At 33.6% G+C, this 60,845-nt stretch overlaps 3 protein-coding genes across 3 annotated transcripts; 1 reads left to right on the top strand and 2 right to left on the bottom strand.

Annotated features, from left to right (window-relative positions):
* The first annotated feature begins 14,807 nt into the window (after positions 1-14,807).
* LOC108778666 (uncharacterized) lies at positions 14,808-21,879 on the top strand. The gene is made up of 4 exons (XM_018545904.1): positions 14,808-14,832; positions 18,227-18,465; positions 19,351-19,646; positions 21,459-21,879. Exons 1-4 carry the CDS (start codon positions 14,808-14,810, stop codon positions 21,751-21,753), a joined length of 855 nt encoding a protein of 284 aa, XP_018401406.1. The 3' UTR covers positions 21,754-21,879.
* Positions 21,880-29,785: 7,906 nt separating this feature from the next.
* Ac3 (adenylate cyclase 3) lies at positions 29,786-43,897 on the bottom strand. Its single transcript, XM_018546305.1, has 9 exons — positions 43,334-43,897; positions 39,151-39,533; positions 37,627-37,911; positions 36,448-36,737; positions 34,871-35,211; positions 33,469-33,795; positions 32,172-32,477; positions 31,170-31,511; positions 29,786-30,700 (listed from the first exon to the last, which is right to left on the bottom strand). The coding sequence occupies exons 1-9, from the start codon at positions 43,895-43,897 to the stop codon at positions 30,518-30,520; spliced, it is 3,021 nt and encodes a 1,006-aa protein (XP_018401807.1). The 3' UTR covers positions 29,786-30,517.
* A 3,602-nt stretch (positions 43,898-47,499) lies between these two features.
* On the bottom strand, positions 47,500-54,277 carry LOC108779437 (alpha-tocopherol transfer protein). Its single transcript, XM_018546872.1, has 4 exons — positions 53,475-54,277; positions 52,460-52,554; positions 48,419-48,733; positions 47,500-47,908 (listed from the first exon to the last, which is right to left on the bottom strand). Exons 1-4 carry the CDS (start codon positions 53,800-53,802, stop codon positions 47,567-47,569), a joined length of 1,080 nt encoding a protein of 359 aa, XP_018402374.1. The 5' UTR covers positions 53,803-54,277; the 3' UTR covers positions 47,500-47,566.
* Positions 54,278-60,845: the final 6,568 nt, after the last annotated feature.

The raw sequence follows: 60,845 nt of genomic DNA, 5'->3' as shown, positions 1-60,845 counted from the left end.
ACGAACCACCATCGTGCTGCACAGCGCCGATCTATCATCATCATTGTCGACGCCGTCGTGGATTTGCGGTCGAAAGTGAAACGATCGTGAACGCAGTTTCATTTGCGGATCGGGTGCTGATCGCCTCACGCGCCAACTAATGATAGACCGATAGATCGAAATATTACAGTATCGTGACATACAATCGTCTCTCGAAAGCGGCGGCGCCGCACGCTGTCTTTCTCGACGCAATGCCGCACGACGCCGTAATCACCCGCGGGCGTCCGTTCGGTCAGATCTTTTTCAAATGTCAAAGCAGAAGAAAGAAAGAGAAAGACAAGGGAGGAGGGCAAGGGCTCGTTTGGCATTTTGGACGGGCCCGTGCGGACGTGCTTATTGCACCATCTCGTCGGACTAACTCTCCAGATAAATGCCAAGCGGTGCTCGCGAATCTCTTCGTGGATTCCGGTATACGAATCGCTTTTCGTTGCGAGCCGATGAGTCGGCGAGAAAAGCATTGTGGACCTGTATGAGAATGCCACCCTTTGTCGATTGCGAATTCCACAGCGACAATACGCGAGCATGTATGCGGCGATCGCCGTAACATGCAAAAGCATGTTCAACGTTTCAATTTAGCAAATTTTTTATTAACAGTCGTGCATGCACACAACTTTATTATTTTAATTATTTGTAGCGTTTATTCCGAACGAATATCTTTCGCGGTTTCAGTAAATACATAGAAGGAATGATTTTGCTGGAATATTAAAAAATTTAGATAAATATATAGATCTGAAAATTATTTTGTTGGATCGCCAAAATAATTATGTAGAACGCTTCAGCTGGAATATTAAAACTTTTTGCAGTATTACTTATCATGCTTGAGCATCCTATGTAATCCTGTTCAAACTCTCTGAGATGCTGTAATATGTATGCCCAAAGACTTTTTTCACGCTGAATTACACGGTGTCGTCAAAATTTGTAATAAATTGTAGTAGAAAAATTCGGAAGAAAACACTATTTTTACGTATTTAAATTGACAGGGCTATGCAAATTCAACAACATGGTGTTTCCACGTAAAAACAATTTTAGGGTACTATGGCACTTTGGAAAGAACAAGAAAATCTTTTCTTTTTATCATTTATTGTGTCATTATTTTGATAATTAAACAAAATTATTTTCAGATCTGTATTTAGTTAAAGTATTTCAACAAAACCGTTTGCACACGCTCGAGCATGAAAAAAGTAAAGCATCTTTCGAGTCTTTGGCGTTTCGTATTTTCTAATAGCATAATCGGATATTGCGCGCCTCTCCATATGGTGCAATCACCGGCACAATGTTCACTGAACAGTGAACTCAAAACTACTAGAAAGTATGTCTCGATTTTAATGCACAACCACTGCAGTCAATACAAAACTTGCGTCCTAAACTTTTCTCAGTGACTATTTGATATAACACTATTTATTTCACCTTTCCGCGCTTTGTCTCGTGCGTCGCGTCGCGTCGTGCTGATCGGTGCTGATCTTACAATGGCACGTTTCTTTCCGATGCAATCGCAGGCACGTGCATCGGCTTCGTCGTAGGGGATCCGTCGCGGATCCACACACGCCAGGAATTTGCCCTTTGCCAGATATAAAACCAGCGACCGTGCAAAATGCCACTTAGCTTGCCTAAGTAGCGACGCGAAAGTATCGAAACGCGCTATCATTATCGTTCAATTACACGACTTAACGGCATTCTTATTGTCGCTCGAACGTTTCTCTCAAATTTATTACTTGTCGCAATCGACCGGTGAATCGTTAAAGATCACAAGTTGAGAAAATCCTCAGGAGACAGGAAGATCCTCCTTTCGATCGCGATAGATTTCCTCGATCCATGCGGGATTCGGGGTTCCGACCGCGTTCACTCGTTCGCTCAGTCATGAGAGCAGGAAGTGCACATGCGGAGGATGCATTCACCCATCCTCGTCGAGCGAATAGCAGGTTACGTTTTCTCGAGTCGCCGCGGTCGAGTGCAGCGATGATTCACGTAATTGCGATCGCCGAACGGCGCGATCGCGACGTGTCCCTTCCATGCCGCTGGACTGCGCTTAGAAAGTGGCTCGGGGGCGTCGGAGAATCTCGTTATCGATAAGGTCATCTACCGATTGGACTCATCAAATATAACCGCGTTGGCACACCCTCGAGAAAAAAATTTGCAAGATCGATGGCAATCATCGTGCAAGACTGTGAAATTAATTTTGCCGCGAAGTGTAGCGCGGTGATCGATGCGATTGACTGAATCGACTCGGCTTTAGAAAAAAAAAAAGAAAAAGTGTAAATGTCAATGATGTCGAGCGTAAAAAATGAGGAAATTGTTGGAATACACAACGTGATTTTATACAATATATTTTAGTCCTTGGCAAATAAAGTGATTCAGAATATTATTTCACATTTAATATAATAATAGTTTTCGATCCTGCAGTGATCTCTGTAGATAATATATGATCTTTGATAGAATTCCTTGAGAAGGGATTTCAATACATTACGAATACGTACTCGTATATATTAACCCTTTAATGTATCAATATGGTATTCTTTCTCATTATGATATACGACGTTTCTTTTACTTTACTATTAAATTTATTATGTCAAATTATATTCAATTTGAATTATCTTTAATTCTCTGTCTTTTCTTATATAGATCGTCACTATTCTTACTCACTGTATTGTTAATTTAACAGTTAACTAAAACAATGGAGTTAAATTATTTTATCCGAGAAAAATGTATAAAGTGATCCAATTATTATTTACTACTTGCGTATTTTAACATAAACATGTTTATTTTAAAATGCATTGATTAAATGTGGCTTTGTCTTTTCAACGCTTTGAATTAAAATAATATTTTTGACATACTTGGAAGTTAAAAATAATAAAATATTATTTAATTCGAGAAACGTAAATAAATAGATCTTTTATCATACATTTGACATACATGCTTTAATTTTTTTTCAATAAAGATATAAATCTACATATACATATTTACTTGTTACCGTTATATTCCTTGTCTGGCGTTTCAATAAAAAAATGGTTATAGTGTGTTCATTTTTATACGTTATTTTTATACAATACCCACGTTATAAGTACGTAATAAAACAATATAGAGTGACTCTGGGGGATTAAATTTAACGGATGACGTAAATTCTCTAACAGTCGATCGCAAAGAAACGTTTACGCTACGTACTATGAATCTTGGAGAGGGTATATCTAAACGATTTGTGACTGGTCCTTCTATTCCTTAAGGATTTATACGTTTCCTGTCATAATGAAAAAGACGACTCTTTCGGGATAGATCGATGCGGCCCTGATGTGACATATGCTACAGCGGTGAAAGGAAAGAAGAGACGAGGCAATGGTACGCGGTGTATCGGCAGCAAAAGGAGCAACCGGGCGGCTTCGACGAAGCCTTCAAGGCGGTGAGCAGCGGTGAGCTTTCTCTGCCTGCGGCCAAAGCGTCGCCGATCACCGCTACCGATATTTTATGCACACCGTATAGGATCGCTTGCTCCAACCACAGGCTCCATCTCTCGTTGATTCAGCACATTGTATGTCGTCGATCATTGATCATCGATTGCGACGATCGAGCGAGGATCTATCTGATCGATCACCATTCCACAGATTTACGTTGTCTCTCAAAACGTTATCTCTATTTAAAAAGCAGTTTAATGATCGTGGTGATATTTCTTTTATGAGATCTATATAGGTAGAACATAATTACGAAATCAGCACGGGAAAATTAATTGAATAATTAGCAAGTGATCGTGCATCGGTGCGGAAGCGCTGCCGAACAACTGCTGCCATCACAGATCGATTATCAAAATTATCTTCTTCAAGCATCATCGATAATCATTTTGTACCAAAATAAATTATTTATGCAATATTAATCAAGATTGTGCTGCATATTTTATGATTAATGTTTGCAGGTAATATTATGTATTATTTATATGTATATTATTGAAATTACACGACTCGTTTTTATATAGATAATATATAAATAATGTAAAATATGTAAATTATTATTAATTAAATAAAATAATACAGAAAGAGATAATTAAGTTTTATAATTTCAATACATTCGACTTCAATATTAATGAATAAAAAATATATAAGGTAAAAGCTTTAGTGCAGTCTAGTGCAACAAGGAACTTTGGTGATCCATAAATTGTTTACTTAATGTCAAAATTTTTATAATATATACTGCTCATAATACTTATAAGTGTCTTATATGTAACTATTTCGATGTGGTCCACCAAAATAATTTTAATTAATTCAATCAAATTATTTTTAGATACAAATCTAAATTTTGTAATACTTCAGAAAAATTGTATTTTCTGTGTAAAACTTATAAGATATTACATTTGTAAATTATATAATAATAAGCATATTACAATATATAATCTGCATAATTTAATTATATTATGTAATTTTATCGAGACACACGAATCCAGCTAATAATGAAAATTTTATTTCAGCACGGAGAGACAAACGAATTTGATCCGTGCGCACGACATTCAACATGTTAATTCACAAGGATTTATTTTACTACTTTTCCTCGACGTTTATCGTGGTTTGCACGGAGTCGATCCGTTTGTTTTTACAAATGCACACGAGTGGCAGTGCACAGACACGCGATGTACTATCAAAGTCTGCAGTTTGAATTAATCAAAGTCATCACGTAAATGTCAGATCGCAGCATGCACTATACAGATACATACGTGACATGTGGTCCGCGATGTGCAATGAAACTTCATTAAATTTCCTAATTTCTCACAGTACAACAGCAAACCACAATTTTCGTAATAACGCCAGGAAATAAACGCGGTTTGATAATATCGTCCCCCGCGACTGTATCCATCGATCGGCGGTCAGCATTTGCATAAAACATGAAAATTAGAGCAACGTTTATACGCAGTATATATTAACAGATACGCGGTAATAGAAATATATGGTTAATGTTTCGCCGACAGAGGAAATCAAGAGATTATTATATACGTGTCGTTTTATTTCTCTATCCTCTCTTCTAATTTATAACATGCGCCGATTTAATTGAGTATTTCAAGAGGACCTTCAGGATCGTCCCTCGGAACCGGTGTCCTCAAGGTGGAGCTATTTATATTTCCCGCGGTTAAGACGGATGAAAATAGAAAGTCCTTTAGGAGTATTACATACCGTTGAATATTCAAGAGCCCGCGCTCTGTTTCACGGGGCGGGAGGGATGCACACGGTGCAGAATACGCGGTTTAGTTCGTGCAGTTGACCGAATGGCCTCACTAAATCTTGCCGGTTAAGCGCAAAACTCCTCTTAATCCTGTTCCCGGTTTAGACCGCATAAACGCCACAATTTCTCTTCCTGTTATTATCGCAAGGACTTCATTGATCGCTATGTTAATTAAATATCTAAACTGAGTCGAGATAATTTAATAGAAAAGTATATGATTGTTTTGAAAGAGACATGTGCAATTTAAATGATAAATAATAATAGGAAAGAGAGAGGATATAATTTTGTCTGAAAGAGACATTTACGTTTAAACGATAATACCTAATCTATAATATTTATGCTCTTTTTGCTTCCTGTTTTTATCTCTTACTTTTTTGCCTCTTATCCTATTCCTTCATTTTTTGTTGTTTAAAATAAAAGTTGACAAACTTCAGAAAAGATAAAAAAACACGTGACAAGAAACACGATTATCAATAAAACAGTTGCGAACAAGGAAAAGGTAAGAGGTAAAACAGCAAAAATAGAAAACTAAGAGCACACCGTAGATCAGACTTAAATAATAATAGAAAAAAATACACGATTTTTCAAATATAAGTAAATTATCTATATAAGCCTCCACGGTTGTTTGTGCGTAAATAATGTATTATAAGGCCATAAGATGTAATTTGCAAAAATTGGATTGTATGTACTCACCAATAAAGTTAACTAATATTTCGCCTCTACACTTCAATCATCTTCAATAAGAATGTACCGGATCGTAAAATTGTCGGGTACTAGATATCCGGAAAGAATGTGACACTTAATATTTGATAGCACATTATCCGGCTGAAATACCGAATATTTTCCGGATATCCGATACAATTTCTCCATTCTGTAAAAAAGGAGGAAAAAAGGAAAGCAAACAAAGAAATAACACAATAATATTATAATTTTTTTTAGCTCCCTAATGTGAAAAGGAAAAATGAATTATGCAAAAAGTTCAACTAAAAAGAATAAAATTCTTTTCTATCACACCACAATGATGCAAACTTTTAAGATAAAATTTTAGTCGGATATATTGCTGGGTACTAATGATATCCGACTATTTGGACGGAGAGTAAAGAAAGGGTCGAATAAAGTTAGATACCGGATACTTCCCGAATACATCTTTAATCTTATATATAGATAGAAAAATATTAAATATGAACTATAAGATACTTACATTTGACATATTGTAGTTTGACTTTTGCATTGAAGAAACGTTCGCAGTTAATTAGTTAGTAATGTACACTCCAATTGCTTGTGAATAATGTCTTATGACCTTATAAATATATAATATATATGTATATTATTTATTATTCATTTTAACAATCGCGAAGGCTCATCTAGGCAATTTAATTATATTTAATTTATTCTTAAAGTTACAAAATTATTTTTATTTTAATACAATTTTTTAAAATATAACACTTTGCTGTAAACAATAAAAATGATATAGTGTTTCATAATCCAAGAGATGATAAAATCGGATGTGTAATTAACAAGTTTCGAGAGATGCGATCGACTAACGTTATTTTTGAGATATAAGATAAAAAATTATGATCAACTGAAAGCGTCATATTTATCTATCGATGATCGATAGAATGTCTTGGTAAGCGATGCACAATTTTGCAAGCACTACACCCTAGAGATACTCATCCGATCACACAAGACCTTGACTGTCGATTTTTCTTCAAACTAAATGGGCTACACGCGTCCTCGTTGATACTTAATTTACTGGATATGGATCGGTCTCGGAGGACTTACGGCGTATCGATCATGTAATATGATACACGATATGCCATTGATTGCCCACATATCGAGGCAATTTAGAGATGATATGCAACCCCCGTCAAAGTGACTTTTTTTTTAGCGCTTGTGCGTGAAAATGCCAAGTGTCGAAAGATGCGATAGCGATGGTTCCTTTTCGTTTAACTCGGCGTCAAACTCGGTTCATTTATCGTCATAAGTCACGCGCGCCCTGCGGCACACGTGCTGCGCGAAATTGCGTTGCAGTCGCATTGCGTGGCGCATCAGGAACCCGTGGCCCTGTTTGCCCTGCACACACGGACCGGTCGAGCTGTCGGGAATAGGTGTAGGTATATCGATTTCAGCGGGGTCAGAGGAAAGCCGGAAGATCGTCCATCCTGCACACGAGCCGGCGGCGGTGTTAGAAGCGGGACTTCCCAGGGCCGTAACGTACGGCCAGAGCTCACCCCTGCGTACGGCCGATGGTGGATGACCTTGACCTACGGGGTTCCTGCCGCGCCGGCGTCGCTTCCTCCTCGTCCCCTTCCTCACGTGGCCGCGTCCCGTCCTCGTCTTACCTTGGTCGCCCCTCTTCCTACTCATCCCACTATTCGATTTATCTCTCTCCACCTGTGACCAACAGTGCATCTGATCCGATATCTCCTGCATCGCGATAGTCTAGCGACCTCGGGATGCACTCGGTTATTGAAGTCGATGGACTGGGAAATCAGAGGCGCCGACGGCGAGCCACGCTCGATCCTGTGCGCACGACGTGTTGCCGAGACTACGGGGACATGTCCTCGTGGAGTCCTTCGAATCCCTCTCCCGAGGAATCTGGGAACAAAACCTTTTTATCGTATTGCCATGTATAAGAGATAGACAGGGTAGTTAGAAGACATAAAAGACTTCATTGTCATACCCTTGTCCGTCACCGCACGAATCTTCTTTTTTCTTTTTCTAATTCTTTTTCCGTGTTTTTTCCCTTTATCCTCGTTTCTCTCCAAACAATCTCATATCTTGCTTAACCATTTGTTGCTGAACGTTCTCAGCATGTCGCGGTGCATCCCCTCTTTTCAAAATTCGCATTGTCCTCTTATGTGTTCTCACGGTTTTCTATTTTTCTTTTCGAAGTAGCGCAATCACGTTCTTCCCATACACCACCAGCTTCTCCATTCCGTATTCCCGGCAATACTAATGGCAAATGTACCTCGACAGATGCATTATTCTATACTTTTATCTGGCACGCTTTATCGGCTCTCTCGGGCTTTTCCGTGACGTAATAAATTAAGTCTGTCTACCCCGACCACACCACCACATGCATGTATTTTTCCAGTGTTCCATTAGCTCTTTCATATTTTGTCGTACATTTCATTTCTGTATGCTTCTTCCCATTTTCACGTTAATTTCGTCGCGTTGTCAGCGGACAGGACATCGAGGAGCGACGATTGGGACAGGACAGAATTTGCAGACTTTCGTGTAGTTACCTTCTCTCTCTCTTTCTCCCTCTTCTCTCTCTATCTATCAGGAAGCTCGCTTGTACCGAAAAGAGATATTTTTAAGCTTGCGTCCTAAATTTTGAAGGTCTTCGATATGTTGTTGTGTCCTCCAAATGTCAACCTTAACAGTTTTTTCCAGTCAATCTTTCAATTCTTGACGTACCAATAACACTCGTTTGCATCTTCATTGTTATTTATTTAGTTGATTTTATCTATATTTTTATTGTACACTTGCTTTCAATGATAGATAGAAGCTCTTTTTTCATTCTTAAAATAATTTATAAAAAGCGAGCTTGACAACTTTGTATTTTCGTCCTGAGCCTGGAGTCGCATCTCATTATTCAAGGCATATCGTTCTTTTCGGTATTTAATAAGAATTTTTTTTATTTGAAAATTCTTATTAAGTTTCTCAAAACTTGAGTCACACACATGCTAGATAAAAAAAGTACTTCTTGACTATAATGATCAAAATTTTATATATTGTGTCATTATTGTATGTCTATTTTAAATAAATTTGTATACTATTATTGAAATTTAAATAAATATTTATTCTAGCATGGAATTACTAGAAGTACAGCAATTAATGGATTATTTGTATTTTCATCTGTTATGAAAGACGCAATTAGTTTAATTAGTAAAACGTAATTGGAACGCAGCAGATGCTGTGGATTAACAATTGCAATGGCTGCCACGGGAGAGCAACCAATAACGTCGTTCGATTCTCTAATAAAAACAAAACTAAACCCATTATGGTACTTCTATATAATTCGCAAATCGCAAAATGCAATTCGCAAACGCAGAATAAAGATTTGCGTTTGTTTTTATATTGCGTCCAATTGATCTGCGTGTACCTTGTGTGCGGTCATAGTTATTTGCAATCAGCAAAGGCATCATCAGACTATTATCAAAAAAAAAAACCCCAGATAATTTAGATATGGTATATTGATATAATATCGATTTCTAATTTCAGATTTCTAATAATGGAACACGCGTTAATTAAAATCATTATCTCAACATTATTATTATTCTTGCTTAATTAATATTATGCTTTTTATTTTAATCTAATTAACAAGATAATTACAAAGTTAATAGCAGCAGCGTAAAAAGTCTTACGTAGCTGAAGAGAAATTAACTCGAATCTCAGCAATTTAATTAAAATCTCTGCGTGTTCATGAATAATTTGAAAGAATGGAGGAATGTAGCGAGTGCAAAGTATATTTGTGATCACGCGTAATGCACATATTTGTCGCTCGAGAGGAAAAAATTTATTAGACGATAAAGTTTACTCAACGCGACAGTTACGCATTCAGTGCAATGAAATAATAAACAAGCGAAATGGAGAGAGACAAAAAGTTTTTTCTTCCTGCCCTCTAAGAGGGAGGTTCCTGAAAAGTTCAACCTGGCGTCAAGCTATACGTTCAATCTTTCCCACTTGACGATGTCAGCCTCATCAGCTCGCGTCCGATAAGCGTCGGCCTACCACTACTTTCACCCCCGACCGGCACAGCGAAAACAACCCTCCCTCGTCTATCCGTTCTCCGCCGCCTGGTTTTCTACCCCTTCCCGTATCGTGGCCGCCGGACCACTAGCAATCCCCGCGGGGCGAAGCACACGGTCCTACCGCACGCGCGGCCGGATCCAGTCGCACTTCGAACCCCGAGAAGATCGAGCGTGCCGAGAGAGCACCCGTCGTAATCCTGGACCACGTAAAAGGACGCCTCGGAGGATCGTGCCGGGATCTTCTGGCATGCAATCAGGAGCATGCAGGTAGGATTCTCCCTGCCGTTGACGACCGACGCGCGCTCCGTTTCTCCAAGTGGATATACCTACATAAACTCCCGCACGCGAGTTTGTTGATCCCTTCTCCCCGATTTCATTTTGACACTAACATAATTTATAGAAAATAATTTCTGAAGGTTGAATGTAAATGTAAATGAGTTTCTTGGTTTAGCGAACAAACTAGATATGCGCGGTTGAAAAGAGTGATCCAATTTTTTGTGCGATCGATTTTTGAAATCATTTTATGATGTTACGTATAATATTCTGTAGGATTTGTCGGTATATAAATTGCTCTCAGTGTCATTAATGTCCCTTTCTATCAATTTAGATTAACTTTCCAAGTAGAACACAAAAATTGCAATACCATAACGACATCATCGTGACTTCATTTGTCACTTATAGGTTTATCAGTTATGTTTATCAAATGATACGATGATGTCCTATGATATCATTATAACTTAATTATGACTCTGTGTTTTACTATCTGTATGACTCTACGTTTAACTCTCTAATAATTTATTTTTTATTTTCTTCAAAATTTTTAAAAATTAAAAAAATGAGGAATAAATTAAACCGAGATTAAAGTTAATCTATATGTATATTGATGTAATGTAGAAATAGTGCTTAAAAACGTCGAAATTGAAATATCAATCGATTCTTAATTGAAAATCTGTCGCATTCCTTATCGGAAGTCAACTACGTAAGAAGCATACAGGTGGGTCGAGGAGAATGTCCTAAGCGATTGGTAAACCGCAACTATTTCAACGCAAACATTTGATATCACACGAAATAGATCAATAACCTTGTTGCTCAAATAAACAGAACAAATTTAAGTATTTCTTTACATATCTGTATATTTTTTGGCAAATTCACTATCTAATAATATATTTCATATTTTTGTATTTATACAGTTTTTTGCGCCTATAGCGTTTTGTGCGTTTTGCAAAATGAACTTACCTCGCTATATTTTGTCTCTTTATCACTTCTACACATTTCTAAAACGTATTTTACGACATTGAATTAAATTACACTGAGATGTGACTGCTACGAAAACTTGTTGAATTCAGTTTACAAGCAGCTTTCCGCGCTTTAAAACTAAAGGAATTTGAAAATTAATGTAACAAACACACGGCAGACGGTTTTATATTTTGTACGAGAAACTCTTCCTTTGACATACATTTTTATTTTATATTACTTAACAGTGCTTTAGAGTCAAGTTCTTTCGTTTTCTCTCATTTTTAAAATTTCCCGTAATCAGCAGGCTATGTAAAATTATAAAATATAGCGAAATTATGAAACTAAAATAAGTTATATTTATTCTAATATTTCATAAAATATCTATGTTGAAGTTGGAGATTTAACTCCATTGATAATTAAATGGCTCGACAGGCTCAATCTGTCATGGATTGCGAAATCATGAATTCACTCTGTTTCGAAACTATTTTCATATCCGAAAACTTGCACGAAAAACATTGGAAAGTTTAATGGTTTCTTAACAAAAGTCTTTTCATTCAGTCAAGACAGGCATTATGCCAGGAAAACGATCTCCGCTCCTTTTTTCTTACTCTCATCGATCGCCGACGCGTGCCAAGGCCAAGCAAGAAGACGAGATCTACAGTCATGGTCACGAACAAGCACATGTCTCTTTATAGTTAAATGAATCGGTACTCCGTCCTGGTATTATTAACAATCACCCTTCTATGTTTCCAATCGATTAGCTATCTTTGTAATTCATTTCTAATGACCTTTCAAACCTTAGGTGGAATCTCACAAAAGGAGTATATTGCATTAAAACTGTATTTAGCTTCCTCCCCACGTTCGATCGAATAGTAACGTAAAGTATGTGATCGCTATTTAAACCTGTCCACGAAAACTGACATACATACACACGAGGGATACGATATTTTTGCAAGAGTGTCATAAATCATAGAGAAGTCATAAAATGTGGGAGTCATAAAATACGGAGAGTGTCATAAAATGTGGGGAAACGAAAGTTTCGGATCGCGACGTTTTCAAACAGAGTAGACTTATCGTCTCGCAATCTTATGAATTTCTGATAGTTTGATCCTGCCTAGTCATTTATAATTATCACAATGGAGTTAAATCTCCGACTTCAACAAATATGTGATAAATATTAAAATGAATAAATATAATATTTATTTTAACTTAATAACTTTGCTGTACTATAAAGTTATATTTTTTAATTTTATAGGGCCTGTTGATCTTGACAGAATCGTGTGGTTCACCCATAGAGCAGTTCACGATACTTTTATCGTCGCGTTTCATAGCTGTTAAATTAAATAGATTCAGGAAAACTCATTACGAGATTTGTGCAGCAGTTTCTCGACACAAGAGGCACGACACAATTTACTTTAACTTTCTACGAATTTGACTCGGGGAGTGACTCTTAAAGTTTGATAACTTCTGTTTGCAAGATTTGTTTGAACGTAAAAATTCGCCAACTCTCAAGCGGGCTGCGTTCATTTCGCCGGATCCACGACGTATGCTCTCAATTGCAGACCTTTCGACTCCTCGTCGATTTCAAATTAATTGAAGTCGGAGATGAAAGAAAGGGCTTTCCGAAAGACATATTCTTGTAGTTGTTCCTCGCGCATGTAGTCTTTCTCGCGCTCTTTCGCGTTCGGTTTCCACTGGTCAATTTGGACTGCCGCCAAGTTCGCATCTCACAACTTCCATTTGGCGGAAGTCTCGTAAGAAAAAAGAGAATGGAAAAGCGTTTACACATCTGGCACGCAAATTGCGTTCGAGTGTGACGGATGCAAAGTAACGTTCGATTATTTGTGCTGCATTTCTTGCGGCCTGAATCGATCGCGATTGTAACGAGCGACGCGACGTAAATTCTGGAAATCTCTCTCCAAAAAAAAAGGAATAAAACAAACATGGGTATTTTTTCTGCTTTAACTTTTAATCGAGTTAATTTTTTTTATTGCTTGGCAGATGACTTCTACTATCGAAAAGATACCACGTTTTTGCAACGAGTCAACTTTTTATTACGGCGAAAACGAATTTGTACTTTTAAAAAAACTCTGCATTATCGATTTAAACACCGTGAATTCCTCTCTCAACGACTTTTAGCGTGACTTTTAGCGTGAGAGTAAGAAAATGTTTGATGAATTTTGCTTGTCAGTGCAAACATTAAGGAATAGCGTAGAAGAATCAAAAGGAGAAAATGCAAAGCTATTAGGATGGACATGCGACACACTTTCAATATTTTCATTCCATTTGCGACTGTTGTTTTTCTTCCTTCGCCTGTCACGGAGCGGTAATTAATTAATGTGTAGCTTCGTGTTTCGATTTCTCGATTAATATATTTCGGGTACTACCCTTCGTCATATCGCCACACACTTCCTGCTCGCGCGTTATCGATCTGTTTCATTTTCTTCTTTGGTCAACCCTTAACTTTACTCTCCGAAGGACATGAATCATTCCTTTTTTTACACAATAGAAAAAGTATTCGAAATATAAATGAAATGATGGATTTATATTGTCCTTGTATAATGGTCCCTACTCTTAATACCTCTGCTATTAGGTAGCGAATGTGTATGATTATTTATGGCTCACATACAACTGTAACCAAATGCTGTGTCTTTTTAAATAAAATTAATTTTTTAAATTGATTTTTATTGATGTTCACATTTCGCATTATTATTATTGTTTCTTTTATTATTCAGTAACGCCACATTTTTATAAATAATTTAATTTAACTTAATTTAATTTAATTTAATTTATTGTGAACTCTCACAAAATTACATTAAATGCGAAAGCATGTGAATACCATACATAAATGGGATGAAGCATTAGTATAAAGCTACTGCTGTAAACCTACCAGAATAAGTTTATGTAGCAATTGACTGACTGACAATAAGACAATACATTACTAATATAATTACTATACTTAAATTGAAAGAAAATAATGTCCTGAGTAATAAATATTTCATAACTTTAAGTCTAAAATGAATAACACTTTAACTAACGTAATTATTATACTTTAATTTTAAATCTTAATTATTAATAAAGTTATTGTATAAAATGTAAATGGAGGAACTATAATATACCATTTTCTCCTCTACTGTCCTTTATAGTAAATATATTCTACAGAAATCGACTTATAGAATTAGAAATAGAAAGGAAAACAGGAAGACGCAAATTCAGATTTCGGAATAAGCTACGCGTTTTTCAGCAACCGCACTTCCTCGTACTCGCGCTTTATCGATTCGTTTTGCAATGCTTCTGCGGCCTGTCGCCTTTTTCTCGACGCTTTTTTGTACACCGGAGCGACCTTTGCAAGCTCGTCGCACCGGAAACCAGCGAGCCGTTTATCCCCCGATTGCGCCCTGTAGATGTACGCGCACCGGTCTGCGTGAATGCGATCTCGCGCGGCGAGACGTGCGAGACATTTTGAACTTTAAACCATGTATTATTATCCATCGTTGTCCGCACACAACACGTCGTCGCAGGTTTTAATAAAAATCAAGATCGCTCGATCGACAGAGAGAGAGAGCTCTTGCGACGAATATGCTCCAGCGCGAAAAGGCCGAAGGTGAGGCACGAGCAAGGATAGGAATAATAACTCATTGAGAAATTATGAAGATGACAGTTCAGATTGTACTTTACTTTTTCATTTCGACTGATCACGTGGCATAACGATGATGCAGGTTTTTCAAATCATCAGTGTAAAAACATTTACATTAAATTGGACGATGAAATCTGACCGGTATCGTTTAGTAACTTGAAACTATTTTCATAGTTCGTGATTGAAAAATATATCACTTTTGTTCTTTTTTCGTTTACACAATGATGTTATTCGAGATCCAAGCTTCATCCAGGTTGTATCAATAAAGGAATTACGTTAACTAAATAAAATCATATTGATAAAAGCTCAGATTTCAAAAAAATAAAGAGCCTGTTATTTCTCAATAGTCGCATAAAATATTATCGGAAAAATCTATATTCTTCCTTAATATATGCATCTTTTGATAACATCGACTTATTTAAAAAGAATAATAGTTTATTTTTAGAAGCAAGCATCTTCCTTTCTGATAAAACAGCGTAAAGAATACGCTACTTCGTTCATATAAATGGATGTACCTTACGAAAAATATAAACGCGAGGTGCTACTGTGTCTCTTGATTTACTGAAAAAAATTTTTGGCATTCATGTTTACAATTGTATGATAAAATATTTTTAATTACTGCTAAATGTTAGTAATTAAAATTCTATTTGTAGTTTTGTATACAAAAAAGAATTATACAATTATAATTATAATAATTATATTTATTAAAATAATTATAATAATTATATTTATATTTCTATAAGGTAAATGTACCAATTAGTGAAAATGATTATAAAACAAAATAACAAAAATTTTAAATATTAAAACTTTTAATAATATGTATGGTTCTAAATAAATTCACATAAATGGAAAATATTATATTTAACCAAGATAATTCTTTGCGCTTAATAATATTTTTTGTAAATTTATACAATTTCCAATTTAAATAGACTATACACCGATTATTTGTCAACTGGAAACACAGTCTTAAATAGAAACTAAAATAGTAATATTACTAATTAGTTGACAAACGATTTATTATTATTGATGCAAATAAGCACCTTATAAAGCTGTTAATAATTATATTTTAAATAAATTACATTCTATATAATTAAATTCTAAATACATTTGTTATTATATTTATGTAGGCGAATTTATATACATACATATATATATATATATATATAGTCATACATTTATTAAAAGCTTAATATTAAAATTTTTGTTATTTCGTCCGATAAATTGAGTTATGTCCTCTAACTGTCTACTAACTGATGTGTACATTTATTTTATATACTGAAGAATATAAATGGTTGTTCCAGAAAATGACTGTAAATATTACAGTAATAACTAAAAACGTTTTACACTATGCAATTATATAATTATAAATATTAAAAATTTTTCTGTATATATGTTACAAATATTAATATAATCGTATCTCTGATATGACCTTAAAGATATTTTGTGGGATTACGAATGAACGATAAGCAGGCATGTGCACGATATTTCGTGACAAATGTTCTCAGAATAGCGTATCACACGGAAGTTTCAATTTATCACAATTTTGCAATAACAATCCGTGAAAATTTGTGTTCCGTTATGCGATGACAAACTGAGAATTTATGTTTCCATCATGTCAGGTGTGTCAAGGTATTCTTCCATTTTGATTAACAAGTACATGCAAGAGATTCTCTCTGTTACTTTTATTACTCTTTTTAAAACGTCATTAGGATGGAAGTAAAGCTCGCGGTAGCGAAACAACTGAGTATCGCATCGATTAATCTGCTCTTGAAACGCGACCATGGCTAAAAATATTTCTTTTCAATATTTCACATGCTAATACCCAGCCGTGAAGGACCGGCCTTTTATGTGGCGCGAACGCAGAAAATGTTTGTCTCGTGCTACGGCGACATTACGAAGTTTCTAGCGGCGATATTTATTATCGGCAGTCATCGAGCAGCTAAAAGTCGCAAGGCGTTCTCGCGTTCTCGTGTCGCACAATATATACGCGAGCCTCGTAATATTTCAAAGTCAATACAGTTTCAAGTGCATGCCACAAACAATAAAATTAAAATCTTGTTTCCTTTTTATTATTCGTATTTAAGGTATTATTATGAGTATTATCAAAGTGCACTTTATTTCGACACTTCCAACTATTTGAAGAACCTATGCAAAAAAACAAAAAAAAAGAAATAACATTCCTTCTAAAAAAATTTATATTAACGTGTATAAAAGTCTCAGGCCAAATGAATTTTTTATGTGTTCTTTCAAAAACGAAAACAAAGAAATTTTGACTGGTATTATATTGTATCGTATAAATACATTTATTTCTTATACGCATTTATGGTATTATAATTTTCTTTAAATGGTATACATTATATACACAGCTAGTATGCTCGTTAAGTAATAGGATTGATTTTTCCTCTTATGTTAGCAACCTCCAACCTGTTATGACTAACCACGTCCTTGATCTTTTCTCTACTCTAATCCCAACTAGCACAACTAGCGTTGTTTCAGTTTAGAGCAGCAGCTTGAAGTATTAAGATACGTTTGTGTGGTTTGTAACAAAAATGAAACTATATAATATCATACAGCGTAAGTCATCTTTTTTGTGAACTTTTGTGACAAAAAAGATGTGCTGAAGCTTTGCGTATACATTGCGAATAAAAAAGATAGTATATTACTGTTCGCGATATTACGTGTGATTCCATTTTTATTATGCAAGCAACACAGGAAGTTATTAACACTTTAACCCTTTCGTGTCTGACTTTTTTCTAGGAATAATTAACATTTAATTCACCGATCACGAATCTGTGTAGTCAAAATTTCCATATGGCAGATAATTAATTAATCAAAATATGTTTTTTGGATTTAAATCAAATTAGCGAAAGAATTCGCTATCTTTATGGAAAATATATGTACTTTTCACTTTTACACTCTTTTTTTTATGCGGTATGCAGATTAGTGAAACTCAAAAAGATGTTAATGTTTTTGTATAAATAGTTCTATCCTTCACCCTTCGCGTAAAATGAGCCCAGAAAGAAATTGCTATCTTTATTTCTGTACAAATATATCTCTATCCTGCCTGCAGGCGAAAGGGTTAACTTAATTGCTACTTTAGATTGAAGCAACGCAGAGCCAGTCCGAGTTGGATTATGAAAAGGATCAAAATCAAACATGGCAACAAGAAGCAGGATTGCTAATATGAAAGAAAAATATCAGTCTTCTTATTTAATGGGAACACTGTGTAATACCTATACTAAGAAAAACTGCTTTGATCTTTAGTTTAGAAAAAAAAAAAACGTAAAAATCTATTTGGCCAGAGACTATTGCATGCCACTGTATATTACAAAATTTATAACAAAATTGTAAAACTATTAAGTCGTTCAGCAGAAGCCACTGAGAGAGTTGGGTTTGTGCCTCAATACGGGGATATCAACGGGTTGCTCAACCAGCAACGTTGTCATCGCCGAAGTCTGCAACGAAACGCGCGGGGCACTTCCGCTTCTTCAGGTATGGCCCAGCGATTCGCCCAGAGCCGATACCGACGAACAGGCCCCGGCTTTTGTGTTCCCAGATGTGCAGGAAAGTGTCAACGACAGCGGTATCGAATCCATCCAGGTGTGACTTTTACGTGATATTATTTTCCTTATCAAATCTCTAAACACATAAATCAATATTCTTAAACAGTGCTCGCGTGAATTAAACATAAGTGTTCTCAGAGCAATTTTATGCCGTAAACTTTACTGCATTGTTAAAGTCATAATGTGAAATTATACCTAATTTAAGTTATTTTTAACCATTTCTACAGTTCACCATTATTCCTACTCAATATGTTATTTATTATAAACATCTGTTAGAGGATAGGGTCTATTTTTAAAACCTTAAACTTTTTCCTTGAGTAAGATTTATAATTTAAGTTATAATTCATAATTTTATTATATTCCTTGCCTCAAAATATTACACTGTCTCAGCGTCATTATAAGGCTCTTTTTTCCGATCTGCAAAGAAATTACTAAAACAATAAAGTTAATTAAAGAACTTAATTTAGAAAATGTAAATTTGATTCACAAGACTTCCTACTAATTATATGAAAAATTAAATCTCGGTATATAGTTAGTGCAGAGTACTTTATTATTTATTAATAAAATAAGCGTATATATACATTAATATGCTGTTTTAGCTGTTTACTTTGAAACTAAGCAATTCAATCATAAGAATGAGTTGATTAAACGAATGTTACTTTTTAAACACAATTTTTGAATGAAAATAATATTTACAACACACTTGAAAGTAAAATAACAAAATGTTATTTAACTCAAGGAATTGGTTTAATTGATCCTTCAACGTTTAACAATGTGAGAATGGACGTTTTAAAATCCAAAATCCTTTTCGCGTAGAACAACGTTGATCATATTTTCATTAAAAGCTTTTTGCACGAATTAATTCTTGCCTTGTCATAACAGGAAAAAAAACCTTAATTAATTTTTATGAAATGCGTTAAAGGCGTCGCCGTCGCCATGCGGTGTCACCTGCAACAGTCCGGCGATGACGCCGCAGCAATCGCGTCGTGCCAGCCTGTTACATCCGGATCACGCGCGACTGCAGCATTATCTTCATTACAACCACCATAACATGGGAGTAAAAAGTCCGCCATCGCCGGACAAAATGTCTTTGGATGAGGACCACGAAGATCGACCCGCGCCACCAAGTCCCTCCAGTTCGACCACCAGCAGTTTACGATCGATGCCAAGCTCGGCGATCGTGTCAATGCACTCACAAGACAGGAGACGTAGCAGCAGGTAATTGACTTGATATGTTCTCATCGCACTCTACCTTTAGCCAATGAACCAATCTTGTTTTTATCTTTATATTTTTTTATTGTAATTACTTTAATTCTCTTCTCTATAATGACCATTGATAACATAAAATGATTAAAAGCGATATAATTATAATTATTAACGTTATAGCAGTAACTATAAAAATTTTAATCGTATAATTATTGTACTAAGCAGTTATAAATATTAACCGCCTTACAGTATAGATCATTTTAGCTATATAATAGCAACATTGCATCAGAATGCTCTGTGCTGTATGAGCGAATATTTTCTCTCAGTGTAATAAAGTTAGCCCATATTGTCATGAATAGGATTTCGGAGTAGTGACTATAAGTTTAATACAAAAAGTATTTTATTGCAAGTAATATTATCCTTTTTTTTTATCTTCTTGTGTTGGTACGAAGTATCGGCGAATATATCTGTATTCTATTTTCTGACCTTATCCTTGGCCGCATATATACGCGTTTCAAGCAAAGTCTCAGATATCCGAACGGCAGGAATAATCTATTGTGGAGCACGCGTTCAATGTCGAACTCGGTCTTGACTCGTGTCAAGGAACGACCTTGACACGATGCAAATATACGTCACGACGTATCAGCGTTACGATTGTATATGTATGCGAACACGCGCGCATGTATATGTAAGTGCTGTGGTAGAATTATTCGTCACTTGTACGAGTTCTTGTCACAAACACTGAGTGGTTCTTTCTATAAAGAGGACCTCGAGAAAATCGCTCTTCTCCCCTAATCTTGAGATCGACCGCGCCCCAATTTTGTTCTTTTTTGCTGACTATTAAATTGACAATTTGAATGTGATTGAGAGATGACGTTATTTCTTAAGATGTAAAAAAACATCTTTTATAACAAATCTTTAAAAGATTTATCTAGTTTTAAATATTGACATTACCTTAGCAGAAAAACGAGAAAGATGGGAACATATTATACACAGTGCTCAGTGTTATGGTTTGAGGTGAGAAACTACAATAAATCTTACTTAAAGAGGAAAGCTGTAAGATTTGAAAAATTGACTCATTCGCTCCGTGAACGTTAATTACGTTGGTATCACACTCTTGACATTGATATAATATTTGGAGACAATGTCTACATACGCCTCCATCTCAGCGCTTCCGACTAAGCCGGAACGATACAACTTTTAATTCCGGTAATTTAAGAGAGACTCCATTTTAGTTTTTCCTAATAAAGTAATTTTCACGTTAGAAAGTTGAAAATTTTACGAATCTCTTTTGGCACGTGACAAGCTTACAAAGAGACAATAAGAAAATTTTCTATTTTATCCTTCTCATAGTGTTTTATATGTAAAAATGATCAAACTCATAGAAATTCAAAAGACATGGTTATCTTCCAAAAATAAAAATTTTTAACTTCAAAATCTAATTAAAAAATTTTTTTAATTTAAATTCTGTTCATTTTTAACGAAGATAAAGCTGCTTGAATTTTAAAGTTTGTAGGGCAACAAATATTTGCTTTAATAATTAAAAAAAATATCTTACTATCAATATTTTGTTGCAATACTTAATTAATTATTAAGTAACATGCTATATTCCCACATTCTTAATTTATCACTTTTTTAAGAATGACATATATTTGATATTACTTAATTTTTAAAAATGATGCATCAAGAATATATTATCTACAATAATATACTTAAATACTGTATGTATATAGTAATTAAGTAAAACAATTAGAACAAGTATTAAAATTATAACGCGTGGTGTAAAATAATTAAAAAATCACCGTGGTTGTTTTTCATTAGCAGATACAGCATGTTCGATGCTCTGGATTTGGAGTATGCTTTACTGAGAGCCGCAGCCCGCGGTTCCGTGGGTCCGTACTCCCTGTCGGAATCCCTCCACAAGTTGACCTTCACCCAGAGTTTAGCCTTTCCTGCTCTAGCGCGTGGTCTTGCCGCCAAGCAGAGCGTGCCAAGCGGGAGGTCTCAGCAGCCGACTGAGAGCGGGCTGAACGCTTTCGCCAAAGTGGTGACCGCGATGGTGCTGATGCTGGTGAGCGTGCTGGTTTTCGGTGTGGTCTACAAGTTCGCTAAAACGTGAGGCTGGCTGCTGGCGCCTGGTCGATATCCTGAATCGATGCAGGATGGCAATCGTCTGGGTGCCGGCAACGTTTTCAGCGATGTCTGATGAGGCCTGATGAAGGGTCTAAATTTCAACCCGCCCCGCGCGAGAAAAAAATTAACAAGCAATGAAGGAAACACAGAACATTGCGTGATACAGTCTGGGATGACGTTTCAACTAAGCATTCGTTAATCCTTCAATGCTGAAATTGATGTGTGAATGGGTCATGAATGGGAAAAACGACTGCGGTACATGACTCAATTTAGAGTAATCATGTCAGGTTGTAATAAGATTTTATACGATATCATATTATCTTTTGGGTGAGGTCTTATTACAAATGCTTTGAAGCGTTTGATCATTTTAAAAGAGAGAATTTGATTAATTGACTAATATCAAAGAAAACTTGAAAGCATTTGTAACATCAAGTTGACCAATCAGAAGAGGGAATTTCATTAATTCACTAATCAAAGAATTCTTCAAAGTATTTGTAACATCAAGTGATCGTACTCTTTGTCACGTAATGATGTATGTATTTACGTATACTTAACGTAAAATTTCAGCGAAGATAACTCTGTCATGAGAAGAAGCGCGAAATTGATAATGAAAGGTATAACGTTATCGATTTGGTCATCTGTTAAATTGATAAGAAATGCGAATGAAATCGTATATACATATAATACATATATATACATATAATAATTACATATTGCGATTTGCGAATATGCATAAATAATATCTGGTGTTGATAAAAAGTTTCGATATAAAAAACATGTAAAATGAGAAAATCTAAGAAGAATTGCAGAATGCATATTTGCTACAAGAGTCTCTAGCTGATTTATTTTCTGAAAATAGTTGTACGTGGAAATCAACAAAGACGAAGGTTTTACATACCGACGAGTGCACTCGATCCAAAGTAACAAATATAAACTTGTATTCTGAGCTGCGGTATCGTCGAAGAAAATATTTCCGCGTCGCTTTCCACGGTACTTCAAGAGCCGCGGGAAACTCATTAAAATGTTCTTCAACTAGTTTTACCGCGCCGGTTGATAGATGGTAACTGGGACGAATCTCAGGTAATATAAGCCGAATTGCAGTTATACGACGAGGAGATGACAATTGTGAGTCGAGTCATCACTCGTTGAACTGTCTATTCCGCGCGGAACATCACAAGTGGGGCGCGCTTTATGCAATTGAGCGAACGCTCGAAACTTCAATCGTGGTTTTAATTCTCCAAAGCTGGCGGTAAATCTATTGGACCCATTCAATTATAAATCTCTTTGTTAAACAGTTCAACTTTTTATCTATAAATTTTAATTATTTTTATTAAAATATATTTAGTATTTATTCTTTTTTATACGAATCATACCAGTTTGGTTTCTTTAAAGTAATTTTTAATGCCTTTTAACCCTCCGTCTGTAATCTGGGCATTTTTTGACATAAGCAAAATTATATATTCTCAAATTTCACTCCTATTTTTGTTCAAATTTTAATATTTATTAAATAAACATTTTAATATTTGAATTAAAAAGCTATTTGGTAATATAATAGAGATTTTGACAAATAATTCTAAAGTAATTTTAAATTTTTCCACATTTTTGGGAAGCCTATAGAATAGTAAAAAAGATTTGAGTGGAACAAACAAGATCCAGAGTGTAGAGGAAGTAAAAATACAATTACGGATAACTTGATGCTAAAATAACATAAACTAGTGGGGTCCTCTTAGCAATCCAGCATCAATAACTGTATACAGATTTCGGCGTTAGCTTTGAAGGCTTGATCACAATTCAAACGTAAATTCTTAAGCAAACTGAAAGTCAAGATCAAACGATCGTAAATAAAATGATTTTTAGGATTATATCTTCGAATTTTTACTGAGACAGAATCTTCTTTAGGTCGCTATCAGATTACGCATTGAAAAAAACTGCGAATGAAGATTGAAAGATTGGAACTTGACCAATCAAAACAAAAAGAGTTAAAATATTTTTTTCTTATTTGTCAAATTTTAATTTTTAATCTTCAATCTCAATCTTCAACGTATAATCTGATTCCGACCTTAGTAATTCTCATCACATTTTTTTTCTTTCAGACATTTGCTCTGAACAGATCAGACCCGTATACATATAATCTAAAAGAAAAGCTTCGTTTTAGATGTGCGAACATAATCTATTTAGAACACGAAATAAAAAAATCATTTTGACCACGCTAGAATTCGTTTAATCGTTTAATTAATTGTGTTGTGTTATCTTATTAATATACCAAAATCTCCTGGCTAATATCTTCGTTGCTTTGCAGTGCCTTGTCCGTGCTCAGAGTCGCCATCTCACACGGACGGCGCATGCGAAGGCATAATCTCGCGAATTTTTTGGAAATATCTAACTGTCCAAGTGCTTTACACAAACTTCTGTCCGTGACAATCGGCCGGGAAGCCCTCGTTCCCGGCAAATTAAATTATAACGTTAAAATGCGACTCGGTGGTACTTCGATTTCCGGCCGGAAACGACGAGCACACCGCGATAAACTGAGTAACTTCCGACGATGTAAAATTAATTCGAAGGCAGCTTATCGTCTATGCTTCGTCTGAAACACGGTCGAAGCTTGAAATCGAATCGAAATCCGATGCGACATTGAATAGTTTTCACACCAGTCGATCAACGTTAAGGCTATCGCGTATTTTTATAAAATCTCATATTGATCGTTACGTCAGTAAGTAAAAATAAACTCAACTCGCTTGTTATATACCTTCTCATTAAAGAATTTTCTAAAGGGTACAATTTATTTTTGCTAAATCTTAAAGTCGATTTCGATTCCGTTTCCAGCATGCGAAAGCTCAAACAGGTATCTTTGAGCTTGTTTCGTACAGCCTAGAGAGAGTCGTTTGTTTTATATATATATAATAAAATAAAATATAATAATTATATAAATACATAAATATATATATATATATATGTATATACAATTATATATGCTGTATATATTTATGATCGTTACGGAGGCGTATCTTCTTTACTTTGATGTTATGCTCTGTACGAAGCAACGAAATTTCTAAAAATATTCCAAGACACGTCACAATATGTAGCGGAACTACCGCTCTTTACTTTTTTTAACTATCACATTGTACGTTGTATACATGTATGTAATGCTAACGTGTTGCTCTATGATATGTGTATAATAAGGAAAAAAATTCTTTCTTTATTCTTCCCTTATATATGCGATAACATACTCAAAACGAATCTTATTACTTTACAATTCTACAAGACGTTATACTGTTCTAAAATCTATTATAGAAATTTGGAAGAAATATATCGCATTTCTTTTGCATTAGAATTAATATTGATTGTGAAAATTTGATACTTTTAATGTGCGATGTCTCAAAATTTTGCGACACAATATAAATATTATAAAACAACATTTTCAAATTCCACTGAAGAAAATGTAAATTTTCGAAGAAATTGCGCTTCTCTTGTACTAGAATTCATATAGACCGTGAAATTTCTATTTCTATATTTTTAAATCTGTATAGTCTCAAAGTTTTGTGCGATATAACATAAAAATTCTGAACAATACATTTTCAAATGCTAGGTACTTGAAGAGAAGATAAATACAACTGTTTTTTCTTCTAAAAAAATTGCCGTGTGTTTCTCTCTAGAATTAATATCCACTGTAAAATTTTATTTCTATTTCTCAAATTTGCGACGTTTTACAATCAGAATTTTGCTGCACAATATGAGAATTTTAAAACGTTTTCAAATGCTTATGTTTGAAAAGAAGGTAAATAGAGCATTTTTTCAGTTGCGTATTCGGCACATATGCGAAACAAGCATAGATCATGAAAAGGCAGCTTGAAAAAAGCTGACCTAAATTATACTGTCTTTTTTTTCATTGTAATGATATTGACTTCGTGCAACGATAATAAAATTATAAACGGAGAAAAACTAGAATATTTCAATTTCATGAATTTATCTTCTCTCTGTGTCTGGATAAAAACTGTAATTAAGGAATGATTCAGAGAAAGATTAAATCAGAAATGTAAAAGTGTGCAGATTGAATGTGGAACAAACGTTCTCACACGACGTTTTGCGTAGAATGACTTTTGCAGATTTTCGAATGGCAGTATATGTTTCCGTATTATGTAATACTTACTATTCTGTTCAGAAGTTCTCTTGCATCTCCTGTCCAGCATCAGCCGATACATCAATCGCAAGAAATGGGTCGATTCGATATAAAATTGTTGCGCGTTGAATTTAATCGTGCCAATATGTATTCATGATTCTAGCCGTCTACGCTAAATATATACTGCTTGTAAACGTTGTAACTACTTCCTTCCGATCGTCCCATTTCTCGGTAAATTACTTTCCTTTCTTCCAGCGAAATGAAAGAGGAAAAAATAAAAGGGCTACAAAATTATTAGCTAACAACCGCTTTAATTTTACCTTTTTCTTGCAATTCAATTTGATTTTTTTTTAAACATGGCGTGACATTAACTGTTTTATAATTACAAATAAATGAAAATTACAGAGATTCGTTTTTAAACTTCAGGATTGTGAGTAGGTAATCAAACCATGTTCTTTTATACATTTTATGTTATTTTCTTGCACAAAATTCACGGAATTCTAATTCAAAATTTATTTACACAAAGATATTTAACGTCGTTTTTAATATTAACATTTGTTACTCCTGTGTTTATTTCTAGACATTTAATATTTTTTATTTTGAATCATTTGTGAAAGAATTAAATGGAAAGATGACAAAGTTCTACTCGAAGATGCCAAGAAATTTTCAGACTTGTTCATTTATTTTAAATATGTAGAATATGGAAAAAATATTTGCTTTTGTTACAATACTCTTTATCGCAAAAAATAAAATAACAATCGCAAATATTTGTTCCATACTTGTTTTATATATATATTGTATATGTAAATATAATAAATTTTTTTATTTCTTGAAATAAATAATAATAAGACTTTTAATGTGTGTGAGAACAATAATAATTAAAGATACGAAGAGCAAGTAAAAGTCAACGCGCTGAGGTTGATGCGTTACTAAATAAAATTTTGTATTGTAAAAATTTATATAAATTTATATTTTCGCGTTAACTCTCATTTATCCTTAATATCTTTATTTAATTCATGATTTCGTGATAAATTGTGAAACTAGTGCTTATTAGACCAATCCTTATTCGACGTTTAAACTTTTAAAGCTCATTTTATTTTTATACGCTGTCTTCATAGAATTTTATTATCAAGATCTTGCTAGTCGCGTTTTGTCGTCTCCAATAATAAGATAAATTATGTTCAGACATTTCAAAACAGGTATATATTTTAAGAACATAGCAACTAAGAGATTTCGTACACGAATAATAAAAATGAAAAATAAATAATAATCTTTCGGATTTTTCTTGATGAATAAATCTTGAAAATATAATGCGAACATCTGTTTGGAAAAAGAAGATATATATATGTATAATATCATATTTTGTCGTAGGCAAAGACGCCATTTATTATCTCGCTGACGCAGAAGTGGGGTTTCTCGCGTAGTTTTACATGTCACCCTCAGATTTTCGCGTGCAGCTGCGCCTGCCGCGCTAGAAAGTCGAAAATTTTACAAGTTTTTCTTCTCGTTTGTTCCGAACTTGCTCCGTCACATTTAAAGTGCTAACATATCAACAGTGATATATTTTCTTTACATGAATTACATGATTACATACGGAATATGTTTGCGTGTCCTACATCATCCACAAAAAAATAAACGGATTAAAAAGGAATTAATAGAAATTCAATCTACGATGTAGAATCTCTTCTAGAATTTTTAATGTCAAAGATTAAAAGTTTTTAGATATTCTTCCATTTTTCATGAAACAACAGTTTTTACATTCTTTCTAACAAAGAAAAAAATAAAGGAAAATAAAAGATGTTTTTTTTACAAAGTCCTGCAATCTCGAGGATTAATAATTGAAAACTTTACAAAATAAGTTTCTATTAATTTCTCTTAATTAATCAATTCTTTATAGATTTACGTCACACGTTTATATCGTATTCTTTATAGATTTACGTTACACATTTATGTCGTGTGTTTGTTGCGTAACATGCATATGATTGTGCGGGCGAGAAGTCGGCCGGAAATGGAAGTATGCGATTCGTGGACGATCCTGGAAGTATATCACTTCAGTTTTTCATTTCTCCAAATGAGGAGAGCCATTTTTTGACGTTTTGCTTAGCTTCACTTGCATTTAGGCCGATACCTACTTGTTTTCGCAGTCCCATTCAACAGCTGCGTTCAACAGAGAAAGCAGCTTTGCAACTGTTGTAAAATTCTTCACTATATATGATCGATTTATACATTTATATCTATAAGGAACCAAAAGCAAGAACTAATCGTATTGAAGAGTCTTACAACAGTTGCAAAGCTGCTTTCTGTGCTAAGAACGCAGCCTATCTCATCACTTTCATACTCATTCTCTCATACTCATTCTCTCTCGATGTTCTTTCTTCCGCAACTCTCTCGTTACATTCAACGTGGCAGCGAATTACATTGCAGTTTACTTGAATTGTCACTTCGATCTCATCAAAGAGCGAGTGGAATATAAATTACTCTTATATGCGAAGGGAGACGTTTTCTCTTTTGTGCTGAAATTGATGCCGTCGTACGTAACGAAAGAGCTAGTAGAACATTTCCTAGTGTATGTGTTACGTACATATCTGAGTCATCTTGGTCTGCAGTCCCTCGCCAACTACAGAAAAATAAAATGCTATCATATCGTTCGTTTTTTCCTTCGTTTTCATACATTTATAAATTCTCCAGTGCTCTTAAATTTTTATTTTATCAAGTACCACCGTTATATAGATATAGTATAATATACACTGTCTCCGATATACGTATATCTCGTGTGCTCTCTACAGATAACGTGTATCCGGGAAAGAATGCAGTTCTTTATTACTCCTAAAAAGACATCGCTCGCGCTTAGATCGTTGATTTGCAATGGAATAAACGATAATAAAATTATGCCATGTGTGTGAGTGTGTATGTTTGTGTACACAAAACGTCACTGATAATCAGACGTGGTAACGCGAGAACAGATAACTTCGTGCCTCTGCCAACATCTTTCTCGCCTGCTTTCTAAAAAGATTCTCTTCATCTTCTCAAATATCAGCGACGAAATTTTTAAGCTCGAAAATTTCATTTCAAATTGTATGTAGATCAGGTACGGTTTCGAGCTGTGGGTGACAATTCTTTATTATTGCTCGTATCAAAAAAAGTTTGGTTGCGAATGGGATAATGAATTCAGAATTCGGAAATTATTTCTCGCAGCTTCCGCGTCTGATCAGTGTGCGTCTTGAAAAAAGAAGTTTAGCCCTAAAATATAATGACGAATTTGATCGCTAGTACTATATTTAGTGCACATTAAAAGCTACTTTATATAATAGAAAGTGAATAATATAATAACGTTTTAATGTTGTCCACTTAAATTTTTGTGTTAATTTAACACAAGATAAATATGTTAGAGAATAACACAAACGTTATTTAAAAAAAAATTATATAAAAAATGTAACGTAATTTATACACAAACAATAAATCATGGAAGTATATTTTTTCTGTAAAGTTAACATTTATGATATGTTAAATTCATACGTATTTTGTTCATTTATCTTAAAATTTAAAATATATTTTTATTCTTTGTTCATTTACTCATAAATTGTGTCATTTTAGTAATAAGAAAAATGATGAATACTTTAATACAAAATATTTAAATAATATAATCACATTATATTAAATTAATACTTGGTGTATGTCAAAAATTTAACACATCTTAACAAGAACTTGAATAGACCAGTTTTAATATAAATACAATAAAAAAGTATTTTTTGTACAACATGTAAATACAAAATTTTTGTATATAGCAGCTTTTAGTATACATCAATCTAATGTAATGCAAATGACCAAATTCGCAAAGACTCACCACACACGAAATGAATTATTATCTCTACATTATTCAGATTCTTTTGAAACGGCCGCAACGTTCCATTTATATTATTACATTACACTTCTGTTAACGATATTATAATACATCCATGTTTTCCTCCCTATGAATCTATTGCTACTTACACGGCGACATCAAAATATCATTTCATTTGCGTTTTCAAACCTGTGTGTTTTCTAAATCTATTACTGGTTTTTTGTTTCAAGTATACCCTGTACGAGTTCAACGCACTCTCGCCGTTCGTAAAACACGTACGCACACCCCCGTGTGTGCATGCATGCGTACGTGCGTGCGAACGTGTGACAATGAATAGTCGGCGGCAGCTGTGTGCAAACTTCTCCCATCGGAATAATCAATGAAATGACGGATGATGGATGATGATATCGATATGGCGACGTGTGATGACACTTGCGGACAGTCACGAACAATTCCGCCCCTCTCTAATCCCTCCTCATCCTTTCTTCGCATGTTATTTATCTCTTTTGAGATACGGAGGATGCTAACATTTAAAGAGTTCTCTACAACAATACACATAAATACTTTCCGAACGTTCTTGAAAAAAAATCCGTTCGGTGTACAGAAACATCGTTTAATTTATGATTCGTGATTCATCAGTTTCCAGAAGCTATCAGGTTGGACGCTCGGTTTCCCCTAAACGTCTTGCCTGATACCTGCCGAGAAATATCGTAACGTGTTCTTTCCAAACAACTGGCTTTATATTCCCGGTGAAAAGTTATTTCTCGTTCAAGTTAGAGCCTTTGAAGTACATTACTGATAGATTATCGGGTGGGTAGGTTCAACAGGAAGATCGCTGTCGAGATCGAGATTGACGCCATCCTTGGAGACAAGGTAGTGCGTTAAGAGCTGACCCTTGCCCTTAACGAAGACGAGACCTCGTTGCTCAAAGCCGAAACCGAACGGCTCCAGTATCTTTCGTGTCTCGTTGGTGACCTGCAAATTATTTTTTTTATTTCAGGTAAGTTTATTATCTATAATAATTTACTTGTACTTAAAATAAGACTATCTAAATTTAATTTAAAAAATATATATAATTGTAATAGCTTATAAAGAAGACAAAAAAACTATACTGAGAAAAATTAATAAATTTTAATAAATAATTGTTTAAATAATATAAATGTAATATTTATTTGAGATAAGAAATATGTATTTGCTAAATAAAAAATAATAACAATTAAATCAAATTAATGGTTCTCTTGTACCAAACAAATAAAATAAATATATATATATAACTATTAATTAAATATATAATAAATATATATGTTTGTGTTTTTTTAGTAAATGTTCAATTGACACTATTTAAATAAATATTTATTAAAGTTTAGTACTTTCTTTTTTTAGTGAGAAAAATGTACTAAAATATTTAGAAGCGGTGTTGTTAATATAGCTTTCTGATCGATACCTGAATGCAGCCGACTTTCCCCGTGCTCTCCATCCTCGACGCGACATTGACGGTGTTGCCCCAAATATCATAATGAGGCTTTCGCGCCCCGATGACACCAGCAGTCACCGGTCCATGATTAATGCCCATTTTCAAAACAAAATGATTAAAACTTTGCTCGTTGATGCTCGACAGGGCTTTCTTGAGTTCCAGAGCGAAATCCACAAGAGTGACGAGGTGGTTCCACTGGAGACTATCCTCCGACTGCACCGATTGCACCTCGGATATTCCCGAAGCGGCCATGTAGGTCGATCCTATCGTCTTGATTTTGATGATACTCTTGAATTTTTCCTGATCGAGAATCTAACCATGTAGAATAAAATAAATTATACAGAAATATAAGAAAAGAAATATACAAAAAGGTATAAATTACTACAGCCGTCGAGAGCAGATTTTGAAAGATGTCTATTATAAATTTTTCTCAATAAAGTGTCAGCAGAAATACAACAGAATCTACTAATCATTATAGTAATTGTAAAAAATATAGATGGTTTATTTGTTAGGAATAAAATTTGATTTCGCCATATTATAACTAAAAATCAATTTCAGTGAAATATTTATTTCTCACAAATAAGTTTTTAAATATCTTTTTCTGAGTATATTTATATTAAACACACAAACAACATCAATTTATGTACGACTTTAATATGCACCAGTGTGTTATAATTGCATCCAATAAAATTTGCTCATATTACAGAATTTAGAGTCAGCTTTGAAAGATTAAATGTCATATTCCATTTATATATTTACGAAATGACAGATTATATTCTATCGACAATTTGCCATCGGATTATATCGACAGTCTCTGACAAAACATGAGTTTAATACGAATAACAGAGATAATGCCGGATCTGTTGTAATCTGAGCAATCTGCTGCCAATTTATCGTCATACTGCGGGTAGTTTGTTTACCGAGTATAATGGGGAAGCTTCGCGGAAATAAGATGAGCAATGAGAAACTTACGGCGTCAAAGTCGGAGATGACCTCATTCAGGAATCTAAGGCATTCGAGGCCTTGATTGTTGATGGTCTCCTCGCTGTAGAAGTCTGCGAAATTTGGCATACTGGCAAATAGCACGCCTACCTTAGCGTAGCTCTGGCTGTAAAGATCGTCGTGATGCCTTGCATGCGACAGGAAATACGTGGCTACGTGGGGTGGCAAGATATTGTATATTAATACTTCGTTTCTTCGTTTCATTTCCGTTGATCGTTCCCTCTGCGCGATTACCTCTCGTCCTCGCAGATATAGCATCCTTCGCGCCTTCTCGGACTGCACATAATATTTATATCTTTCAGTGCAATTTTGATCGCAATTAAACTTCTATAATTATATATTCCTACGTTAATTTTTACATGAACACATTGATTTATGTTTTAATTAATGTTACAAAATAGCTATATTCGTAATAGTAAAACCGTTCTTTTTTTTATAAACAAATTATATTTTTTTATTCGAACTTGTCTACAGAATTTTCTCGTGTTCTAAACTCACGCGCAAATTATATTTCTATGAAGGGAAAGGAAATGTTTCGTTAGGACGAAAATTCCGTGAAATTGCTTTCGCCTTTTTCTCAATTCGACAGATAGAGAATGCTGAATGAATAAAGCGTCATTTAACGCGTCGTAAAAAGCCCACTCAAAAATCGCTAATTACTCGAGATCCAATTTCTCGATTGAAGCCGCCATCATGGCTATCCGTAAATAGATTATATGTTTCTATTTTACCAAAATACCAATTACCAGATTATTTCGGGCAAATTACAAAAGCGCATTTGACTCATTTTCCACGAAGTGGAGTCCGCTTTTGCTTCAGTAATAAACCAAAATAATTTAATTCAGAATATTGAAAATAGAGTACGTAATTAAAAAAAAGCGTAACATATCAATTTGTACGAATAATAGTGTGAATTTACAATATCACACTTGATATCTGATTTAACGTGACACAGAATGCATCGTCGAGGCAATAGTTAGTGCGGTTTTATAGATCCATGAGAATTGATTGTTCTTTTATCGACATGCCGACCTTGAAGAAAGGAATTATTTTCACGAGTCGTTCCATTCTCGCGTGCTGCAACACACCGTAGATCGATCGGCATGTAAAGCGGCCAATGTATTTTCTCATTAAACCTTGCGACAATCGATCATTGTCAAAATCAACATTTTTACAATAACAAATTGCTAATAAAATGAAATAAGTTTCGACGATATTCATAACAATTAAAAATCTTTAAAAGTAAAAACAACAATTTTGTACTTACGTATCTCATCACGATGACTAGCGCGGTCGCGACAGTGAACAAGGTGCTCGACAGGAAATATTTCAGCGGATAGGGCAGGGATGCCTTATCATAGTACATCACTTCCTCCCACTCGAGGCCCGATGAAAAAACCATGTATATGCAGGATTGCAGGCTAGCGTAGCTGTACAACATGAACGTCTTGCTCAGGTAACAGAGATATGTCGGCATCGAAATAGTGATCATCGCAAGGACGCCGACGAATGAATAATAAGAAACATGCGAACATCGTGGGATCCATACTAGCGTGGTGTTTTTCTGCGGCACGTCCATGATCGAGCAGTTAAGCTACATAAAACAAATAATATAAAAATAATGTATAGTTAATATATTTGCCTACTTTAGAGAAGCTAGTAACAATTTAATTGTGGATGCATTCAGTGCGCACTTTGGTGCATATTGAAATCATCGTACACAAATTGACGTAAAAATATGTGCTTAACGAAAATATGAATAGATATTAAACTATGAAATCCTCTCAATACTGTTAAGTAAAATCTCTATTTTATACACTCAGAAGAAAATTGTTAACTAAATGCGTTTAGTTCGTAAGTGATTTAGTTCAAATATTTGGCTTAACAAAATCTTGTAACAAACATTTTACTAAACATTTTACTTGCTTAAATTAACAAATAATTGATTGAATTAACAAATATTTGCTTGATAGATCGCTACATTTAATTAAAATAACTAATATTTTTTTTAAACAATTTTTTTCAATATATTCGAAATGTTTGCATTTTACTTTTTACAAATTAAATCAGTGTATAATTAAGGCTTTAATATACACCATAGTATCTAACCGAAAAATCGCTGTAAATTGTTATCAAAAACTTAATGTTTTAATCAAAAACTTGTATCAAAAATTTAAGCGCTTTGAAATATTAAAAATATAAACGATAATATTCTAGCAAAAATAAAAATCAAAGAGTACAAATTAGAATAGGAAAAATAAAAGAAGTGTTTTAAGAAATAAACACTTCTCTTATGCTTCGCTGTTTTAATGTCTTATTACATGGAAAGGACAATTTTGCTAAATATACTATAATATTTCGACAAAAATAATTATTACGTTTTTTTCATGTAAAAGTTTTGTTTAAACTTTTATGTGACTTTTCCCTTATATTCAATTAATCTCCGATTTATTTTTACCAGAATAAATCTGTTTTAACTGTTGAAAATTATATAACAAGTGCTGTTCATTAAATTTTTGCTGAAAAATGATCTCTGAATTTTCGTAAAATATAAATCTAGGATTGATAAGAGATAAGCGAGTTAAGAAAAAAAGAGAAAATTCAATCGTGCGAGTGGTCACGTAGCAGCAACAAGTATTGATCGAAAACATCAGTTGTTCAATTCGTACCGTCTCTAACAGCACAAATGTTAAGAGGCCGACTGTTGTCAAGAACGTCACGAAAGCCTTGGTACACAATGCCTTGATCTTAGGGTTGCTCACACAGGTATCTATGGCTAGTATGATGATGGAAAACATTATTATTCCGAAGACAAACAATATGTGCTCATCCAAATAGCGCTCTTTCCATATCGGGGCTGCACATATCACAACCAGGGGCGAACCAAAGGCCAACAAGAGCGAAAAGGCCTCATCCTCTTCGACATTCTTCTGAAACGCCTCTTCCATATTCGAACTTTTGAATCGTAGTGTGAACCAATTGGTGTAAACTTTCAGGTCAATTTCACCACCTACGAGTGTTTGTACGCTGACGTTATACTAAGGTTGAGTCATTAATAAGCCGGATGTCCATTGTTTGACATCGGATTATTATTACACTGATGGACAATTATTTTGTTAATTTAGTAATTTTGGCTGATTCTTATGTATTTTCTGATGCTGATTCCGAAAATGGGGTTAGAATATATACTATATAGACTCCAATTTTTTGTAATCAACCAATATCTCTTTTGAAAAATTTATGCATTTTTCTAACAACATCTCGCACGTATATATGGAGTCTTTTTTATTAAGTAAATTAATTAAAATTAATTAAATATATATAATATTGTATTATAAATCTTTTATAACAAATAAAAAATCATGTTGAATTCAAAAGCTATTCCTTATCAATTATTTATTTATTTCTAAGCAAAAGAGAAATTCTATCAAATCGGGGGGTTTATCGTTACAAAAATAAAATTTTGTCTAGTTTCTGAACAAATTTTTGCTGAAGTCATGTTCTTTGTTTTCGTTCGCAAAATTGAAAAAAAATCTTTTAATGTATATAAGGATAAGAAATATTTCGCAAATGTAAAACGATTTGTCTCTGTCGATAGATATCGATTCGGTCTCTGTCGATAGATATCGAATGTATTTAAAAAATTTTTTATGAAGTTTAATTTTTTTAATGTATCTAAAAGAAAGATTATTTTCGTGATTTTATCGATATTTGTTATGTATTATAATTAAACGAGGGGGTAACCACTAAATGAAATACTGTCCCACACATCATATAATTTCATTTGTTTTCATATAATTTTGTCTGATTACAAATAATTTTCTTTACATATACGAAGTCTTTCGGTAAAATAAACAAAATTTCATCTAATATTAATATACACAATGATTTTTCGTGGTTACATATGTAATTATTGGATTATGTACATATGATTTTGTATGAATTTTATAATGAGGATTTTATTTCGAGGGTTTTGTCCTACAATTACATTAAGCGATTACCATCTCGTAATTGAATGTTAATTGTTAATCAACATATAAATGACGCACTCTTGCTTAAGCATTGATTATAATCAGTGCGTGCGTCAATAATTTGCAACACCCGATAAGAGTAACACTTTCAAACGCATGCGCGGATTTTTAAGCCGCTTATCCAGTCAAGATAAAACAACGATCCATCTCTTTTAATTTCGCCGAGTTTAACGTTTCCCAACTCCAACTTAAAATATATGACTTTTCATTTTTACCTCTACTGACAAGTTTCTTCCTCAGACGTTGCCGAAATTCCTCGGAATCCTCTCGAATATTCTCCACTTTGTCTTGCACATTCTCTATTACTTTTTGCGAGTTTTCCGCGTCCGCCAGTGACGCGAGGCTTTTCGTCACTGCTGGCTTAAATGGCTTCAAGGCTTTTACGATGAAGTAAGTGACGATGCCAGCTTTATGGAGTGCCTCTTCCCGGTCCTCCCCATGCGCCGGCTCGACCTCAAATTCCCCATTTAGAAAACTCAACGTCGAATTCGAGATGTGTACCCTCCTTAAAATATTTGTTTATTTAGGCATTCTCTCTCTTTTTATGCACTTTTTCAACGAATAAATACACGGAAAGAGTTTTTTTTCACTAAAGTATTTAAATATTTTGCTAGTTACAAATTTAAAAATAATTTAAAAATAATTTTGTTAAACCGCCAAAATAATTAATTAGGACGCTCAAGCTGGTTGCAAAAATTTTGTTAAAACTTTTTGCAACATTGCTCGTTATGCTTGAACATCCTACATAATAGTTTTGATACATTCTAATAACTACTTTGATACATTTTTATAATCATTTTGAAATATTCCAAAAAAAGACATAATAGTAGCAACTATTATATATACTATATATAATGTTAACGAGAGAGAGAGAGAGAGAGAGAGAGAGAGAGAGAGAGAGAGAGAGAGAGAAACTTTATAGTTGAATTAACTCTTTTAATTGCAATAGCTATGAAATATTTCACTCAATAAGAAATGCACTAAAAAAAATTTACTAAATATTATTACATATCTCTTTGAATAGAACTAATTTGCAAGTAAAAATGTATTTGCAATAAATAGATATTTACTTAATATAAAAATAATATAAAAATAATAGTTAAATCAAATTAATAGTTTTTTGTGTCAAATAAATGTATATTTATATCTAACAAATGTTTATTTAAAACTGTTAAAACAAATATTCATTAAAATTTCGGATAGAATAATATTTCTCGCCATATTAGTAATTGAAAAAAATTAAGATAAAACGAAACACACCTGGCATTAACCGAAGGATAAGCTCATTTCTATCTTTCAATCTGATTGTGATAAATTCCCTAATATAATGGATGTACTATACATATCTATAATAGTTTCCCAAATTGAACGGTCTTATAAGATGCTTTTCTTACCCTGCCCTACCGCTGCTCTCCATCTTATTCGCCAGCTCGACGTCCTTGCTGTAGACGTCGAACTGCCACTGCTTCTGTCCAAGAACCCCGGCGAGTACCGCACCTGTGTGAATGCCCACCCTCATGTCGACGGGGCTGTTCGTCGTTTGTTGAATATATTTAATCGCCTCCACCATGGACAGCCCCATATACACGCAGAGAACCGCGTGGTCTGGCCTTTCGATAGGTGCACCACTTATACAGTAATAACAGTCCCCTAAAATCTTGATGCGCATTTGCTCGTATCTGTGAATAATATTTTATACTATATACTTATATCGCATATGCTGATATTTATGTTCTAGTCCTATTCGATCGAAATCCTTTCTTTCTCTATATGTACGCGTGCATATGTGCGTGTACGTGTGCGTGTGTATTATGTATATAAAGATGGATACATATAAAATCTTCTTAATTATAAATAAAATATTATGCGACGACAAACAATGATCACGTAACTGCAAAGTATATTTGGTAGCGATGGAAAACCCTAGACCCCGAGGATATTGATTACCGGTGTCCTCGAAGGATCTCCGTCTGCGGCAGGATACGCGGAGTCAAAGTAGTCGAAGACAAAATCGACAAAATCGACAGGGAACACTGATAGAATCAATTTCCCCGTGGAGCCGATCATACAATTTTCATTATCTCCGGCGGAAATGGAATGCGCAAGTTACGGAATTCTACTACTTTTGCTATACCGTTTTACGATTAGCATTCGATAACACGCAAAGTCTTACTTAACACGCATATAACAGATGGAAACAAAAATAACTCGCTCTATCGCAGATGACAGATATTTAATTTCTTTTAAATGTTGAAATATTCTAAATTCACCAATAATCCCAATTAATTTAATTCTTCAAATAATTACAGTATTAATTATTAGTTGAATTGAGAAATTGTGTTTGAATTGGAAATTTACGATATCGATCTGCTAGAACTGCAATGTTTCTTTCTGCGTATAATTCTTCACTCATAAAATCGATAGAGCGAACGTAAAAACACGCAAATATAATGCGAAAAATGTAGCTGTTAAATGTACTAGTATTAAACATTCTTCTTAATAACTTAAATTTGTAGATATAATATATATAAATTATAGAAAATGTAATTATACATGTAAAAAACGATTTTACTGAAAAATCTAAAATTTCGCTGGATATATATCTGAAATAACTTTGTTAAAGCGTCACAATAATTTTATTTGGAAACTCAAACTCTGGTTGCTGTCAGAATATCAGTATTTTTGTGTAGCATTACTTATCACTTTTTCATTTCCAACATAATTATTTTGATGGTCCAACAAAATTATTTTCGAATTTGTATACAGTAAAATTTTAGATTTTAGACTTTTTCAAAATCTTCTTTACATATGTAAAAGAATGAGTTTAATAGAATATTTCAGAGTAATATAATTGAATAGATTTTCAACAGATCCACATCAGTTTTAAAGAGTTCAAGTAAAACCTTTAAAATATATACCGTTCGCTGAGCTGGTCGAATCGCGCGAAAAGCTCGTTGAGTATCTTGACCAGCTCGCTGGCGCTGTAGGTCGACGAGATCGCGGTGAAGCCGACTATATCAGCGTAGAGTATCGACACATTTTCGTGCCTAGACATATAGATCTTCTTGAACTGCGTAAAGTGACACGCACCGCCAAGGTCCTGCCGCATCTTGACCGCAATGTGTTCCGGCAGAACGCTCAGCAACAGTCGCTCTTGCTCCACGCTCTGCTGCTCGATCATCAGCTGAACCTCCAGACTCTGCCTGGTCTCCAGAAACGCACGACGCTGCTGGAATTCCGCCATGCGGTAGCCGCAGATACCCAAAATACAGGCGCCGGTGAATAACGTCATCGACAGGAGCTACAGGACGTTTTTTATGAAACCAACTTATTACGAGCATCTAGCACTGTGGGGGATTTAGTTGCGTCACTCTTGGCGCGAGAACTTATTACAGACTCTCCGTATAATTACAAATTGCTGCCTGCGTTGATAAATTAAAAGCTAAAAGATATTATTTTTATGGAAAAAATGTATATGTCTGAATCTAAATGACAGATTGTGAACAGTAATTGTCAATGAAGTTATAAAGCTTTGAAGTTTCACATGCAATATTTTCGGAGTGTTAGCACAATTTTTAGTATAAAATTTAATATAAAATTTAATATTATTTTTGTATAAAATATGTATTATACTATCTCTAGTAATAATATAAAAAATTAAACTAGACAATATTATATTTATTTTCAGAATTAAAAGGTAAAGAAAATTCGTTTTCCGCATAAAAACGTCTAAACATCAGATTGTAAAATAACAGCTGTATAGTTATACCGTACAGTTATAAAGCTTTGAAATTTGACTTAATTATACTTGAAGTTACAAAACTATTTTTATTTAATATAGTTTAGTGTTAGCATAATATTTAAAGTAAGAAAGAAATAATCAAAATAAGCGAGGCATTTCAGAATTGAATAGAAAATCTTTGTAATGCCAATATATTTGCACGGCATTTTCTTTTTGGTAACCAATGCAGTCGATATCTCAATCGCGAGGTCACTCTTCCGGATGATACTCCATGTTGGTGAACGATAGTCAGTTCATTCCCAGTGAAAAAGCATCGAGCGCGTCGCGTATCGAAAGGCAACCTTTCGCATCATTGCGCAGCACCGTTCTCACGCTCTTTTTGTCCCCCTCCCTCTCTCTCTCTCTCTCTCTTTCACTCTATTTCGTTCTCATTAGGTACCTGTATCTTCGTCACTCTCTATTTTAAACTACCATTGACCAAACTCTACTCGAGTGTTACTAACGACAGGTGCCACGTGCCGCGCGTCTACCTTCTATCTAGCTTTCGCTTTCACACAATATTTGCTGCCGAAAGTTTCGTACGCCTCGGCCGATGCATATGTACTGTTTACTATATCAGCTATGCTAAGCTATTGTAGATCGATGAAATGTAATTATCTATTAAGCTTCTCTGCGATTTACACGCGCATTTACCGATTTCTATTAATTGTTCAATTTCTTTTATGCTTCGAATATCGTTCTTTCGTTTTTTATTTTTTTTACGAAAAGTTGCAAGTAAATAAGAAGTAAAAAAAATCGATTGTATCATACGGTAATTTCAGCGGAATGAAACATTTCTCAAGTCTGAGAAACTCCAGCGCGTTTCATTTAATCCAATAATTGTACTATTCTCTGCGATAAAATGAATTGCAGATAAAATATTGAGAGAGTGTGAAAAAGAGAAAATAAAAGAGGGAAAATGTGATGATGCCATCGCTTCACGAATTTCTCAGCTCTATCTGAGATATCTTCTTTAGCAAACGCGTCGTGAACTTGAAACTACACGTAAACATGACCCTGTACGGTCAATAATATTGTTAGTATTAGCAAATATATATATACTGACAATATTATTAATCGTGTGTGGTTAATATTGATGGATTGATGTAGAATATCGACAGTAATCTGGACTTTGAATCTTGATTACTTTACCTGGATCCATATCACGATATGTCACAGTGCAATAGATATTAGGTATAAGTAAAACTAAAGTAAAATATATATTGTCAATACTGATCGGATAAGATCGTAAAAATACTAAAAATATTGATACATCACACTGTCAGTTTTATCGATTCAATATTGCTGATCAGTATTATTGAACGTGTAGGGTCACATCAAATGCATAATGCGCAACACACGGAAGCAACAAACAACAGTTCGGTTATCGTTCAATACTATGCTTCAAAACGAAGATATGTACGAATCCAACTTTTCTGGAGCTACATAGTAGAGCAAATACTATTATCGCTTTAACAATGATATTACATCGTGTATCGAGATCGATAAGACAAACCCATGATGAATATAGCAAGTCGTACATATCAATTTTCATAAAGACAGAAAATAATTAAATTTATAACGCATTAAAGGATATTATCCGTTAAATTAATGAATCTAATAAATTACAGTAAGGATAATTGTTGGAGAATTCTTTAACAACAACGTAGAAAATTTTAATAGGTATTCTCAATGAACAAAGTCAGCTTTAATTCAACGACTAACTTTTTCTGTGTTGATTACGGCTTTCGTAAGTGTAATTTCTAATTATTTATCTTGTTTGTTCAAAATAACTTTTATTTATGTAATAATTATTTATTACAATTTATTAATAATCATTACAATAAATTGTATTACCTTTATTACAGTAATTATATATATAGTAATAATTATAATAAATTGTATAGAGCATTTTATTGTAACAATTATGTTATAATAATTATTAAAATATAATTACTACATTCATATAATAACAAATACTTTTGTAATAATAAAAATTTGTGATAGCAATAATAATAGTAATTAACAAAATTTGCTATTATAATATCTAATTACAAACAACAATTAATGTATTATATATAATAATTATTACAAAGAAAGCTATTTTAAACGAACAAGTTAAATTATCATGAATTATTTATTAAACAACTACAGAAACAAAAGTTAATGGAGAAGAAGTGAGTTGTAATATCTTTGATCTCCGGTGTGACATATCGATATGCGATAAATGTAGCGTAACTCGTATCGATCACGGTGAATTAATTTTTAACAGTGCTTTAACATGCTAAGGTCAAGAATTACTATCAAAAATAATATAATTTGTGCAGTTAATAGTGTTGTTAAATACGTCGCTAGCTAGCCCACACATTTCACAATACCTCCATTTTAACAGAAGGACATTTTATTGTACTAATATACGTTGAATTCATTTAACAACACAATTCTCAATAAGGCATACTCATTACGATCGAACCGTATAATATCGATTTTTTACCGATTCTTAATTCTTTGCGAGAGACAATGCCAGCATATCCTTTAATGCATTATAAGTAAAATACTTAATTTTTTTTTCTTCGCAACCGTGTGTGCTGCGTATTCATAAAAGCGGCGGAGATACGCTTTGTTAAACTTGGATCGATTATTGGTGCACGCGTCGCCGGTCTACGGTTGACAGTGAATTAGTTTGTCGAAGTCGACGTCGACGACATCGTTGTTTTCATCCACCGTGTGGATCGGAAAGCTTGGAAAGCGTCTCACCCCTTTGCTTGCAATTAACACGCGCCAGCGTCACTTTTATTCGTTTATTTATTCATATTCTTTTGTGTCACGCGCAATTGTGCTCGCGTCACTTCGAAACGATCTCAACAGGACAGGTACTCTTTATACAGGACATTTCTGTCTTTTTTCCCCCAGTCTTTTTGCTCTAGGGAAAACCATAGACGCTATGATATTCTCTAAGCTCATTATCGCCGTTATCGCCGTTTTTAGGCACGATCGAAGGGACTGACTTATTAAAAATAGAACACGGTGTATATGAGTATTCGAGTTATTTTTAATAACTTTATAAAGGGGTGCTATAAATGGAAAGAGGTCACGTGGTGGATTACGCGAGCTTTCGCAGGGCTAGCTTTCGCATAGATCAAAAACAAATGTTTTCACGCGAGTTAAAGAAATCTATCAACGCTCGAGATCTAGCCTCGTCGTTCTGCAACTCCTTCTCGTGAGTGGGCGCGAACTTTGAATTCCAACCCTCTCTCGAGAACCCACCACCGATTTAGATTTGATTGATCCACGACGAGATACGCATCGCTGTTACTTACCAGAATGTCGGAGAACTGTAATATATAATCATCCGGCCTCATGTTGGAGAAAGCAATCAAGTTGAGTGTGTATATCGCAATGCTGCTCATCGCTAGGTTAAAGCAAAAAATCAACTTGAGCGGCAGGGTGGCGAACAGTAGGTACAGCAGCAGCACCATCCACGCCAAGCTGTCTATCGGCGTGATCTCGGCGGTCTTGAGAAGCAGCAGAAGGGGCAAGTGCACGAGCCATATCATTCCGACTGTGCCCGGCACCGTCGACCAGAACAAGTTACGCGTTTTGGTATCGCTCTCAGTCCAGGCTACCAAGAATAAGTTGAAACAGAGAAACAAGGCGTTGACGAAACGTGCTGGCCACTGGAACCCCGGCATCGCGAACATGTAGAGGCCGTACAGCAACGCCGACGCTAGGAAACACGTGAAGCCTCCGCGACGCTGTTGCAACGACGACGCGTGATACAGCTTCTCGAGGCCGGCGTTGCTGAAGCTCGTCTTCAGCAGGTTCAACGGCTTGCCACGACTCAAATAAGAATCCTCGTTGGTCGGGGCCTGCTGCTGCGACATGGCGCCGGTTTAACGGTCGTCGTCGTCCTTAGCTGAGCGAGTGTACCACGGCACTGTCACATTACTTCTCTCGTTACACTTTACCGCATCACCACGTTCATCTCTACAGGAACGATCGATCGATTACAGCTACTTATACTCTTCCTCCTCCTTGTGGATACACATAGAACCTCCGTGCTTTCCGGGATGACGCATTCCTCCGTAAACACGCTCACACCCGGATAAAATCCCAGATGATATTCCCCTCGCCGCGAAAAGAAAGTTGATAGGGGCGAGCGTAGTCTCGTCTTGACTCGCTACTCCAAGTCTGAACGGAACACGATCAGGGTCCAGAATTCCCCGGATCCTGGAAAAGCTTGCTGACGCAGCTGTTATCCAAAAAATAACGTGGCACACGTACACTCGGACCAAGCACTACTTTCGCACCACTCACGCAACGTATACGTACACATGCGCACAAAAATGAACTTGGCTCGAGCCTTCTCTCTCGGGGATACGACGCCGCCAACGCCTAGTACCTACATATGGAGTACACTAGCCAGCTGGATTGCTACTACCAGCACGGGTTCTTACTACCTCTTCTGCACGACCTACCTACCTCCACGACCGGGTGTACGTATATATATATATCGATATTCTTCCACTCTCGTCGCTACCCTCCGTGGTCTCTCCATCTATTTATCTCTGTCTATTTCGCCACCCTACGCCGCTTTCCTTCTCGCACCTCGCTTCCGTCCACGTCCAGGCGTGCGCCTTGCGATCCTGACTGCTCTCTACATGACCCTCCGACCGACCCGGGTCGATATCAACCACCACAAACCCCAGCAGTTGACGCCCGGCCGTACCTGCGTCTCCTTTACAGTCCTACCTATGTATCCACCGACCTGACTACACCTCCGCATGCGCGGCCTCACTTTCCTGATTTCATCTCGAGTTCATCCCGGAGCAGCCGAGTTCTTATTTTAGGCGAACACAATTGGCTCGCAAATCCTTTGGGCATTATGAGCTTCATAACTCCTTCCTTAGTTCGAAGAATCACGACTAATCAAATCGCGAATAATTAAAACTACGTGATTGACGAGTATTACGATTTTATAACAAAAAAACAGAACAATAAAATAATTGATACTAAATTGAGTCAAAATTATAACTAAAAATATTTACATATTGATTTTAATTATGCGAAATGTATCAATAGTCAAATGTATTTTTTCGACCAAAGAAGATAAATTAAAAATAAAGTTATTTGAGAGTATCAAGAACAAAAAAATCAAGAAAAAAAACACAAGAATAAAAAAATTTTAATGGTGGAATTGGTATGACTAACAAAATTTTTTAAAAATAATTTGATAATCTTAAAAATCTTGGTTTTAGAGAGTTTTCAATTGCGAAATATAACATCAAATTTCCAATTTCATTTTATTTGAAACTCATCGATGTAGCCGATTCGTGAAGCAAACAGTATATCACTTTCCAAACTGACTTTCAAAGTCTGATTATCAGCTCTCTGATACTAGATCCTCGCTCATAGAATTACTACATTTTTGAAATTCGATATTTTCAAGCTATACATTTAAACTCAAAGATACCAATAACCAATAATCTTCTAAAATCAAATTTCATGATAATATTATACAAAGATTAATAATAAGATTATAATAAGATTATTAATATTTAAGATTTTGATTTTATATATTGAATTTATCAATATATTATATTATGCATGATATCATACTCGCCTTGTATTGTCCTGTATTGTTTCTAATTTAAATTTTAATTCTCTGAACTTTCAGATATTTCATTTAATTTTAAATTTTAAATTTTTGAGACCAAATCGAATTCAGCGAAAGCCTTTAAAAAACAAGATTTTCCATAAGTTACTTTGATAAAAAGTCCCGGTCTTCAAAGGGTTAAAAGCGTTTTATTTTGCGTAACATGTTCGAGAATACCTTGCTAATCAATTGTTTTGCAAGAGATTCTCTTATCAATTTATGTATATCTTCGTTGATTTAATCTTCAACCGCGCAAATATATACATTTATTATATATTTATTTATATATTTTTGTAACCTAGTTAACTATTTGAAATCAAACGTAACTAAATAAATGATTATTTGAAAAATCATTCGATTAACTGTTGTGACGTTCAACGGACCGCTCTATAAAGCTTAGTTATTCACATTCTTAATATAACTTATTTTTCAATTGTGCTCATCGTTCTTGTGGCATCTCCATTTAATTTTTTGTATATATAACAGCTCGTTTACTACCGGAATGAATTGCGTTCGCTATCCTTATTTTTTGGATCACGTACCGTTGGAGGAATCATTTTTATCTGTTTTTACTGAAAATGTCAATAATCCGATTAACTTCTCGAGTCACGGTTCGTGGATTTTCTTTGCATTCGCCGTGATTTCACTATGAGAGGAAAGAAATCCGATGCGCGTATGAATCGTAGTCTCAATTAACCGGTGATGAAAGTATGCTTCACAACGTGGATCAAAAATCACAAATAGGATGGACCGTTTCCCGATATTAATCGATTGCAGGATTGTTGATAAATCGCGGAAAAAGGAAATTAACTCAAGTTGATGGGAGTGACTCGGCGAAGAGTCAAAATAGCATTAGGTTCATTAGGTGGAAGCACGCGGAGAAACAGAGTAATTCTTATCGTGGAGCATTACGCTGTTAAGTGCGATAAAACATGATAACTGCAATCGCGACGTGTATGCGAAATATCTGAGTAATTTGATACAGGTATGATTACTTGTTTATTTGTGATCGTAGCAAAACTTTTATTTAAGTCTTATGAACGTTGAATACACAATCACAAGTACAATATGTCTTGGATATAAATAACATAAAATGTGTTTAACGTATTTAACCTTAGAATGCTATCGTTCGTAAATTTTACATGCAAGTGAACGAGATCATTGACCGCTAAAGCTATGCCTTTAATGGTCAGCAGAGAGTCCAATCTGCTATAAAAGCAGGGACAAGTTTTAAAAGATTCAGTTCGTTGTATATCACTTGGGACTCCCTGGTGGTCAGTAACAAAGAGTGTAATAAGTGTTATTCATTTTTAAACAGTCTTGTATTATATATTTTATTAGTAAATGTTATGAGGTCACATTGGACTATAATACAGTCGTATCATTGAAGATTGAATTGGATATAATAAACTTATTAAAAATTTAGCTAGATACGTATCTGCAATTTTATTGGATCATTAAAAAAGTTCTATAAAAAACCTAAACATGATGAGTAACACTGTAAAAATATTGATATTTAAGATTTATATTGTAATTATTTCTAAATTCTAGATTATAAACATTTTTTGTCATAAAATTGTAAATAATGTATAAAAATTTTGTGTTAATTAAAAGTAGTCTATTTTCTCGTATGCAAAATTTACATATTAAAGCAGTGCTGTATTATTCAATTAATAGCGTTCTAAGGTTAAGATTGATTTAAAATTAACATAAAACAAACTATGTAAAACATATTCAAAACGTACATGCTTAATCGAAAGATCAAAGAATACAATAACAAGAGACTAAATGGCATTACCTGATAATTACGTGCAAACTAATTGCTGAGTAGTATAAAAAATATCATGCAAGTTTTAAAATTTTCCTGAAGCTCCCCTCTCTCAGAATTCGACTTTACTCATGAGAAGGAGTCGCGAATCTCGTCCGTAACAACGTATCCCATTTTATTCATCTCCTCGACGATTTTCGGATCTTCGATTATGGATTGAATCCATTTATAGTAGGGCAGCTCTTTCCTCACGCCCCCGTATACCTTCGGCAGGTATTGGGGCAAGATGTGTTTGTGCAGACTCTCGTAATTATTACCGTGGAAAAACAGCTTGTTTCGCATGTTGGCATCGAGCAACGGTTTGAAGACCGCGAAGATCGCGTCGAAGACCCACGACTGATTAAGGATGTGCAGTGCGTGAATTCTAATGGGGAACGCAGTTACCATCACAGACAACATCATGCTTGCCACCTAAAAGAAAGATTCATCTTCATATCTTATATCGACATTTATTATTACATTAGCGCTCCTTTGCCATCTTTAATGTCGTACAATTATATTTGTACAAGCAATCTACAAATAATATACAAACCCTACGTAATGAAAACCTTGATAAACATTTTTTTTTAATCTTTTATTATTTTACAAAATTTTGAGCTTAAGCGGAACACTGAATTACGATAATGTCACAATAATGTTAAAGTAAATCATAAATGATTGAAAATTTTAGAATCGCTGAAAAAGTTTACATCTTTTCTAGAATTTTTTATGTATAAATTGTGAAATATATATTTTAAAATTTCTATTTCTTATATTATAATTTTTGAAAGAAACTTTTATGAATTCTGATAAAGTTTACTTTTTCGAATAATTTTACCAACTTAAAATATAAAAAATATAAAAAATTCTTAAAAATATAAGACATTATAAAAACTGTTTTCACTGAGGAAAAAGAAAATATTAACAAGGCATCAGATATACCTGAGGCGTCACGGACCATGCATGTGTCATGGAGATATCCTTTAAATCGAAAATAGCGATACCACCCATGATTTGTTGTCTGGGTTCAAGCATGCCGATTTCGAGGATTCCAACTGTGGCCTTGAACAGCATCTCAGCAGGATATTTACGCGGATCCCAATTGCCAAAACGATAGATCATTAAACGTCTACCGCATTGAGTTCTATACGGTGGTACCGTGATTACGTCATCTTCACCTATGTACCTCATCTCGGTCGAGTTCAACTGCTGATGGATCTCCGGATGTTCCTCTTTGAAGTTGTAGTAATTCACTATCTATCGAAAGATTTCTTGAGAGAAATAGGTTTCGACACTCTGTCATTCACGAGCAAAAGCATTATAAAATAATGGTCACGCACACGCTGGACATTTCATTCCGTTCATTATCACAGTTTAATATGAGATATTATTATGAATTCTTGATTGTTAGGTTGATATAGACTATCATCATTAGTCAATTATTCATCGGCTGTTCTCGTTAATCGCATTTATGAATAGCCCGTTTGTTTCCTTATGCATATGCAGATAAGAGAATTAGCGATTGAGTCGTCTCAAAGTTAGTTCGGACGGGGAATTATTTTAAATCTTATCAATCTTTATTTCACTTTTTCATTAAAATATTGAAATTATACCGTGGTCATTGAAATAATTACTAAAAGTGAATTAATAATTGCTCTGTGTTTCAAAAAACCAAATTCTTACTTTCACTAATTCTAATTTTCATAGAATATACGAGCGCGATAGGTATTTCTTGAAAGGTCTTGAAAGATCTTGAAAGGTAGATCAGTTCACCCTGACATAATTGTGCAACTAGAAGTTTCGCTTCGTGTTCGCGCTTTATCCATCGATGTATTTTCACTATTAATTGCTAATAAAGATCATAAATGCTCGTTATTTCAACATTCCTAATGACATTTCATAAACAACAGCACCCAAAATTACATTTTTATATTGCAAACAAAAATATTTTGAAACAACAATCAACAATTATTATCAATAATTGATATTACCAATAATCATTATTATTATCAATATTACTTATAATCACATTTTTTAAAAAAAATTTACAATTTTGCGGAAAATAATTTTGAACTAAATTACACGGAGCAAAAATAATATAAAATAATGAAAATTAATATAATCGTAAATGGAAGAGAGAAGAAGACAGCTTATGTTGCGATTAAATCAATTTAGATTATTTATTTTTGATAAGATTAATGACAGAAGAAAATAAATGTGAGATTATTGTTTCTATTAGATTGAATTGATTAACTTACGTTAAACAAATTACGCATAATAAACCTTTCTTATTACATTTTTCTGAATATCCAATTTCACTAATAATCCTAAATGACGCAATTTTATAAACGAGACAAAAATTACTGATTATATAGGATTGAGTTTCTCAAGACATTAAAAATAATAAATATCTACCTACATAATTATTTACGGATCATTTAATATTTGACTTGTTATATTTATGTTCCTACTAAATGTATAAATTAGATATACATATACATATATAATACTTAATTGTAAAGCAAGCAAGGTCCATTACAAAAACTAGCGTCAAGTATTTCGAAGGTCGAACTGCATTAATTATTGAAAAATGCATGACTCGACCTAATTAACCTAGCATGTTAAGTATTATTTGTTAACTTATCATTTTATATCTCTCAAATTATTTTTCTAATTCTGTAAACAAGATCATTTAAATACATATTATTAGGAAATATTTAGAAATACAAAATATAAATAACTTAAAAAAAATTTTTTTTTCTGTTTAAATAAATTATGCAAACGTTTTACATAAATTAATTTATTTTTGAAAATAATTTTTAAAAAGCTTTATTATTACTTTTCTTCTCCAATGTCGATTGGTTCTCCAGATATGTTTATACATTTCACAATGTTGCAATTCAACATTTCTGAGATGTAGATTAGAGCAAATAATATTATTTGTAATGGTATTTTCGATAATTTATTATTGAAATCTCCATATATCTGTGCTAAAGTTAATTTATAATAATGTTGTATAGTATATAACATTAAGTACCATACATTTAATTATTTAATTAAACTTCGCTCATTTTTTGCAATGCAAAGTATAAAGAAATTCGGTTAAAAATTGTACAGTAATAAGAAAGTTTTTTATAAAATAAATTTCAAGTTTACAATATTAGTAAAACATAAAAATAAAAATATATAAAGAATATAATATTTAAAAAAATAATATAAATAATATAATAATATAATCGAACGTTTCGGAACTCGCGGGTCCTTCCTCAGCGATTCTTAAAGATATGTCTACAAAGTCATAGAGATGATAATCTTACGGTTTAAGCGACATAGTGTAGTGGTACAAATTGTTTCGAATACATTGTTTCTCCTGTTTTTTGTGAGTGCGGAAATTGTGTAATAAAATGTGTGAAAACAGGAATATCTTTACGTATTCATCTGATTCTGTTAGGCGCAAAAGTGTTACAAATTTGAGTTCCGAAATGTTCGATATCATTATATTATTTTTTTTATATTATATTCTTCATATATTTTTTTTTTATACTGTACTAACATTGTAAACTTGAAATTTATTTTATAAAAACATCTCATTACTGCTCGATTTAAACAAAATTTCTTTATACTTTGCATTTAATTATTTGTTATTGAGTGTAATTGTGTTAACATTGTAGTAATGATTTTTTTGCTTATTAATGGGTTATTAATTAAAAACAGAGCTTCTACTGCTACATGATATTTTGAATAATAGTAATTTCTTTAATAAAATAATTGAAATGTATGTAGAAATGGAGTACTGACTCATATAAGGCAAGCTTGACTTGTTATTGCGCGTATAAATTTTCAATTACAATTTAACTTCGACAAAACATTTTCAATTTAATATTTTTGTATTAAAGCAAGCTATTATATATTCAAAATAGATTATATTTATTTTTCTGTAATAGAGAATTTGACTACAACCATTACAAAATAACTTTAGGAGATATAATATTTATCAGGACATATCTACGATCTGTTTTCTTATTTCTATGTATTACGTCATGAATTTGACATGAATTTATCGTAAACTTATACCGCATGTAAAAATTTATACCACTATCAAGACAAACTGGCTACAAAATAACACGTTCGTGTTACACTTATTATAAAAAATCAAAACAAGATCGATTCTAGGATATAGAGAAAAGTTACCCATATCATATCCATACAATTTAATTATAATAATTAGTTATTTAAAAAAATCGATTGCTAAAATTATGAAAATTATTCCAACAAACCACGGTCTCCCCTACTCTTATTTACGTAACTAGTTTTACATTTTATATCTATGCATAATCCGATATAATTTTACGCATAATTAAATTCATCAAGATTCTTCTTTAATTTTCTATATGAATAACTTGAATCAGCTGATGAATAATGTCATATAATCAGAATTGAATAAATACATCGTAAAATTGTTGATCTAGAAGTAATAAATTTAATTCATTACTTTACAATCATTGTAACTTCTTATTACAAATTGTTAATAAAATTTCGCTCGACACATGCTATTGTGGAAAATGTATGAAAATGATAAGTGTATATAGATACACTTATCCGTAATAGTATTAATAATAAACTTAGTAGCAATATAATAAGTCTACAATATCTTCCGAGGAATTGAATACAGATTGAAGATATCGCAGACTTACTATTGTTAACAAATGCTAATAAATATTTATTTTCATATCTTTTCCAGTCACAGTATATATATAGAACCAAATATCGTTAATTATTTTGTAGTTACAGTATTTTTTCTTTTTCTCGTAACTGACATTCTATTTTTGCACATGATAATCTCTTATCGTCTATTTTACGTGACAAAAAGCACATTGACGCGCGAGCATACTTTTAATAATAAAAGCATACGCCTCTTTCATCGATTTTAACTGTCCGCCTATTGCAAATGTCATTGTCAATGTCTATACATCTATAACTCACCAGCTTATGCGCACTCTTTATGTTAAAGTTTCTCGCGCGAAGAAATCTAATGAGAAAAGCGTCGTCCATCCTGTGTGGTAAACATTCCCCTCTCTCTGCGGAAGAATGCATAAACAATCTTAACACCAAATAATGTAAGTATGATAATATTTTTCCTCGCGAAATTTTATAAATTCTACAAATTGTTGTCATGTTTTAAATAGATTAACTAGATGTTAATTCGAGAAATTTTCTGAGAAATATTTTAATCATGTATATTTACAAGAAATATGTACTTTTATGTGTGGAAACATATAATTACTAATTATATCTTCTTTAAATTCTTTAAATTTTTAGACTAAACGAGAGAAATAGCTTGCTTCCGTATTTACGACAATAAGAATAAGTACATGTATGAAAACATTATTGCCAACATTTTTTAGATTCTTTAATTTTTTTTAATTTTTCTCAAAAAAAAAAAAAGAAATATTTTGAGCCTATATTTACGAAAATAACAGTAGAAATTAAATATATATATTTACAAAAACACCAACATTATATTGCTAATATCAAGATGTCACAAACAACTATTGATAATCAAATCTAAATTTCGCAATTATATTCATTACAAGAAAAGTGCCGTAAGATTCTCCGCGGTTGTGTGTTTGTGCGTAAATAATATAATTTATTCATACATATATAAAACGAAAGGAAGAAATTTACAAACAATTACGACGTATATTAAGAACGTATATAATGTAGACGATTTTGTATACGTTCTTATTATATCGTAAATATTTAAAAATTGCATTTTTGGCCATGTATATACGAATATATTATTTATGCACTAACAATCGCGTAGGCTCTTATATAAGTACTTTTCTTTGTATTGGATTTATTCTTGGAGCCACAAACTATTTGTGTTGTTTTAATTAATTTGCAATTATATATTTTACTCTCAGTCAGTTCACACTGCCGATTTTACAGCATCGACACTTTGTTCACTATCGTTTCAAACTAACATAATTCGAATTACCATAGATCATATCGCGGAACTCCTGCAGCGTCTGACACTTGACCTCCTCGGTTTCTCCTAATTCTCTTCTAGAGTATTCCATGACTTCCGGCGGTGGTTCGCTCAAATCCAGAGTGATTTGCTCGTCGTCAAATTCGTCATAGTTCTCGAGCTCCGGCATATTGTCAGCACCTTTGCAAGATTCTAGATTTTCCTGTTCCTTAACATCGGTTGTCTGCTTGCCGACGGTTTTCGGATCCTCCGAGCCACTTCCGGTTGAAAACTCGCGGTCTTTCGCTGGAGTCCTCGACTCGATACAGTTGCTGCTCTTCTCGTTTTCCTGCGGCATGATATCACCCAGCAGATAGATCGATGATCTATTTCATTTAATATCTACGAAATTCCCGAATCGTAACTCGTTCGCGGAAAAGCGAAATCATGCGATCATTCAGTCGTGGATCGCGCTGTCGCTCGCACAACTATATTGGCCGACCGCCTGTCTCCAGCTTTACCAGATAACCTCCTTCTACCGATATTCTTGAACAAGTACATCTATATGGGGGATAGATAAACGTATACGTGTACGTATTTATGTGTGTGCGTGCAAGTGTTTGCGTTGCGTGCGGGCGGTGCGGGTTGCCTATGGGCAACCGGTGCATGTACAGCAGAAGGCAAACAATGATCCCGCCGGATCTCTCAATACTGACTCAACGCTGACTCAAACTTTTATTCTTGCGGCTAATATTGACCGTGGGACGTGTCCTTGAATGACGATGATATTTAAATGCCACGCAATTACGCAGCGCGAACGTAGCTTGAGTCTCTCAAACTTGAAGCGCAAGATTGACTAGATCTAATTTGCAACTTAGTGTGATTTACCTTACTCATCAACCTTGCGAGCAAAACAAGGTAGCAAAAAAAGTTCCTTTCTATATCAATGTATGCTATATTATATGTATAATATGTTTTATATAAATAACAAAATTAATATAAAACGATCGATCGTATATAGACATTGAAGATCAAAATTGCACTTTTTCCAAAAGAACATTTTATTCTGTTTATTTTCTAAACATTTTATTAATATATTACATTAAAGATATCGTTACATCGTTACAGTAAATTATTGTATGATAAAATATTTCAATGTCTGCAATGTTTCTCGGATCTTCATTAGTCATTCTTGAAAATATAAATTAATTAATACAAAGCGTCACTTTAAAATATCTGCTTTGTGGTCTCGTGAATGTTTTGGAGTGTATCATAGAAGGTTGTCTTTTTCCTGTGTTGCAATACGCGCGTCGAACATGATAGCTGTGTGTTTTCGCGTTTCGTTGTGCTGTGTGCGACACAGCTACGCCTCCTTCAGTCTCTACGAAGCCAATATCCGGTTGGCGGTATTCTACTCTTACAGCAATGTCTACTTGCCGCTATTTCAATACTGGTCATTTTCTCGGAATCGCGTACCAAACGTACGCGTATAATTAAATCTATATATCTATATTAATTCTGTAGAATACGTCTTTCGCAGTTAATATCTGTCATTCCTGCATATAGCACAGATTACATCCTTTCTTTTTTTTCGTTAATAAAAAACCAACAACCGAGTTACGTAACGAGTCTGAATCTACCGTCTGCTTGTCTAATTGTAAGACGGACTGACAACACGTTACATCAGCGTCACGGTATTGTTCCTTTTCCTCGCTAGACAGCTATTTCTGTTTTCTTAGACAACACTTATTTTCTTGCACGTTTAAAAAGAGTTCTCTACGACCGGAGGCGACATCGCGCACGTATAATTAGAGAAATATAGCACGCATATAAAATATAATTTAATGCATGGACGGTCGATTGAACGTTGCGTTAAAATGCATAGAGAAGAATGACAAGTCGACGACGAACATTAATGAAAAACGGACACGATATACGCAGGTGTGTCTTTCGCCTTGCAGCTAGAACACAGCACTGAAAGATGCAGCTGTAGTTTCCCGCGAATGTGGCGCGATACTGTTCGCTCTGCTACCGGTGCCGATCGCAGCGATGATATAACTGGCGCACGTTTCTTTATACTCTGACACATGGCCTCGGGTGGTACAATTTTTGCCGCGCGTCCCGCCGTCGAAAAGCCACAGCGCGCGTTGAATGACTATTAGTACATCTTTGCGTGTCCGAGGCTGTCAGTGAACATACCGCAATACGAGGTCGTTTTACGCTGTTACGGTCGAGATACGAGATTATCACTACCAGCAATCCTGGGTAATTAGTGGTTTTTTAATTAGCAAAAATCTGTTAAGCTAGCTTTCTTTCTAACTTCCTTCCGACAATTCTTATTTAACGTTTCTCGCGTAACACTTTTAATTATCCTATATAATCGTCTTTTATTTCAATTCTACGTGAACAATCATTTTTTATTGTCTAATATATGTGATGTTGATAGAACATGAATAATTACTTAGCTAATTGCAATTAATGTCATATCTGTTTTTAAATTTTTTAAATGATAATTAACAAGGATATTTTATTTCTTATTTTTTAGCCTTCTACTTTATTGTATATCACCATAATATAATATATAGTCATATAATTATGTAATATATAATTAAGTATACTTGGCTAATTGTAATGATCAACTATTTATTTTTGAACAAAAGTATATTTTAATAAGAATTAAATTTTTATAGCGTGTATATAAATTTTTATTATTAATCTTAATATTTTGATATCATATTTTCCATTTTTCCTTGAAAGGTTTTTATTCTACATGAATAATTCATCGTTGATTATCTAACAGATCTTTTTATAACTTTTTATAAATGATATTAGACCGACATGTGAATACACACAGCTAAGGAAAATGCTTTATTTGGTCTGAGCTCTAGATTTTACTGCTTAATAATATTTTAATATGAATTTATTTACATTTCCAGTTCTGTAAACTACACGTCAAAATAATTTTCTGTCTTGACACGTAGTTTCTTAAACTAGAATATTAATATCATGAATTAATTAACAAATAATTTAATAATGCTGATGCTAATAAGCATTATTAAAACACTGTGAATAATCATGAATCATTGCAAAATAACAAATATTTTCCTAACATATACTAGTTATTACATAATGAATATCACTATAGTGAATTTTAGTGATTGAATTGGTAAAAACACTTATCACGAAAGAGTAGATCCAGCTTTAAACCAGTTCAATCTAGCCAAGATAATATTTTTTATAATGAATTACTTACAGTGTTTTAAAATATTTATTAGTATCAATACCATTAGAGTTCGGTACACCTGTGAAAAAGCTAATGTTACATCGTAATCTTAATTTAAAATTGCCTCTGATTTCTCTCAATATAAGTTTGATATAATAATTATTATTAGATGGCTTAACAATTTAAATGACATTGTTATTCTAATTTCAATTTAAGATTGTGGTTTCAGAAAAACTTATTTCAGCGCGCAGTTTATAAAATTGGATATGTATTATTTATATATAAATGCACATCAAAGTACATATAATTAAGTATGGAAATCTACATAGCTCAGATCATAAGGCATTTTCCTTTCTTAAATTAATTTATGCAGTTTTATCTTGTCTAATATACTTAAATTTGTGATGTCGAGAATTATACTCAATTTGAGTTATTCTTTAATCACTTCTATAAATCATCACTGCTTCTATTATATTTAATATGTCCTTAATTTATTATTACAGTGGAATTAATCCATTTAACTCAAGAAAATGTATGTTTTTGATTTAAATTTAGTTTATTATTATCTACTAAGTGCATACGTTAATAGTGTTAATACGGACGTTGTTTATTTTAAAACTAACCACAGAAATGGATTGATTTACATTTTGACATACATAAAAGTCAAAAATAATAAAAATTAATAAAATGTTATTTAATACAAGAGATTGGATTACCATTGCTTTTTTAATATATCCAACAGTGGCAACAGTGTAGATTATTTTGAATGTCAGCTTTCTCAAAGGATTTAAAAAGCCATTATAATTTCTTTAATATTCAATACAGCATGTTTTGTCAATGCTTCACAAGTCACAAATATAAAAGGAAATATTAAAAATAATATTAATAATGATATTTAGTATTAAAAAAAGTCTGCATATCTTTAAAGAAAAAAGAAAATTGGAATTGTACATCGACAAAAATACATCGACATATAAAAATACATAAATCAATTCATCTTTAATAAAGTAAAATGAGGTTTTATTGGATAAAGTTTTATTAGTCGATATTCGCGTTTGCATTCACAACATATAAAATAAATTATCCAGAATTTCTATCGTGTGAATTTTCTAACTCCACCAACAGCAATTGTTCATGCGATGCTTCGCAGAAGCTGTAATTAACGTAGTAATTCAAATTGGAATCTAACATCTTCTCGAAATACCGGTAAGATCATCAGAAATGTACAGTGCGATATTTCGCGAACGTAAATCATCGTGTGAACTTCCAACGTTACTTCACGAAGTTACTTGACGTGCTCGTTATCTGTGACATAATACACTATTCATTTGTTGTCACGCGTTGTCACGGTGTGGTGTATGCATGCAAACGGCAGAATATCCAAGTCATTCATTGTGCTGCAATGGGGAGAAAGGCTTCGCGGAAATCGTAACAAAGCAACGGCGCGGCGTGAGAAGAATCGACCGTCACGCTTATTGAAATTGCAAATTCAACTCGCGAAAGAAACGAAAGACGAGGAGGATAACAAAGCTAGAGAGCACTTTTGCACGATTGAAACCTTTACAGTTTTATAGCGGAAAATAATGATGAATTATTCAGAATCATTGTTCTGTACTCTCTCTCTCTCTCTCTCTTTTACTTAAATAATTAATTATTTAACTTCTTTTTAGTATTAAATTAACCAGAATGAAGTTGAATTTCTGCAAACAGTGTTTGCTGTTATCTGTTCAAAATTATCTAGACAATTATTTAGATAAAGAAATGACTTTATTCTATATAGAATAGTAGAATACGTATTCTTTTTACTTTTATCTCAGATAAAGTGTTAATTTTTTTTCAAATTATCTTAATGTGTAGCAAATTTTAATATACGCTCCTCAGCGTTGGATTTTAAAACATATCTCCTTTTTTTATTCATGTTTAATGTTGTTAGATCAATGTTAATATGACAATTGATTTGTAATTCTCTGAATATTAAGTCTGTTTTTTATTCCTGCATTCTCTGAAACTGGTGCACACGATACAATAAGTTAAAGTAAAATAATTAATATGTATTTGTTTCACTTTAACTTATTGCATCGTATGCAACGTTTAGAGACTACAAGAATAAAAGCAGATGTAATGACTCGATGTGTCTCAGCGTCTATTACCTTCTTTGTTTATCATTTAAAGGTAAAAGTATCTTCAATATTGTACTTTATATTTAAAATCTATAAATAGAAAAAAAATCCTATTTTCGACCAAAGTGGATCTCAGTGCTCTGATATTTCGGTGTGAATTTATATACATATCTAATTTTACAAATTGCGCGCGTATATTGAAATCTTTTTCAATTTTGAAACGCAATCATGAACAAAACCAGAATATCAATACTACATATTAAATTAACAAACAATTTAATAATAATATTGATGTTAATGAAAATATTATTAATTTGATGCTAGATAAGATACTTAAACACTGTAAATAGTTTTATTGCGAACAATATAACTTCAGTTAAGAATCAATTCGCGATTTCTCATATTCCACATGATATGTCTTTCCAATTCGATCACGAGACTTCGACGATAACTTTGTCGCAATAACCAATAATTAATGAGTGAACGTCGTTTTTTAAGGAACTGTGTATAATTATTATACAAGATTGAATTGATAAAAATATCAATCTGATTAAATATATAAGAGACATCCTAAATCTAAAGAATTATATTTTTACTTTTTATCCATATGTCAAATATGGATTTTCTTTAATTATATAATACAGCATCTTGCTATCATTGGCGTCAGTGGAGCGTGGTATATCTGGACAATACCATAGATATATTATACTTGTGTAATATGTATTATATGTACTACTTATACAGTACAAGTATAGGAATCGTTTATCGGGATATTTGAAAAACTCTAGTTTTTAAGAAATAAAGATTTTTTTAAATATATGAATATATTATTTCTATATTCAAAATTGTTTTGTCATTAACAGTAATTGTCTTAAAATTCTAGATGAATAAATGTAATAAAATAATTTATAATTTTTCTTTTATCTTGATAAATTTAAAATAAAATCATCTTCATCTAAGATATATTTATATGTAATTTCTCTCATTTTTATCTAGTAATTTTTAGTTATCCAAACAATACTGTTCGTAAAGAAAGACGACAAGCGCAGTGCTCGCGACTTCTCACCGATACAAATTACACCTGGGAAATGACTATGAAGGTGTGTTACGAAATATGTCAGGGTCACCCTATTGCATCGACTGTCCGGCGCTTTCACCGACGACCGCGTACCTACTGTTACGTATCGCGTGCACGCCGCGTGGACAAAGACCTATTCTTCATAGGGATCAATAAACCAATTACCATGCGATTATTAACAAATTCCATGAAAGATGATGAATAAAAGAAAATTGGAAAGAGATTTGATTTTATAATCCGAAACGATCGGTGAAAGGTCGAACTGCAAGCGTGAAGTGAACTCTCAGATCTTGCCTCGTCAAGAGAATCTAGCTATGATTCTAGCTGAGAAGAATGTATGTGAATGTAACGTGTATTAACTAACGTTAGAGGTCTTCGCGAATGTGCATCATCTTTCCGAGCACGTGATCGAGTATGAAAGTTCACGTCTAACCAGTCGATATAACTACGTTCTGTTGATGTAATATAAGTACATGTTATTAGTGCTTTTTCTGTCTGTCGATTTCGACGATATTACATCAAACGTATACATATGTGCCAGAAGTAATAACACATTTTCCACGTCTAGCTGCATACGTGTTATCGTTAAAACCTTAGAATTCTATGAAATAATTCCACCTTACGTCATTTTATTGCGTTTATTTATGTTAATCACTACTAAGTCTTGTCTACGAAATATTGAAGAGTGCCACATTGTATATTGAACTGAAAGCAATCCAAACCAACGTCTTAACAACGTTATCTAAAAGAAGTTGCATTAGGGCATGCTTTTATATCTTGACAAGTTTTATTCTTTTTATTTCAATATCAAGCATTTTTTTTTTTTTTTCAGAATCGTGATAAATAAAGATAAGTTAGCGTAATATGTTTTAGCATAAATTATATTACAGTTACTATCCGTGCCTCAGAACTTTGCCTTAAGCAAATTCAAATCGCGATCAATACGCGTACAGATATCCTCAAAGGATAAATCGCTGAGA

Source organism: Cyphomyrmex costatus, unplaced genomic scaffold, assembly GCF_001594065.2.
Source record: "Cyphomyrmex costatus isolate MS0001 unplaced genomic scaffold, Ccosl1.0 scaffold120, whole genome shotgun sequence".
NCBI classification, from domain to species: Eukaryota; Metazoa; Arthropoda; class Insecta; order Hymenoptera; family Formicidae; genus Cyphomyrmex; species Cyphomyrmex costatus.
The sequence above is the reverse complement of the archived record's forward strand: the minus strand, read 5'-3'. Positions and strand labels throughout refer to the sequence as shown.

Bases quoted from the DNA above. Each gene is read 5' to 3' on its own strand.
- LOC108778666 (XM_018545904.1), top strand. From the start codon at position 14,808: ATGCTCCAGCGCGAAAAGGCCGAAG. The intron at 14,833-18,226 runs GTGAGGCACGAG...AAAACTATTAAG, and splicing joins CCAGCGCGAAAAGGCCGAAG to TCGTTCAGCAGAAGCCACTG. The intron at 19,647-21,458 runs GTAATTGACTTG...TTTCATTAGCAG, and splicing joins GACAGGAGACGTAGCAGCAG to ATACAGCATGTTCGATGCTC.
- Ac3 (XM_018546305.1), bottom strand. From the start codon at position 43,897: ATGTCGCAGCAGCAGGCCCCGACCAACGAGGATTCTTATTTGAGTCGT. The intron at 39,534-43,333 runs GTAAGTAACAGC...AACGTCCTGTAG, and splicing joins TACAGTTCTCCGACATTCTG to CTCCTGTCGATGACGTTATT. The intron at 32,478-33,468 runs GTAAGTACAAAA...TATTATGTGCAG, and splicing joins TAGTCATCGTGATGAGATAC to TCCGAGAAGGCGCGAAGGAT.
- LOC108779437 (XM_018546872.1), bottom strand. From the start codon at position 53,802: ATGCCGCAGGAAAACGAGAAGAGCAGCAACTGTATCGAGTCGAGGACT. The intron at 48,734-52,459 runs GTGAGTTATAGA...ATCTTTCGATAG, and splicing joins TAAAGAGTGCGCATAAGCTG to ATAGTGAATTACTACAACTT. The intron at 47,909-48,418 runs GTATATCTGATG...TCTTTCTTTTAG, and splicing joins CATGGTCCGTGACGCCTCAG to GTGGCAAGCATGATGTTGTC.